Source organism: Lactuca serriola, chromosome 8 (assembly GCF_051521515.1).
Source record: "Lactuca serriola cultivar US96UC23 chromosome 8, Lser_US96UC23_V15, whole genome shotgun sequence".
NCBI lineage: Eukaryota > Viridiplantae > Streptophyta > Magnoliopsida > Asterales > Asteraceae > Lactuca > Lactuca serriola.
In genome coordinates this window covers 59,018,952-59,091,040 of record NC_136415.1, presented here as the reverse complement: position 1 = coordinate 59,091,040, position 72,089 = coordinate 59,018,952, and the positions used below count along the sequence as shown (strand labels likewise).

Below are 72,089 nucleotides of genomic sequence, written 5' to 3'. Positions count from 1 at the left end.
CAACCTCACCTTACGACCTGGAACCCTACTATCAAACAGTACATAGTCCAGAGCTTCAGACAACATTTAGACTTATAAGGCCTTATTTTCTTGGCCCAACGCATGTGTTCACCCGACTCATTCTCTTGCTCCATGCATGCTCCACTTCTAACTCATAGGCTCTAGCCTAGAATGACATCCTTGTCTAATTGTTAGGTGCAATTTGTGCACCTTTTTGCACACCTTTTAGTCCCATTTCATGCATCTATTTAGCATAATTGTCCTTCATTTGTCTTGAATTTAATCACATTTTATGTTAGTCTCTAGAACAACCTTATTTGCACATTTCATGTCTTTTTCAGGTAAACCGGAGGTTGGAACGCGCTTTGAGAAGTGTCAGGAAGCATTGGTGAAGATTTCGGGATGATTGGGCGAAGAACGAAAAAGTTGGAAAAATCAAGTTTGGATTCGGAGTCAGAGGGGAACACGGGGCGTGTTGAATTTACACTGAAAAGTGGGCACGGGGCGTGTTTGACCAAAATGGGAGCTGTTGACCATGCTGAACACGGGGCGTGTCAGTTTAGTGCAAATCAACACGGGACGTGTTGCTAAATACGACCCGTGTCAGTTTAGCCTATTTTAACACGGACCGTGTTCGACCCAAAAACCAACTTTTGGCAGTTTTTCCTATCTTTCATATTATGGGTTGAGAGCCATTTTTAGACACACACAACATATCAGAGCACCATTGGAGAGGAGAATTCGAAGGTTTTTGCAAGGGTTTGTCCATTAATCATTTGGAAACATTAATTCTTGTTTTTGTAAGTTGTAATTACACTTAATTTCATCTTTTAGACTTGTGATCTTGTTCTAGCCATGTGTAGCTAGAACCCTGATTTCTCCAACTTCATGTCTTGACTTCTTAGTTGTGATTTCAATCATATGACTTGATGTTTGCTTTTAATTTCTATCTAGTGAATTTGATTTTGCTTTAATCGAATGTTTGATTCTAATTGTGATTCTTATTGGCCATTTGAATTAGGGTTAGGTCATTCAAGTTATCTCTTCTACAAAATCCGTAATTGTTTTGTGAAATTGAACAAGTAACAAGCACTAAACTGATTTCCATTGAATGAATTTAGTGTAAATCTTATTCACACACTCTTACGCTCCCGAGCTTGTGAGGAGTATTGGGTGTTATTGGGAACATTCACATAAAGTTTAATGCAATCTTTCAACCTAATTCTAAGAGCTTGTTTAGATTAGGTTAATAAGGTTAGGGTTAATCAACGAGCTTGTTTTGGTTAATTAATGTGGTGAATGGGAAGTGTTAGAGCTTATTAGCACTTTCAAGTACCAACTTAGATAGAATTGAACGAATATTGTGTCACCTTTGAGTCACATTGCGAAATTGTCATACATGGAGTTGGAGTCCTTACAAAATCTGAACTTAATTCACTCTTTTAGTTGATTACTTGTGTTTTTAAGTATTTGTTTTAATTATTTTATTCTAAACCCCCCTTATTACTGTTGGTGACCATAGTACCTTGCGCAAAGAGGTATAAACTAATTATCCCGTGTCTTTGTGGATCGACCCTGCTTGCCTTGTACTACCTTTTAGTGCAATATAGTGAGATTATTTTGGAGTATATCGTACCCCTTTATTTGTTAGTGTAACGCCCGGGTTTTCAGGGCTAAGCATTTTTGTCAATGTAATAGTCTAGGTCAACTATTGTAACTCTTTTTGAAGTAATAAATATAAAATATTTGAGTATTATGTGAATTATGTGTGTTTATGTGTTTATTATTTAATTATAAATGTATAATTAATAAAGAATAAAAATGAGCGTCAAAATTAAAGTGTGAGATAATCCTGATATCTCTACATAAAGTTGTAGAATACGTCTCAAGGTTTCCGTACATATAAAGAATGCCGAAATCTGAGCTATAACGAAGAAGTTATGGCCCGCCGAAGTTTTACGGCAAAACCGGCACGACACGGGGAGACGTAAATAGTGAATTTACGATAGAAGACTTTTTAGCCTTATCAATATAAACAAAAGTCGTAGAATATGTTAAACTAAGAACATCGATAAAAAGAACGCCCAAATCTGACTTCGTATGAAGAAGTTATGATTTTTCTAAGATTCGGCTTATCAGTGCACGACCTGAAACTCGAATTTTAGTTCGAGCGGTTTTTGGCTTACGCAACGTAAATGAGAGTTGAAGATCTCATTAATAGGAAATCAACGGTAAAAAGATAGACAAAAACAGAGTCCGTATGTAGAAGTTATTAATTTTACGCAGACGTTTAACAGTATAATCTCCTTGTACTGTTAAATTTAAGATCGATCGAGAATTGGCTGACGGTGTCAAAATGAAAGTTGTAGATCTTATTATTACCTACGCGTGGATATAAAGAACGTCAAAAACGGAGGTCGTATGTGAAAGTTACGGATTTTAGAAGTCGGAAGTGTGCTGTGCGAAAATGGGTGATGTGGCACAATCTTGGCCATTGCTTTCTCCCCAAGGCTTGCCACCAGATGGTGACATGTGGCACCAAGTTCAGCCACATTTCACCCTATAAATACCACCTCTCCCACCCTCATTTTCTTCACACCTTTCCCATTCTTTCTTCTCTTTACTCTCTCTCTCTCTCTCTCTAGAACCTCTCTCTAGCCCCGAAATCCCCCGAAAAGCCTAGGGAACCTCCCTAGCACGAGGCGGAAGCCCCGGAGTGCTCGAAGGCTCCGAGAAGAAGAGCTTTTCGGCTCGGGAACGCTGCTCCAAGCAAAGCCCGGTTTTCTATAAAACCCGCTGTAAGTGAGCTACGCCTACACTATTTTTAATATAGCTTTTATTTAATTATAGTAACGTTATTAGGAACTTATAATAAATACTTGGGCTATTATTATGGGTTATATAAGTATTTTTTTGACGCTTATATAATAATAATAATAATAGCTAGACTATTAATTAGTCTCGACGAATAATAAACTAAACTCTAGTGGTAATAATACTAGGTTTCGTCGAAGAAAATTCTTTTTAAGAAGCGAAGCGCTGTCTGAGTTCGGAATCACCACCTTTTCAGGTGAGTGCATATTTACTTTCAACTTACACATAGATATGAAGTATTTAATATAAATTACGTGCTATTTGTGCATATTATCTGAATACTTGCTATCTATGTTGGATGAACGTTTTATACATGTTTTCAAAGATTTAAACTGTATATGTATTTTATATCTACAAAATGTGTTGGGTAAAACATGGGTAGATGTAATAGTTGCTGTGTGACAAAATAAAATAATGAGAGGCCTCGTTATAGATGTTATTGATGATCCAGTCATCTAGCGGAGTATAGATGACGACCACGGACTATTCTAGACAGTCCAGTGGAACACTAGCAGGCTCGCAACCTGTAGGTGTTTATTTGAACTGTGTGTTTATTTGAACTGTGTGCTCACCAGATGTACTCCATCCCCCACATGGTTGCCTATTAGGACATTTATTGCTGAGGAATCCCCTTAGTAGTAGTGTCCGTCCCGATGATGATCCTTAGGCTAGGTCCCTTATGATAGGTGTTTAGGGACGTAAAGTGAGGATAACGGGAACGGGTAATCGGGTTATTGTTGATTGATTAAATTAATAAACTATTTATTGTGGGTTGAAAACCCTATGTGCTCACCAGGCTCCCAAGCCTGACCCACTCAGTTTTATGTATTACAGGTAGTGGCGCTTGAGCATATATATGATGTTTGGACGAGGGATTACGGATATAGGCCTGTAGATATGAAATAATGTAGTAAGGCTTGTATTGTACTGTTTATGCTTTTGATCTGTACGAACATGACATCCCGAGTCTTTTAATGAAATACATTTCTATGGAAATGCTTTTGATAAATCTTTATCATATTATTGTTTTGGGACAAATTCCGCAACACTTTTATTTAAAATGTTACTCTGATTTTTAAACAAAGCATAAACAAACCGGTCTTTTCTGGCCGTGATTTTGGGGATGTCACAGTTGGTATCAGAGCATTAGTTTAAGCGAACTAGGAATTTATAGGATTTCTAGACTTAAACTTAGAATGATAAGCGATGATTGTGAGGTGTGAGCACTAGCTTATTTTAGGAATTGTGCCTAAAATGCTTTTATGTGCTAAATGCTTTATGCATGTTATGCTGTTATTTTGTTCGGATCTATGGTCTGTTGCCGACCGGATCTGGAAACCTTATGTGTTTAGGATTCTAAACGTACGACTACGCTATTAGAACTAGCATGTAAATGTTTCGGAGTGATAAGGACGATTTAAAACGTCTATCCTAAATAAAGATCTAAATCCACCTTATTCGGTGTATAGATCAAGATGGCAAGGACCCATAGCGGAAACGTAAACGCAAATGGGAACAGACACCAACCCCCCGTGATCGAGCAAATACCAGTTGTGGAAGCCGCTGCCGGACCAATAACGATGGCCGGAGTGCAAGCGATGATCCAGGCAATGTTGGATCGTCAAATGGAGGAAACCAGGCGTTTGCTCCAGCAAAATCGAGAGGAAGCGACTATTCAAATCGAACAGCCCGAGTTGAATGAAGGGCAGACTGAGGAAGGAGACTACAGTGGAACCGTTGGTCAAGCCAACCCACCAATAGTTCAACAAAACAACCAAGGTGACGAAGTCAAGAGGAATGGATGCAAGTACAAGGATTTTCTGACTTGCAAGCCATCAACTTTCACGGGAAAAGAAGATCCAATCAGGGTCATGGATTGGATCTCGGAGATGGAGTTAGCTTTCATGACGTGCGGTTGCAGAGGAAAGCTACAGACCACATTTGCAGTACGTCAGTTTCGAGGAGGCGCTGTACGTTGGTGGAATACCTTGGGGAAGACTTTAAGCCCCAACAAGCCCCTGCAACTGACATGGGCAGAATTTCTGGTGCAATTCAAACGAAAATACTGCTCGGCTCAAAACCTGCTAGAGTTAGAGAACCAGTTTCTAACCTTGAAGAAGGGAAGCATGTCAATCGATGAATACACGAACAACTTCACAGAAAAGATGGAGTTTGCCTTGCGTCTTGTTCCGGATGAGCTGACGAAAATTGATAAGTACGCAAAGGGACTTCCATGGGAGTACGCGGTGCCAGTACGTCAGGCACCTACTTTGGAGGCAGCTATCTGGGCTGCCAAGTCTGTGGAGGACATGATTAAGGGAAGAGCTGCCAGCAAAATCGAGGTTGGCGAGAAGAGGAAATTTGAAGGGTCTGCTAAACCCAACAAAAAGAAGAGCAAGTTCGGTTCAAAAAAATTCGGGGGAGGAAACGAATTTAAATGGTGCGAGAAGTGCAAGAAGAAGCACTCGGGAAAATGTGGCGATGAAGTAACCTGCTACAAGTGTGGGAAAACAGGGCACTATGCCAATGAGTGCACCACCAACAAGAAGGTGTGCTACGAGTGTCGTGAAGAAGGGCATATTGCTAAGGATTGCCCAAGGAAGAAAGATGCGGGAAGGCCCAACATACCACCAAAGCCAAAGGCGAGAGCCTTTCAGATGACGCTCGAGGCTGCGAAGGAGGCAGCAGACGTCGCTTCAGGTACCTTTCTTGTAAATGGTTTGCCTGCAAATATACTATTTGATTCCGGAGCCAATTACTCCTTTGTGTCGCATAAATTTGGTGGAAGATTAGCATTGCCTGTAGAAAAACTAGATAATGCTCTGATTGTAGAAGTTGTCAGTGGCAAACTCATACCTGTTAGTAATCGTATTAGGAACATCGTCATTGACCTAAACGGAAACGAATTCCATGAGGAACTATTACCCATAGAGTTAAACGGTTTCGACATCGTTTTGGGTATGGATTGGCTTAGCGCCAACGATGCCGAGATATTATGCCAAAAGAAGATAGTTAGGATAAACCCACCCGGAAAGGAATCATTTATGGTGTACGGGGACAAACGCAGAGTAACTTCTGGAATCATCTCCCTGATGAAAGCCAGGAAATGTTTGTCCAAAGGATGTGCATCATACTTGGCATTCGTAATCGATGCTAAGAAAGAAAAGAAAGAGGTGCAGAATATACCGGTTGTGTGCGATTATCCGGAAGTCTTTCCCGAAGATCTTCCCGGATTACCACCTGATAGACAAGTGGAGTTTCGTATAGACTTGTTACCAGGAACAACACCGATAGCAAAGCCACCTTACCGATTAGCACCGACGGAGATGAAGGAGCTCATGACACAACTTCAGGAGTTGTTGGACAGCGGATTCATTCGACCTAGTTCATCACCCTGGGGAGCTCCGGTGTTATTCGTGAAGAAGAAGGACGGAAGCATGAGGATGTGCATAGACTACCGAGAGCTGAATAAGGCAACGGTGAAGAACAAGTATCCATTGCCGAGGATTGATGACCTATTCGATAAGCTGCAAGGTTCGAGCTACTTCTCAAAGATCGATCTTAGGTCAGGATATCATCAGCTGAAGGTGAGAGAGCAGGATATTGAGAAGACTGCATTCAGAACAAGATATGGACACTACGAGTTCTTGGTTATGTCATTCAGACTAACCAATGCTCCCGCAGCATTCATGGATTTGATGAATAGGGTCTGTAAACCATTCCTCGATAAATCTGTGATAGTGTTCATCGACGACATTCTTATTTACTCGAAAAGCCAGGAGGAGCATGGCAAGCATCTACGAGAAGTGTTGGAGGTGTTAAAGAAGGAGAAGCTTTTTGCGAAGTTCTCCAAATGCGACTTCTGGATACGGGAAGTCCAATTCTTGGGTCATGTTGTTAACCAAGAAGGAATAATGGTTGACCCCGCCAAGATCGAGGCTGTAATGAAGTGGGAACGTCCGAAGAGTCCCACGGAGGTTCGAAGCTTTCTAGGATTAGCCGGATATTACCGACGATTTATCCAAGGCTTTTCTTCGATAGCTGCTCCATTAACAGCTTTCACCCATAAAGGAGCTACGTATACATGGAGTGAGAAACACGATGAGGCGTTCGAGAAGCTAAAGAAGAAGTTATGTGAAGCACCGATACTTTCTCTACCCGATGGAGTTGAAGATTTCGCGGTTTATAGTGATGCATCTGGAGTCGGGTTGGGTTGTGTTCTGACCCAAAGAGAAAAGGTGATAGCATACGCATCTCGACAATTGAAAGAGCACGAAAAGAACTACCCCACTCATGATCTGGAGTTGGCAGCGGTAGTATTTGCCTTAAAGATATGGAGGCATTACCTCTATGGCACGAAGTGTAAGCTCTTCACTGATCATAAGAGTCTCCAGTATCTCTTTAATCAGAAGGAGTTGAACATGAGGCAACGACGCTGGCTAGAGCTTCTCAAGGACTACGACTGTGAGATACTTTACCACCCAGGTAAAGCAAATATTGTTGCTGATGCTCTCAGTCGGAAAGTCAATCTTGAAAGAAAAAGGCCAAGAGCGTTAAGAATTGAAGTCGTCTCGACGATTGTGGAAAGTATCAGGAAAGCTCAAGAAGAAGCCTTAGAAAAGAATGACCGAAAGGAAGAACGTTTAGGAAAAACGTTAGTGTTCGGTACAAACAGTCGAGGACTGAAGGTATTCCAAGATCGAATTTGGGTACCTAAGATGGGAGGAATAAGAGATCTTCTAATGGAAGAAGCACACAAGACCATGTACTCGATTCATCCCGGTAGCACTAAAATGTATAGGGACCTAAAACCCTACTACTGGTGGCCGACGATGAAGCTCGATGTTGCGAAGTATGTGGCCGAGTGCGTAACATGCGCGAGGGTTAAGGCACAACATCAGAAACCGTATGGGAGTTTAGAACCTTTACCTGTACCCATGGGTAAATGGGAAGACATCACCATGGATTTTGTGACTAAACTGCCCAGAACGAAGAACGGACACGACATGATTTGGGTAGTCGTGGATCGTTTCACCAAGAGTGCACACTTCATAGCCGCCAACGAGAAGTGGTCTATGGATAAGCTCGCAAACGCTTACGTGAAGGAAATTGTAAGACTTCACGGTGTCCCTCTTACGATTGTGTCAGATCGTGATAGTCGTTTCACGTCAAGGTTTTGGAGGAGTCTACAAGAGGAGTTGGGTACAAAGTTGTGTTTGAGTACTGCTTACCATCCGCAAACTGATGGTCAGAGTGAAAGAATGATTCAGACGTTGGAAGACATGCTGAGAGCATGTACCCTCGAATTCCAAGGGAATTGGGACGAGCACTTACCTCTAGTAGAATTTTCCTACAACAATAGTTTTCACTCGAGCATCAAGATGGCACCTTATCAGGCCTTGTATGGACAGAAGTGTCGTACGCTGTCTTGTTGGCTCCAAGGGAATTGGGACGAGCATTTCATGTCTTTTTCAGGTAAACCGGAGGTTGGAACGCGCTTTGAGAAGTGTCAGGAAGCATTGGTGAAGATTTCGGGATGATTGGGCGAAGAACGAAAAAGTTGGAAAAATCAAGTTTGGATTCGGAGTCAGAGGGGAACACGGGGCGTGTTGAATTTACACTGAAAAGTGGGCACGGGGCGTGTTTGACCAAAATGGGAGCTGTTGACCATGCTGAACACGGGGCGTGTCAGTTTAGTGCAAATCAACACGGGACGTGTTGCTGAACACGACCCGTGTCAGTTTAGCCTATTTTAACACGGACCGTGTTCGACCCAAAAACCAACTTTTGGCAGTTTTTCCTATCTTTCATATTATGGGTTGAGAGCCATTTTTAGACACACACAACATATCAGAGCACCATTGGAGAGGAGAATTCGAAGGTTTTTGCAAGGGTTTGTCCATTAATCATTTGGAAACATTAATTCTTGTTTTTGTAAGTTGTAATTACACTTAATTTCATCTTTTAGACTTGTGATCTTGTTCTAGCCATGTGTAGCTAGAACCCTGATTTCTCCAACTTCATGTCTTGACTTCTTAGTTGTGATTTCAATCATATGACTTGATGTTTGCTTTTAATTTCTATCTAGTGAATTTGATTTTGCTTTAATCGAATGTTTGATTCTAATTGTGATTCTTATTGGCCATTTGAATTAGGGTTAGGTCATTCAAGTTATCTCTTCTACAAAATCCGTAATTGTTTTGTGAAATTGAACAAGTAACAAGCACTAAACTGATTTCCATTGAATGAATTTAGTGTAAATCTTATTCACACACTCTTACGCTCCCGAGCTTGTGAGGAGTATTGGGTGTTATTGGGAACATTCACATAAAGTTTAATGCAATCTTTCAACCTAATTCTAAGAGCTTGTTTAGATTAGGTTAATAAGGTTAGGGTTAATCAACGAGCTTGTTTTGGTTAATTAATGTGGTGAATGGGAAGTGTTAGAGCTTATTAGCACTTTCAAGTACCAACTTAGATAGAATTGAACGAATATTGTGTCACCTTTGAGTCACATTGCGAAATTGTCATACATGGAGTTGGAGTCCTTACAAAATCTGAACTTAATTCACTCTTTTAGTTGATTACTTGTGTTTTTAAGTATTTGTTTTAATTATTTTATTCTAAACCCCCCTTATTACTGTTGGTGACCATAGTACCTTGCGCAAAGAGGTATAAACTAATTATCCCGTGTCTTTGTGGATCGACCCTGCTTGCCTTGTACTACCTTTTAGTGCAATATAGTGAGATTATTTTGGAGTATATCGTACCCCTTTATTTGTTAGTGTAACGCCCGGGTTTTCAGGGCTAAGCATTTTTGTCAATGTAATAGTCTAGGTCAACTATTGTAACTCTTTTTGAAGTAATAAATATAAAATATTTGAGTATTATGTGAATTATGTGTGTTTATGTGTTTATTATTTAATTATAAATGTATAATTAATAAAGAATAAAAATGAGCGTCAAAATTAAAGTGTGAGATAATCCTGATATCTCTACATAAAGTTGTAGAATACGTCTCAAGGTTTCCGTACATATAAAGAATGCCGAAATCCGAGCTATAACGAAGAAGTTATGGCCCGCCGAAGTTTTACGGCAAAACCGGCACGACACGGGGAGACGTAAATAGTGAATTTACGATAGAAGACTTTTTAGCCTTATCAATCTAAACAAAAGTCGTAGAATATGTTAAACTAAGAACATCGATAAAAAGAACGCCCAAATCTGACTTCGTATGAAGAAGTTATGATTTTTCTAAGATTCGGCTTAGCAGTGCACGGCCTGAAACTCGAATTTTAGTTCGAGCGGTTTTTGGCTTACGCAACGTAAATGAGAGTTGAAGATCTCATTAATAGGAAATCAACGGTAAAAAGACAGACAAAAACAGAGTCCGTATGTAGAAGTTATTAATTTTACGCAGACGTTTAACAGTATAATCTCCTTGTACTGTTAAATTTAAGATCGATCGAGAATTGGCTGACGGTGTCAAAATGAAAGTTGTAGATCTTATTATTACCTACGCGTGGATATAAAGAACGTCAAAAACGGAGGTCGTATGTGAAAGTTACGGATTTTAGAAGTCGGAAGTGTGCTGTGCGAAAATGGGTGATGTGGCACAATCTTGGCCATTGCTTTCTCCCCAAGGCTTGCCACCAGATGGTGACATGTGGCACCAAGTTCAGCCACATTTCACCCTATAAATACCACCTCTCCCACCCTCATTTTCTTCACACCTTTCCCATTCTTTCTTCTCTTTACTCTCTCTCTCTCTCTCTAGAACCTCTCTCTAGCCCCGAAATCCCCCGAAAAGCCTAGGGAACCTCCCTAGCACGAGGCGGAAGCCCCGGAGTGCTCGAAGGCTCCGAGAAGAAGAGCTTTTCGGCTCGGGAACGCTGCTCCAAGCAAAGCCCGGTTTTCTATAAAACCCGCTGTAAGTGAGCTACGCCTACACTATTTTTAATATAGCTTTTATTTAATTATAGTAACGTTATTAGGAACTTATAATAAATACTTGGGCTATTATTATGGGTTATATAAGTATTTTTTTGACGCTTATATAATAATAATAATAATAGCTAGACTATTAATTAGTCTCGACGAATAATAAACTAAACTCTAGTGGTAATAATACTAGGTTTCGTCGAAGAAAATTCTTTTTAAGAAGCGAAGCGCTGTCTGAGTTCGGAATCACCACCTTTTCAGGTGAGTGCATATTTACTTTCAACTTACACATAAATATGAAGTATTTAATATAAATTACGTGCTATTTGTGCATATTATCTGAATACTTGCTATCTATGCTGGATGAACGTTTTATACATGTTTTCAAAGATTTAAACTGTATATGTATTTTATATCTACAAAATGTGTTGGGTAAAACATGGGTAGATGTAATAGTTGCTGTGTGACAAAATAAAATAATGAGAGGCCTCGTTATAGATGTTATTGATGATCCAGTCATCTAGCGGAGTATAGATGACGACCACGGACTATTCTAGACAGTCCAGTGGAACACTAGCAGGCTCGCAACCTGTAGGTGTTTATTTGAACTGTGTGTTTATTTGAACTGTGTGCTCACCAGATGTACTCCATCCCCCACATGGTTGCCTATTAGGACATTTATTGCTGAGGAATCCCCTTAGTAGTAGTGTCCGTCCCGATGATGATCCTTAGGCTAGGTCCCTTATGATAGGTGTTTAGGGACGTAAAGTGAGGATAACGGGAACGGGTAATCGGGTTATTGTTGATTGATTAAATTAATAAACTATTTATTGTGGGTTGAAAACCCTATGTGCTCACCAGGCTCCCAAGCCTGACCCACTCAGTTTTATGTATTACAGGTAGTGGCGCTTGAGCATATATATGATGTTTGGACGAGGGATTACGGATATAGGCCTGTAGATATGAAATAATGTAGTAAGGCTTGTATTGTATTGTTTATGCTTTTGATCTGTACGAACATGACATCCCGAGTCTTTTAATGAAATACATTTCTATGGAAATGCTTTTGATAAATCTTTATCATATTATTGTTTTGGGACAAATTCCGCAACACTTTTATTTAAAATGTTACTCTGATTTTTAAACAAAGCATAAACAAACCGGTCTTTTCTGGCCGTGATTTTGGGGATGTCACAGTTAGGTTTGACACGCCTAACACCAATCGGTTTCACTACCTCAATTTTCTTAGTTTATGAGTCGTTATGATTCTTTTAAGTCTAGTTGGCTCATGAACATTGATAGACCGCACACCTCTCATCAAATACATGTACTCTACACTCTGTTTTAATGAAAGCAATTTTTCATCAAGTATTATTGGTGACACATCTCCAATTCCTATAACTAATATGTGACATAACACTCTTTTCAACTACTTACCATTACCTCCTAAATTATTAAAAATTATATATATATATATATATATATATATATATATATATATATATCAATTTGAGTGAGATAATCAGAGGCGTGTCCATGAAAGGCTTAGGTGATCACTTGACCTACCTAAGTTTTCAATTTTTATAATAATTTATACAAAAATAATTTTAGAACCTACCTTAAATATTTAGAATGACCTACCATATTTTGTTTGGAAAAAAAATTACAAATCAAGATTTTTGAAGCCCGCATCTTATATATTAGTAGCCCAAATACTCAATCATGTTAGAATATTACCTACTACAAATTAGTCAAATGCAATATAACATTAGATAAAGAAAAAAAACAAGACAAAACAAAACTGCAAAAATGGTAATTGTGGTATGAATCCTTTCTGGGTTTTGGTGTAAACCCCAACTTTTTTGGATTAAAGGTCATTTTGAGCTAGTTTTCTTGTGGTTTTGGTCCCTTGAAAAAAATAAAAAGACTAAAATGACATTATGATACATTATTTTTAATGTTTTTTCTAATTAATTAAAACTTTTATTATTAAAAAATTTGGGGCCCACCTCTATCTCTCTCTCTCTCTCTCTATGTAGACCCCACCAACATCCTCTCATTTCTATTTCCCCTTCTTTTTTCCCTCTTTCTATCATGTAATACATTTGTAGATATGCAAAACCATAAAACCGTCGGTGAAACTAGGCTTCCCTCAGACCATCATCGTCGTCGCCAAAACTCGACCCTCAGACCATCATTGTCGAGTACCTGTCTATCCCAACCCCTAAGTTTTCAATCTAATGGTAATCGATCTATCGTCCATCACCAACACTAGTATCCAATGGAGATGAAGATAAAGCGTGAAGATGATGGGTGGGGGGAGGGGGGTTCGATGGTGCATGGTGACAGTAATGACCAAATAAAGGGACACAACGGTAATGTTGGAGATGGATGAAAGGCGACGGCGAGAACGGTGGTTCATTCTGGTTATGTTGGTAGAATTTTAGGGTTTGATGATGAATGTGCACAGTGACGATGATATTGATTCATCGGAGTTGAAGGCAACGAGCATGAGGAGGACGAAAAAATAAGGGATAACAGATATGTGTGTATGTATGAATCAAAAAATGTTTTAAGAAGGTATATGTGTGTATGATTTGAAATTGTTTCAAGAAGGTATGTATATGTGTGTGTGTGTGAATCAGAAATCGCTCCTTCTTCCTCTGGTCACTGCCCCTCCCTATTTCTTAATAAAAAAAACTCGTGCTTGCCACCATCTTTGGATAAAAAATTGGAATTAGAGGAGATGAGATTGGAGAACTGAAAAGGTTCTGCAACAGGAACAGCTCTACAACAAGAATGTCAACGGGTGGTGGAGTTTTCGTAGGGCTTTGCTTTCAGTGACCTGGGTTTTGACAAACAAGATGAAGACCAGACCCCAGTTTTGATGAACATGATGAAGATCAAATCTAGTTTTGTTATTGAAATGAAGGTTGAAGATCTAAAAGCACAAGAACCATGAACATGAAATCCCTTTTCAATTCCAAATCCAAGCATAGCATTTAGTGTGTGTAAATGTGTGTTTAATATATGTAAGTATGAAATTATGTGGGGTTTCTTGAGGAAGAAGACGATCAGAGGTGTGTGTGAGAGAGAGAAAGAGAATAGAGAAAGAGAGAGAGAGAGAGAGAGAGGGGGTGGGCTCTCTCTTATTTTTTAATTATTAAAATAAATAGATAAGTATTAAATTTAAAAAAAAAATCAAAGATAAATGGAAGATAAATACACCAAGGGTGTTATAGTAATTTCAATTTCCAGAGTGACCAAATACACAATGGAACTAGCTGAAAATGACCATTAATCTAAAAAAGTTGGGGCTTGGACCAAAACCTAAAAAAAATGCTACCACAGGGACCATTTTTTTGCAGTTTTGTCAAAAACAATCAAATGTGGGAATTGGGATATGTCGGCATCCTTTTGTTCATCCTCCACCATCAAGCTTCTCGCACGCACGTAAGGACACATGACTGAGCGAGTGATTGACAATTTTTCAGACAATCACCATCACACCGACCGCCGCCTTTGACACCACTTACAGCCTCGGAGCTCCTTCCATGCTAGTCTTTCTCCCCCTTCAGTAGTCTCTTATATGATTTTGAGCATATTTTAAGATATAAGACATTGTAGGGTACAATTGTAAGAACTTTGGATCTTTTTTGTTTATGCGATGCGACCTGACCCGCTACTAGTATTTTATCTTTTATACTATTCCATTTGTATTGGTTTCGCTTAAATAGTGAGCATGAGAAATCCAGTTCTAGACTTGCCTTTGGAGATAATAGTGCTAAAAAGAATTTGGTTTCTCTATGAAGGATTTCCATCAATCCATGCATGCCAATTTCTTTGGTGTGCAACTCTGGTGACTTGTACCTCACTTATGTCGAAAGTCAGGATGAATGATCCTCACAATTTAATAATCGCATATGCACTCTCCTTATCCAATCTCACATACCCACACAAGCCTTATATATGGCAATTGATCCTCTAAAACCGTACCATCTAAGTCCATTTACAAAGCAATCCCATTTCACCAAACTACACGAGAATAAACATCCAACACTCATCTTTGTACCTTTGCTACCCAACCTTCATACTTCTCACAAACTCCACCCTCGGTCTACCACATGCATATTTCTTGGTCATCCTTCCGATCATTATGGTTTTTTTTTTTGCCTTGACATCTATTCGAAGAAGGTTATTATCTATTTTCTTGTAATATTTGACGAATATGTTTTTCCATTCGCCTCCATGATACCAACTAACTCGATAAAAATAACTACAAACAACCGCAAAATCAATCACAAATGATGTACCTTGTAGCAACCTTGTCCGAAAGACTCCATTGACCTTCGATAAGAAAAACATTTAACCCCCCTGATGACCATCGTTGATTGCCTTCAATCTGTCTTTTTGATTCCTTTTATTTTGGTAACCATCTCCTTTATTCTTAGGGTTTTGTTCTAGTTCAAGTGTCTGGCACAATCTCAATTAAAGTGTAGGAGCATATTAGTAATTTAGTATGTAACTATGTCTTTGTATATCAGGCCCATGTGTATTTTGTCAATGTTGTAAGCCCAACCTCTGTTTAAACATTGTATCTTAAAGATCTTGTATGTCCAAGAGTCATTATAGAATGATATTTCTAATAACATATGATCATATAGGATCACACCTTATAACAAATTGCCATCAATTGATTATTTTTTGTATAATTTAATTATTAATAAATATAACAATATTTGTATTTAATTGGAAAACATTATTTTGAGAAATAATATTTTCAGCCTATTGGGAATTATTATTTTCAGGAAATAATAATAAAGAGAACAAAACTAGTTATGTGTGTGTGTGTGTGTGTGTGTTAGATTCATGTGAGACGACCTAATTTTGTGAGACCGTGAGATGCATTTTTTTTTATTTTTTTATTTTTTTAGTTAATTCAAGTTCCGAATATAATATTTAAAAAAAGAATTTTTGGATTTTTCCATTTATTTTGCATTTTAAAATTATTTTTTAGAATATGTACAGTGTAATATTCTATTAGAATATTTCACGTATTTTTAAAAAAACGAGATTATTTATTTATTTATTTATTTTTTTAGTTAATTCAAGTTCCGAAAATAATATTTAAAAAAAGAATTTTTAGATTTTTCCATTTATTTTGCATTTAAAATTATTTTTTGGAATATGTACAGTGTAATATTCTATTAGAATATTTCACGTATTTTAAAAAAAAAACAAGATTTTTTTTAAATTTTTTAGTTAATCCAAGTTCCGAAAATAATATTTAAAAAAAGAATTTTTGGATTTTTCCATTTATTTTGCATTTTAAAATTATTTTTAGATTTGGTTTCACGATCTCACAAAATTAGAATAGTCTCAAATGAACCTGAACCTATATATATATATATATATATATATATATATATATATATATATATATATATATATATATATATATATATATAGGCACTATATAAGAAACCTCACGTGGCGGCTACATTTTGCCTCACTCTCTTAACCCTAATTGTGAATAATACATGACTATTTATAGGGAAAAGACAAATCTTGGGCTTTTAACCTAGAATTCATCAAAGGGGCTCATTGCCATCATCCATGAAGTGCTTTGAAACCCTACAATCTCCCCCTCAAAGTATGGAATTGATGATAATGCTTTAACTTCCAAAACAAACATCTAGCAAATAAAAAGATCTGCAACGAGGAATATATGAAGCAATCCACGAATCTTGATTCTTCAATAGTCTTCAAACACGGGCTCTATGATATATAAATCAAGCACTGAAGTAATGTCTTTAAGCTTCATTTTCGAATGTAATCCCAAAAAATCTTCATGAAAACCAAACCCGCCATAAAAACATATTTCAGAACAAAGAAACCGAATCACTTCTTGTCTTTGAAGAGCTCCCCCTCCAAGTCACAATGATCTTCAAATAAGCTAATGATATAAGCCATCAAAAAATATCATGTAACAACCCAAACTTTAAGATTCGTAACACCATTTGATCGAGAAAATACAAGAAGTCAGAGATATAACAAGTCCTTAGCAGAGCTCGATAAAGAACTTCCGCTGTAAAGGATACTTCTCTGTAAAAGCTTTAGCAGAGCTCGATGAAGAACTTCCGCTGTAAAAGCTACATTCATAATTCTACCACAAGCTTTATAAAAAATCTTCAAATTTGAAAAGTTACAAATCCAATTTCGAATGACCATACCGAATTCTCCCCCGATTTATAATCAAAAACATGATTATAAAGCCTTCAAATGGTCATGAGAATGATCTTGAATGGATAAAAATTTACTAAGCTCCCCCGCGACAAAATGATATACACAATAAAGTATAAAATCCGAAAAAGTTGTGAAAATTTGTCGTTATCACGAAAAACGACTTTCCGAACTGCCAAGACTTGATGGAATCCTTAATTTTCTGTTCACGAAAAAATATGTGCGATAAAAAATCCAAAACTGTTCACCAGCCCTCAAATTTGTAAACTTTTCAAAAAATGGGCTGAAATTGTCACTTTGTTGAAATTCTGGGACTAAAAATGTAACTCTGCATCAGTTTCCCCCTTCATGTAACAATTTCTGAATATAATACAAAAGTGCCAAGTCACAAAAAATACAGGGATCAGAACCGCCAAATCGCTGAAGTTGCAGGGACTAAAAATGTAACTTGAATATTTTCTTCCCCATTTAGACGAGATTAAAGGAACACGACTGCATCATGCTCCGGTCTTTCAACGACGACCAAACGAGATGCGAAACCTCCAAATGTTCGTAAACGAAACCCAAAAATTCGATTCTAATCAACCCTTCATACTGAGCACACCAATACGAATGTGAACCCGAGCCATTCCAATGCCAATTTCAAATGCGTATCAACCAATTGCGAATCTAGAATCACACCTGGTTCCGAACCCGGTCTCAATTCCAACAACGAACCTGTTCGTTCCGAATCGAACAATTAAACTTCCATTTACAAATCAACAGTTCGCTCCGAATCACAATTCCGATTCCAAGTTCAATATTATTAGTTCCAATTGTAGTCACGATTCTGATTTTGACTTTTTCGTTTGACCCATCGAGTTTGAATCGGAAGCAAGCCATCAATTTCACCACAATCGATAAACAACTAAACCATTATTCCAATCGATATTTTAGATTAAACACACCGATTCAACAATGATTTTCCAATTCTTCATCTGTTCATCCTTAGTTCTTCAACGTTACCAGATACTCAAGAACACCAAAACTATCTTCTCCAAATTGATTTTTGGATCAATCCAAGTCAAAACTAAACTGAAACTTATGAATTACTCAAGTCGATTCAAGAACAAGGATTGATTAATCAAATCGGAGAACCACAACAACTTCAATCGAACAAGAAAGCTAATAATCAAGAAAAATCAAGAACACGATTTGAATTATATGATCGATTAACACGAGGATTTGAATGGTGAAAACAATAATCGATCAACTCATTCGACCAGGAAACCCAAAATAGAATACTAATTTAATGAAAGTTCAATCAAAAGTCAAGAATAAACAGACGAAGTATATGAACAAGGAAGAATTGGAACAAATGATTTAGAAGTGATGGGCTCAAATAAACGATATGAACAGTAACAATATCAGATTGTAATATGGGCCACACTGAATCAAATACACGATATGAGCAGTAACTCGTGATTTGGGCAAAAACGTATAGATTTATGGATAATACTTGAATCAAAAGACTTTGAGTATAAAACAAATTGGATCCATAGAAAAAGATGAACAAAATGAGAATCGGATTGGAATTACCATGATGAACAGTAACAGAATACATAAGTCTCCATGAACAGTAGATCGAACAAAAATCTTGATTCCAAGACGCCAAAATACCAATAATCTTCAATAACTTGTGCAGAAAATGATCAAACCAAGAACCGATACTTCAAAAATCAATAGACCTTCAAAGACCCGCTCTGATACCACTTGTTGAGATGAAAACCCTAATTGAGATTTGATGAACAAGATGCGGAAAATAAGAACAAACACAAATATGAAGATTAGATCGAATGATCACTCGATTTATTCAAACAAGAGGAATAAATTACACTTTCAGCATAGACTAAAGAATCTAACACTATATAAGAAACCTCACGTGGCGGCTATATTTTGTCTCACTCTCTTAACCCTAATTGTGAATAATACATGACTATTTATAGGGAAAAGACAAATCTTGGGCTTTTAACCTAGAATTCATCAAAAGGGCCCATTGACATCATCCATGGAGTGCTTTGAAACCCTACACAAACCATCAAGTCACAAATCACAAGTCTCGAAAACCATAACATCAAATAGTAAAATGTCAGAGTACAATCACAGGGTTCTCAAAGCGGAAATCATATGTGTGTGATGCATTGCTACCCTGCCGACTCCTTCCCCTTAGCTGAAGAGGTACCTGAAACCAAAACTAAAAACGGTAAGCACGAAGGTTAGTGAGTTCCCCCATCATACCACATACCATACAATCATACATACTGTCAGGCAGTTCTGGGGTGCCCAACCTACCCGTGTCAAGCCATTATGGGGTGCTGACCTACCCATGTCAAGCCATTCTGGGGTGCTGACCTACCCGTGTCAGACCATTCTGGGGGTGCCTGCCTACCCTCCAGTCTATCTCACCCGGTTACGTGGACTAATTCACCCCTACTACTATCACATAATAATGCATATCATAATCAGGCTGTCAGACATATTTGGGGTGTCCGGCCTACCCTTCGGTCCTAACGACTGACTTAGGGACTATTCTTCTTCCTACTACCACTAGCACATAGAACATATCATACTGGCACATAGAACACATCTAATAATAGCAACCAGACAATTATCACATAGACAATCATCTCTACTGTAATCAACTACTAGTGGGTCGACCTTGGTGCCTTAGATTCACTTCTACCGGAAGGTAACTCACCTCAATGTCGTGTAGTGCCTGCAATGTCCTCGGTCTGAAAATCGACTCTCATCGACTCCTCAATCCCTATACGACAACTTTTCTAAGTTATCAATTCATAGTCATAACCCTTACAAGGGTCACTCAAGTCCCAGTCAAATTCAAGGTCAAAACCTTGGTCAAAGTCAACATATGGTTGACTCGATTCGCGGAGTTGGTCCACCAACTCGCCGAGTCCCCATGACCACAAAATGTCGTAATCTCGTCCCTACTCGTCGAGTCTAGCAAGAGCTCGACGAGTTTGCCTTCAACAACACATCGAACTATCTTCAATCGACTCGTCGAGTTCGTCCTTGAACTCGTCGAGTTCATCTTCATCCATATGAAGGTGTTTAGTCTATGACTCGTCGAGTTCATCCTTGAACTCGTCGAGTCCATCTTCATGTGGTTGGGACATTGCCTTGAACTCGCTGAGTTCCTCCTTGAACTCGTCGAGTCCTTCGATCTTCAAGTCCATAACAAACTCCTAACAGGCTGAGTGTTCCTTCCACTTAACCAAAGACCATTTCCAGAAGGCATTTGGGGAAAATGCGACTCGACTCGCCGAGTCACCCAAGTGACTCATCGAGTCCCTCTTTGTTCAAAACTATTCAGTCGATTATAATGGGTCTTAACGCATCAAAACCATAGATCTGGCCTCCTAGGGTCCATTTTATACGTAAAGCTACAAACTTGATGTCCATGCATGGGGCCTTTGGCTCAAAAAGCCATAAAAAGGGGTTTATATGTTGCATGGGTCTCCCAAGGCCATAAAGTTGGCACCTTTATGCCATGGGAACCCTCAATAGTTCCAGATCTGAAGTGCAACTCCAAATATACATACAAATCCGAGTATAGCCTCTCAAAAGCTTAGAAAATGTAGAAAATAGCCCCAAAACAAGATTTAGGAGATAGATGGTCAAGGTTCAAGCTTTTTACCTTGAATGGACTGAAAATGAAGCAAAACCATTGGATCTACTAGCTTCCACTTGAACTCCCAAGCTTTCTTCTTCTCTTTCAACTTCAAATGCACATAAAAGTCACCAAAAAGCTCAAGAACACTCAAAAGGGGCTTAGGGTTTCGAGTTAGGGTTTCTCTGGGTTGGGAAGGACGATGGGGGTTGGGTTGAGGCAAAATAAGACGTTTAAATAGGATGCAAACCCTAACATTAGGGTTTCATCCAGACAGCTCCTACTCGTCGAGTAGGTCACTAAACCTTCGACTCCAAAGTCGAGTCTACTCGATGACTTGGGCCTCTAACTCGCCGAGTCCCAGGGCGAAACATGAAAAATACTTGAATTTAAATACGTATCATGGATCGGGTGTTACAGGTATGAGACAAGAGTTTAAGCTAGTTTTTCGCTTGCATGTTTTCCTTTCATTCGAGCTCAAAACCGAGAGCGATATGCTCTCTAGAGGGATGTCAAAATTCGGAGATCAAGCCCCTTATTCTCTTCTTCTTTTTTGCAATTTGGTGCTACAAGTGAAGGCTTAAGTGTTGGTTCTCTTTAGACATATTTTGGAATGTGTCTTAAAGCTTAAGAACAGCATTCTACAAGTGTTATACTAGCATATATTGATGGTTCTACTCTTGCTTGGTGGATACTTCTATAAAGCTTATTTTTTGGAGCTTAAAGTCATCTTCGTCAACGTCCTAATTGCCAAAAATAAACCAAAGTCTTCAAAAGTTGTAACATTTTCCTTCTATGGTTGTTTTAATCTTTCTTAGTCTTGCAAAAATGATCTTTTGGTGAGAATAAAACTAATTTTATTTTGTTCAAATCTTAAGTCTTCCTTTGCTATGTTTATGTTTTTTAAACAATTTTTGAATAAAAATCTCAACTTATGTACTTATTGTTTGGAATGAGAAGCACTATTACACGAAAATAGGCACATCATTTCATAAACAAAGATTGAACTATTCTTGCTAGCTACGCAAATAATGGTGAAATATTGGGAAGAAAACATTGATATTGTATTTGATTTACATATGTATCAACGTCACGTGTACATCTTTAACTTATACTTTATGATATATCTATACACAAACGGTCATATATACAAGTTTCTGTGATAATTTATTTAACATGCCTTTGCAGTTTATTTGCGTTTCTTTTCTTTCACTTTTCCTCTTGGGATCTTGCTAAGAACATTAGAATCAAATTGTTTCAAAACAATTTTCATGTCTCTAATCGCTTTGCTTACAAGATAATCAACTTCTTTCTCATATCGTTGATATAGAGCCGGTAGGGTTCCAACACAAAGAAAACCTACAAAAAAGATGAATCCATTATCCATATGTACAACTAAATCTATTAATAATTTTGAAAAAGACAAATGTTCAAGCTTACAAAGGTATATAAGGTTCAAAGAACTGAAATGACTTCCAATAACAGATATCATCCATAACGATATCAGTGTCTACAAAGAACCAAAAAAATAGCACATTAGATGAATTTTAACGTCAAAACTTTATCTAATCATTTTTAGTTCAACATAAGTTTCACACATACCATGAAAAACCGAATGAGATCCTCTCCACTTGCTGTATAGTAAAATTCAAGCAACAATCGGTTTGTTTTCTTATATAACCATTTAAATGCTGCTTCTTGTATGGTGATTTCTTCAAAATCGGGAAGATCCCTGTATAATAAAAAAGATTAAATTAACATATAACAACTAATAGTTTTCATATATGTCAAAGTAATTAGCTTACCATTGAGTATATTTGGCCATGGTGTATGTGACATAGATTGTCAACATGCCGATAATGGCGAGGTTACAAAGAAGAGAAACGAAATTATATTCATAAACCTCAAAAAGAAACCACATTGTAGTAGTCCCAAGTAAAAGTGATGCCGATACTCTTGTGTTTCTCCATAAAAGAACGTCTGCTACTGAAATGGTGCACATCAAACTTTGTGTTATAAATGATAATTAAGAACATATACACATTTGTTGAATGCTTCAATGTGTTTTAAGTTTTTCTATAAAATACCAGGGCCATTTCCAATGAAGGAATGAAAATATCTTTTGAATGTTTTTGCATTATTTTGGTGGATGTGGTGATCGTCTGAATCGGAAGACTGCGATAATGACATTGTTATTGTCTTATTGAGGTGGACAAGATTGATGTATTTTGGGAGTTGGTATATGCGATTTGTGCCAAAAAGAATAAGATAAAATGCCACTTTTATAGTAAAAAGTAGGTTCCAATCTTTGTAATTAAGAAAGGTTTGCAAAAGGAAGGGATGACTTTGGAGTTTTGTCTCTAGAATTAACATGTCCCAAGTTATGGAAGGAGTATGTAATAGTTTATACTTTATACCATTTTATAACATGTGCCAAGTAATGGAAGGTGTGTGTAATAGTTTTTACTTTATTTCATTTTTAATTTTTATATTGGTTTGGTTTTTTTCTTTTTCATAAATAAATAAACTCATAATTGTTCTTACTTTATTTAGCTTTGTTCAATTATTCATATGTATTCATCTGGCCAAAAGTTATTACTTGCAAGAAAAAAGAATGACAACTCATTCATATCGTTATTTAGTAAATTTGTTTGATTTTGGTATAATTTACTTTTAATGAATACTAAAATAATTGAAATGATAATAGTTTGTATTTTTGTTCATGTAAAGTTTTGGAAAACGGCTTAAAGCATTCAATAAACAAGATTTATTGCAAGGAATAACATAGAGAACTTGTACTTTTACAAATTACATGTCACATATTACTATCATAAATGGTTGCGTTTCAAAAGCATTTTAAAAAAAAATCATTTTTGGAATGAACAAATAACCCAATAAGTCATAGGCGCACGCAACATTCCAACATTTCCTTTGCGTTGCTTTTAGAGTAGGGGTAAGCATTTGGACCTACAGACCAAACCTATTCCTGGTAAACCTCAACAGACCGGACCTGTTCCTGGTAAACCTCAATAGGTCCGGTCCAAGGTCCATCAATTTTTGCAAAACAGGTTCGGTCCTGTCCAAATGCTCACTTTTACGTCCAAGAACTGGTAACTGGACCTGTTGAGCCTCAACAGGTCCAGTCCAAGGTCCACCAATTACTGTAAAACCGGTCTGGTACGGTCCAAATGTTCACCCCTAATTTAGAGACAAGTTACCAGTCGAACAAATCCAATCCCTCAACATATGAATTTGAGGGACGTTTAATTCCCACCAATGAATGTTTTGCTTCCAAATCAAACATACCACAACCACATGAACATTCATGTACATAATCAACATCAACACATTCAAACATCAAAAAGTTGTACATAATCACTAATATTTAATCTTAATATAATAACCTTAAACACAACTCTCAAATCTCATATTTCTTTTCTTTTCTTTTTCTATAATATAAATAATATTAACGAAATTATTAACTTAATCAAAGCTTTTCAAATTGACCAGCATTTTGACCCTGATTCCCGGTAAAACCAGACGAAGTCATACCTAGTTCTTCATTCTGGTGCTTTTCCCATCCACCCGTGTCCGCCTTACAGTGGACCGCATAGTAGACAATCGAAGCCACCATTGAAAGAAAAGTCAACGCGGCCCCACCAGCAAACACACCTTTACGTAAAGTCTCACATGACAGATCTGTTACATGGTAGATGCCTCTGTATTTAGTGTGGTAAGCATTTTTAGCAGATCCTGCAAGTAGACATGCTTCTGCCCCAAGAAAACTGATCCTACAATGGAGTAGGATTCACAGGGTTATATGCAAGAAATAGCAATGTACTTTTGGTCATTTGTTCTTTATAGCATCCTACTTTCATTTCTTCTTGTTATGACATTGTAAGAAAAAGATGAAGATAAGAACTGGAACTGGAATTGGAATTGGAATTGGAATTGGAATTCAATCACCATGGAATTGGAATTGAATAATGTAGCATTAATTACATTATAATGAGATAATCAGATCGATTAAAGTCGAAACAGATAGATTATACTTTCCATGTGGAGTAAACGTTGGCAGTGTAGCCCTAATATTCCCAACACGTGAAATATCCGGAGTTTGTTTCAACTACTCATTGCTAAGTGACAAGTAAAGCACATCAAGGACCCACACTTTGCCCTAACGAGAAACTAAATCGGCAAATTGAAGATCACTGGATACAATTCAAACTGTATTTCAATTGAACTCTAGATGATATGATTGCATTAATAATGAATTAATGAAACTTACCAGGAGAAAATGAAGAAGAAGATCGCAATAGTCTTTGACCTACCCCTCACAAGACCTTTACCAAAGCATAAACACTTGGTAACACCGCTAACAACCGTCTGACTGATGAGCAACAGCCCAAACGCCGACAAACCATACGCCGTCGACGCATCGGAGGCGTAGACACAGTAATCGTACTCATCGTACTGGTCCGGCACCACTTTTGCCTAATAATTAGTAAACGGATGATAAATAAGATGCTAGTACTATTACGAGCTTCAATTACGGATATAGTACATGGAGGGATTGAGAAAATTGAGTACCGTGCTACGGCGGCGTTCGGCGCCGATGGCGAGGACGAAGGCCATGAGGTGAAGGGACACGATAACGACGAGAACGGAGATTGAAACCGCCATTAACGAGGAGGACAGCTGGTGTTGCCGTTGAGACACACAGAGTGGTGTAGAGTGTGAGTGTAGACTGCTTTTGTAATGGAAACGGGGTTTCAGGGTTTCTTTAACATTCAAAGTGGTTTGGGGGAAATTGCTTTTACTTTTTTCTTCTTTATTTCGTGTGTGGGTTTTATGATGACGTGGCATATATCAACACAATTAAAAATTGGAAATAATATAATATCGTGTGGTGTTTACTAACAATTATTGGGGTGAGCGCGGTGCGGTTCGATGCAGTTATTAGCCAAAACCTCACCACTAACCACAAATGCGATTAATCTATTTTCAAAACCGTTTGGTGCGGTTATTTTTGCGGTGCGATTAGACGGTTATTTTTGCGGTGCGGTTTTGGATTTTTTGGTGCTGCGGTTATTAACCGCATTGATTTGGTACAGTTATTTTGTGTGGTTTTTAACCATAGTTTAGAGCTCAAACGGTTTTAAGAGTCCAAACATATTACTTGTAATGATAAAAAAATCACAATCAACTTAAATCACAAACAAGTAATATCTTTAAAATATCAAATCAATACTAATTAATAGTATATATCTTAGAACTGTCTAATTTCACCATTTTTCAAAGTTAAACATAACAAAAAACCAACACTTTTGTCTTCTAGTATTTTATCAATCTTTCATCCATGAAACTTGTTTATTTTTAATATTTAATATATTAATAATTAATAAAAAAATTATATATAATATATGCGATGCAGTGCGGTTTTTAAAAACTAATAACCGCACCGCACCGCAAATTTGCGGTTTTTGAAAAACAGAAAACTCCACCATTGGTTTTTATTGCGGTTAACTTTAGTTGTGGTGCAGTTTTTGTTCACTCCTACCCATCAATGTGTTTTAGCTTGTATAAAATAAAGAAAAACAGAAATTCATTTATCAATGAACTCTTACTACAACTAATGTTATGTAGTTCTTTTTAACGGTGAAGAGAAAATTATATATATGAGAAATTAAATATCCTCTTATTTTTTGTTCCTATATATCCTACTACCCAATGAAATGGTGACATGTGTCATATTAGTATCTTAAAATATCATTAAATCTAATTAAATAAGCATTAAATGTTACACATGTCACCATTTCATTGGGTAGTAGGATATATAGAAACAAAAAGTAAGATAATATTTAATTTTCTCTCTCTCTCTCTCTCTCTCTCTCTCTCTCTCTATATATATATATATATATATATATATATATATATATATATATATATATATATATATATATATATATATAGTTAGTATTAGAGGTGTATTCATATAATCTTAGTTCATAGGATGTTATCATATTCACCATACTATTTCAGTGATATCATTTTTTCCTTCACCCCACAAAGTGGAGGGGTCATAGCACACCTTACTACATACATACACACACTCCAACGGTTAAAAATAAAGAAAAATTGTAGCTTCATATGCGATATCCTTACCGTGGTGCAACTGAGGGGTCGGTGTTGTGTTCACCGCATACTGCGGTGCCACCTCAGCCACCATAGTGTGCAGTTATGGGTATACCGACCAGCCTTATATATACTATATAGTACACTAATTATGATATTTGAATTTAAAATTAATGCATTCACAATGCATTGAACTCCATAGAATTTAATAATTGTCACATCATCTTTCTACAATCCATACAACTATATCATTTTTTCTTACAATGCATTGAACTCTATAAAATTCAATAAAATATTACAAAAGGTAATTGATAGTATATATTTAAGAACTAAAAACTTTCATTTTTTACATTTAAGAGTTCAGTAGTCATTAAATTCCAAATCTATTAAATGTTAATGTGACATCTCATAGTGGTAAAGTTTCATCTATTTAATGACACCTAGATTTGTCATATCATTCAACTTTTTCATTGAACTCATAATTGTGGATGCTTTTAGTGGTATTAAAACAACATGACTAACACGTTATTTATTTGTCTTATTTGGGTTTTTTTTCTTGTATATGATATTTATTTATTTCTAGAGACTATAATATTTAGAGTAGTTTGTTTCACTTCTTAACAATTCAATTAAAAAAATTCACTAAGTCATTAAGCACTTGGGGCGTTTAGAACTTTAGATAGGTTAAAAAGTATCTCTGAACCAATAAGCACACCAAAATATATCTCTGAATCACTCGACACATATAAACCTGTTGAACCATTTATTTTCGCGAAATTTCCTTTTGATATAACCAAAAAACACAATTTCCACCTTTTCTCTTTGAAACATCCATGACATCACCCCCCCCCCCCCCACACACACACACACATTGCTCTCACCTTTCCATCAACGATACTCCTCTATCTGTCCATATATACTCTGAATCAACACCACCTTTCTCGTTGCCTTCCACTTCCACTGAAGTCACCGCATCGTCGTAGTCCTTCCCCTCCGCTACCTTGCCGCAAGTAACTTTTTGAGTTTTTCCTGCTAACTTTTTTGTTATGAAATCGTTTCTTTTAATGTTGTTATGAAATCTAATGCTTTTATGTTTGTTGAAATCTTAAGTTGTTGCATTTGTTGAAATTGTTTCCGAAAATTGTTGCTGAAATATAATGTTTTTGCAATTGTTGGAAATGAGTTTCTAATTTAGCATTGTTGTTTTTTAATGCATTTTTTGTTGCGAAAATCTAAATTTGTTGTTGCAATTATAGATTTTTGTCAATCGGATGAAATTCCTTATAAATCATTTAACTCGCCATTTCTTAATTGCATTCCCCTTATTCTTTACCTCATTGCAGGAAATGATGGGATTGGTGAGCTTATGTTAAACCAAACAAAAGAAAAAAGATGTCCTCCTTAGTGCCTAGTATTGGAAGGTACAATATAATCGTGCAATTCATCTATAATTAGAAGTAAAAGATTGTATTATATGCATATTATATATCATAGGAAAAATAACTAAACTAACCATTATAAAATAAGGTTTTCAAAGAAAATAACCATATTTTTCAGTTTTTGAAGAATAACTCATCTATTCTTTCGGATATAGGAATCTGTGCTTCTGACATATTTCAGATTCAAGTTGATTCTGGAAAGAATACTCTCTTTTAGTTGGAAGATTGGTCCGGAGACAGGACTTTTGTTGATCGCTTTCCAAGCGTCTTTAATCTTGACTATTAAAAATATATGTTTCATCTCTGATAGGATTAGATCCAATCGGAACTTCACTTGGGTGTGGAAAAAAAACTCCTAGTAATCCTATGGAGTCTATGAAGTTAAATGCCCTTTCTGGTGCTACTTTCGCAGGGGATTTTAGCTCCTGGAGTGGATAACTGGAGATGTAAACTCTCTTCTGATGGTAATTTCTATGTTTGTAATTTGAGTTATCTCATTGACTCTAAGATTACTACTTAGGTGGAGAATTCAACCGTTTGGGCTCACCTGGCTCCTCGTAAAGTTATTGGGTTTGTTTGGCATGCTTGTATGGATCGGATCCCTTCGACGCTTGCTCTTTCTCGCAAGGGAATTTCTTTTTCCTCTCTGAATTGTCATTTTTGCTCTACTGGTCTGGATGATTCGAATCACTTTTTGGTGGGCTGTCAATTCACCAAGGAGGCCTTGAAGTAGATTTTCCAATGGTGTAACATTCCTGCCCAAAATTTTGTGATGGTTAGTGAGTAGGTGGTTTTCGCTGCGGATTAGGGGCGGTGTCCTATGAAACGTGATCTCTTGCTGGTTATTGTTTATGGTTTTCTTTGGTGCGTTTGTAAAGTGAGGAATGACTTGATTTTCAAAAATTTGAGAATCTCTTCTTTGAAGCTGGTGGACAACGTTATTACTTCGGTTTTTAGTTGGGTAAAGCATAAAGGTCATTTTGATGCTTGCAATTGGGTTGAGTGGATTTGCTCCCCTCTTAACATTATGTAATTGTTTTTTCTTCCCTGACTTGTGCTTGATTGCAGTGACTTTTATTTAATATCATTCCATCGTTTCAAAAAAGAAAAAAGAAAAACTATTTATATTCCGAAGCTTTTTTTTGAAAATATTCAAGAGATTTTTTTTTGGGGATTCCAAATGTGATGAGATTTGTAATCGAGTTTGAATCAAATTTAAGTATGAATTTACGAAGAGTAATAACAATGAATACGAGAGTAAATAGAATATTTGTTCAGCTCGTATTATGCTTTTGAGTTTACAGATTACAATGAATAAACTGTAAAGACTGAGTGAAAGCGATGTTTAATCACTTAGTACAGACCCCTATTTATAGGAGAACAAAAGCATAATAATACTAAGGACTAGACATTAAGACTAGTCTTTATAATGCCTTGGTACAAATAACATTACATCCGAAGACACCTTCTTACGAAGACAAAATATACTTCGTAACAATCTAACTGACTCTTCGACTATTACAACATTTAAGCCCTAACAATCTCCCCCTTTGGAATTAAGGTCGAAGTCTTCAAGACGTCAGTGATTGAACGGCATACATCAGCACTCTCCGGATCTCCATGTACCAAGAGATAACTTACTTTATCTATTTCTTATCTCCTTTAGAGTTTTTCTTGCAATGGTTCATACGAACAATTAAGTTCGTATATTGCGAGTTGGTGTATCTCTCCACTTCGCAAGTTTGAAATAAGAACCTTTTAGCTCTTCCAACTTTGTCTTTTCCTGCAAAAACAATCCCCAATGGCTTTAAACAAATTTCTCCATCTTCGTATTTGTTCAACTCATTCTGCTTCTTCGATGGTGCCATTGGTTCAGTTATGTCGAAGCCTTTGATAATAGCAAGTTCGACATCTGTTTGAGCTAAGCACTCAAAATAATTCTCCAAAAATATTTTAATGTGCTTGCACCCAAGACTAAAAACATCTGGTTCTGTGTCTTGGAGAAAAGAAAATGATTTGTCTTTGAGCATCAAGGCAATGTTGATTAGATCATATGTGTTCATCAAAGGAAAGTCTGCCACTGTGAATTCTTGTAATTTTCCACTTGCTCTTGTCACAGTGTACTTCAAATTTTCAAACTTCCCTTTGAATATGACATCCCTTTTTATAGATATTACCTTCTTAATCTTCTCCGAAAACCATACTTCCTCTTGAGCCTTCGCTAATACTGCATGAAACCTTATCTTCATCTTCTTTCCCTCTTCGGTTTCCATTGATTTTGTTTCAGCCTTGAACTGTGGCATAACGAACATCATTTCATTGACTGGAAAGTCAAGTTGACCAAAGTTTGTGTTTGTAACCGCATAGCTCTTTTTCAGAACCTTTTCGAAAGAATACATGTGATCAAACATCACCCTGGATTCTATTGTTTCGTAGTTGAAAACTTTCGAAGGATTACCCTTATCAACTTTCGAATTATCCAAAGCTCTTTGTCTCATTATACTTTGAACATGTCTCATTCTTTCAACCTCAGCTGCCACCTCAACTTTCTTCTCTTTATTTGATTTCTCAATCATAACTCCTTTTCCCTTGTCTTTAATGTTTGACGAAGCCATGTTCTTTGAAGAAGAGACATCAATTTGTTTCTCAATTACAATACCTTTTGATATAGGTTTTGAAATTGGAACTGTTGTAATCACAGTTGAAATGACTGGATCAGCTGAAACAACATATGGCTTTACTACCACTTTCGAAGGGTATACTTTTCCGACTACCTTCGTATCTTCAGTTGTCTTCATTTGTTCCCCAGCCTTTGTATGATCAATCTTTTCTCCCCCTTGCACCCCTGTGAAAACAGGTGGGGCATCCGATACATTTGGTAAAAGGCTCGAAATGCGAAGTAGTGGAGCCAAATTCTTGTTTAAGATGGCTTCGAATTGAGAAAATTTTTGAGACAGAAATTCTTGAGAAATAATCGAAGAAACACTCTTCGAAGACAAGTCTTGTAATTCTTTCAGCAACCTGACCAATTCTCCAAAGCTTTGTTCTTCTTTGGCAGAAATAGTTGTCAGTTGTGGATTTATCTGCTCAAACATTTTGACACATTTGACAACAGCATCACAAATAATGTCAATTTTCTCATTTGCTAAAGCATAATCTTGCTGAGTAGTCTGAACTTCCTTCTGCATGTCTTCGCGAAGTTCTCTGATCTGTAAATTAACATCTTCGCGTACTTTCTTAACTTCTTGTACGAAGAGCACATGACACTCCTTCGTAACAATCTTCAGATCCTTCACCTCCGTCACAAAATCAGACCTCAGAGAATTGATTCGATTCTCTGTAGAAATATCATTCTGATCAACCTTCTCAAGAACTCGACTTTCCGAATCCCTAATCAACCCTGATGCCTTCGAAATCACCCTTTCTTCCATCAGATTCATTAATGAATCAACTTCCATGCTTGTAACCCCACCACTACCCACATCTGCTTGGGATTGCAAGATACAATTCAATTTTGAATTCAAAATCTTAAACTGCTTCATGGTCATCAGCATGTGGTCAGCGAAATCTTCTTCAGCTTGATCAAAATGAAGAGCTTCGAACGTTCCTCCAAAGCCTTCGTTATCGGTTTCATCATCAGCCATGGTTTCATCAATAGGTGAGGATGGATGGGGTGGATCAGTTGATTGAGTTGAGAATATGGTGGTGAATGGTTGATCCATAATCGATTGAAATGTGGGAGAATCAGTTGTTGATGTAACCTGAGGTAAAGAAGTTGATTCAAGAGGCTTCGCATCGTCAGGCTTCGAAATACCAGCAGGCGGACTGGTCTTCGCTTCTTTTTGAATTGTAATCTATGGTGTCTCAGGAACTTGCTCGACTTCTTCGACTCTTTGATTCTTTTTCAAAAACTTGGCAAGATCTTCAGCCCTTCGCTTTTTAGACGATGGAGACACCGGAGCAGGAATTTCTCGAACTGTGACCCCCTGATGCGAAATTTGCGTTTTCTTCATAAGCTGAGACTTTCGCTTTATTTTGATATGTCGAAAAACACCCGTCTTCGAAGGAATCGTTTCTTTCGAATGAGACGCTTTGATAATTGGTGTATCAATCACTGAGGTTAAAATTTGAGATACCTCTTCGACTGTATCAGCTTTAACCACTGGAATTTTCTTCTTCTTCTCTTCCTTCACCACTTTTTCCGAAGACCCACCATCAGTCTTCTTCGATTTCTTAGACTTTTTCTTCTCTCCTTCATGTAACATCCCTGTAACGACAGTTGTGTCAATGGATTGCAAATATGACACCAAAACTTCATTCGTCGGATCTACCTTCTTGAGCATCGCATCCGGAATGTGAGCTATTGATGTAAATATGGTTGGATCATCATTGACTTCCTTCAGACTACTATACATGTGAAATACCGCCTTTTCTTCGAACTCCGGAACTTCGATTTTCTCCTTGTGATAAACTTACTGTATAATCAGACTCCAATAACGAGCACAAGAAATTCCCTGCTTGGCACTCGTCTTTGAAATGCTAGTTAAGAACTTTGTCCATAACTGTTCAAAGTAATCAACCTGCAAATCATAGTATAACCCAGCAACCATTGCATATACCTCCATCCTTCCTTTATCAAGACCCACGGTTCTTCCAGTAAGACATCAAAGGAAAATGCCAAATAAAAAATTCCATACCGTAGGTAATCCAGACTTCTTGAAGTCACTGATACGCGTCAAAGGAGGTTGATGGCCCATCTCGTTAAACATGAATACTACTTGAGAAGAAGAAACTTCATCATAAGAACCAGAAATTGGTATCCCCAAAATTTTGCAAAACAAACGCTTGGACACCCTAATTCGCGTATCATTCACCATAGTGAATTCCACACAATTTGTCTCCTTGTTGTATGATGCAGAGGAACCCGCCTTTGATAACCAAGACATTGGAACAGCAAAAGAATCGAACATTGCTTTAGACAGAACTGAATTCTGTAAAGCAACCACCAGCATTTGGAGTTCCTCCGAATATTTTGACAAATCAGATTCCACTTGGTAGTTTGAACCCTGGATTTTCAGAATCGGAACGCTAACAACTTCGTCTGTGGTTGGTGATGATGTAGTCGCCATTGTTGAAGATAAGAATAGAAAAGGTATGAAGAATATGACTTTTTGAAGAGATGAGTTGCAAAGAGAATTTTGTATGACAGAGAATGTTTGATCGCATAAAGTGTTATTGACTCCTGATTTCCCCTTTTATATGTAACCCTAGAATTTTGAATTTGAAGCGGGATGCATTAAATGCTTGCTGACATGGCACCTTGAAATACGGACTTCACTCATCAAAAAGTAACAAACGTAACTGTCAGCACGTCTTATACGCTTATCGTATACCATACGTCACCAAGAGACAAGACTGTTTGATATTCCCCAAGAGAATTGTAACCGTCGGATTCCTTCGGAATAGAGGTCAGGCACTTTCACTTTTGGGGTTTAAAAAGCAAAGTCATATGCCAGAGTTTCGAAATCATCAGTTTAAGTTGGGTTTACTCAAACCTCAAGGATTTCGTGTGTGCTGTGTTCCAAAAAAAATTTAGATGAGAAACGAATAAATTTTTTTTTGGAAACTTGTGATGTCAAAAATTTATTTTGACACAAAAACAGTTTAATCCCGGGCAAAGATTTCTTCGAAAATTATCAAGAGAGATAATTAACAGCTTGCTTGGTTTCCCGTGAATTACAATCGATAACTTGTAGAGAAGTTTCGAAGGGTTTTCTTTTAAAAGTCAAATGGGTGGCTTCGAAAATTTTGTTACATTTCAACCTTAACATAAGGTGATAAATTGTAAGCAAAATTAGTTGTATGACCAGTGTAGTCAGTGACAACTTGGTTTCGAAAGATATTCAAAGTAACTAGGATTTTCGAAATATACTCACACAGAAATCATATTCAAGAAAAAATATTATGTTGGATCTTATTGGGAACAAACATCGTAGGTTTCGAATGTTTGATTAAGATCACTCAAAAGAAATGAATATGATTTTGAGTATAGAAGGTACTGAAACAAATGTTTCGTAAGTTCTGGAACATAGTTCCCCGTCAATTCCTTAAGGTTTATGATATTTGGGTTTCACCTCCATCACGGATTCATGATGTTAGATCATAAACACAGACTTGTGATTTGTCTAAGTTTTGATTGGTTTTATCAAAGACCTCAAGGACAAATCTTTTCAAAAATTTGGATTAAAAGAATTGTTTGGTACCTCTGTTATAATGGACAAAACAGAAAACTCTTAACTCATGTGAGAAGAGTAAGGTAGCTCTTGTTGACTTATGCGAATACAAGCCTTGTTGGAAAGAAATTTTCATGAGATAATTTCATCAAGGCTTTCATTTCCCACACATAGAATCATATGAGGCTTGAGGCAACATGCAGCAGCATGCTTCTAGGGACATCCTAACTAGTACACGATTTATTGAAATCATATCTTCCCATAAAAGACACAAATATGAGCTCTTCGCATTTTAGTCCTGTACTAAATTCTCATCACACAAAGGTTAAAGAACAAAGAAAACAAAAATATTTTTGTGATTTTTGAATTTTTCAAAATGAAAAACATAACAAAATAAAATCTTTTTGGATTTTTTTTTTAATTTTTCAAAAAAAAATTAAAAAATATTTTTGATTTTTCAGGTTTTTTCGAAAGTAAAAAAAAATGAGAATTCTAACCTTAGTTGAGATATGTATTATCTTCTAAACATACGAACACGAAGCATCCGAACCGTTGACTTGGAACAGTAGTCTCTGAATATGAACAGTAACATTGAATAAATCATACGAATGCAAACCATTCGAAGCGTTGACCATGAACAATAACCTCTCAACACTTAATCACCCTGTCCGTCAGTTCACCAAATCATTCAGACCCATCACTCTTCGCTTTTATCACATGTAAGTGAATTTCCATCAATCATACCCAATCCTTCTAAGATACGAAGAAATGATTTTTCATCCAATGCCTTTGTAAAAATATCTGCCAATTGTTCCGTTGTTTTCACAAAATGAACTTCAATATTTCCTTCTTCGACATGATCTTTGATGAAATGATATCTGAGAGCAATGTGCTTAGTCTTCAAATGCTGCACAGGATTATGACAAATTCTTATTGCACTTTGTGAATCACAATATAAAGGAATCTTTTTCATATTAATGGCATAATCTCGTAATTGACTTTGAATCCAAATTATTTGTGATGTACATGCAGCTGCAACAACATATTCAGCTTCAGTTGTAGATATTGAAACACATGTTTGCTTCTTCGATTGCCAACTAACCAATTTTCCATCTAGTAATTGACACCCACCAGTTGTGCTTTTACGATCAAGACTGCATCCTCCAAGATCCGCATCCGAGTAAGCTTGTACAAAGAATCCTGTTTTCGAAGGATACCACAAACCTAACGAAGTAGTGCCTTTCAAATATCGAAAAATATTCTTCACCGCTGTTAAATGTGGTTCACGTGGATTTGATTGATACCTTGCACAATTACAAACAAAAAACATAATATCAGGCCGACTTGCAGTTAAATACAATAAAGACCCAATCATGCTTCGATACAGAGTGAGATCAACAGCAGATTTATCTAACGAAGGAGTTAGCTTTATGCCCATTGCCATTGGTACTCGTAACTTTGTGTTATTCGTCATGTCAAACTTTTCTAACAAATTCTTCGTATATTTTTCCTGATTAATGAAGATGCCTTTCCTGTTTTGACGAATATTCAAACCCAAAAAGTTGTTAATTTTACCCATCATACTCATTTCGAATTTGCTTTTCATCAAGTCTTCGAATTCTTTGGATAAAGCAGGATCAGTAGAGCCAAAAATTATATCATCAACATAAATTTGAACAAGCATCAGGTGATTCCCAATTTTCTTTCGAAATAAAGTGGGATCAAATGATCCTTGTTTAAATTTAGATTGTTTCAAAAATGATGTTAAAGTTGCATACCATGCTCTTGGTGCTTGTTTTAACCCATACACAGCTTTATCTGAAATATAAACATGATCAGGATGTTCGGTATTTATAAAACCTGGTGGTTGTTCAACATACTGTTTCTTCGAGTTCGCCGTTTAGGAAAGCACATTTTACATCCATTTGATAAACGTCGAAATCTTTATGAGCTGCATAAGCCAGAAAAATACGAACAGCCTCGAGTCTTGCGACAGGGGCAAATGTTTCTTCGTAATCAATTCCTTCTTGTTGAGAATATCCTTTAACAACAAGTCTAGCCTTATTTCGAATAATGTTTCCATCTTTGTCAGTTTTGTTTTTATAAATCCATTTGAGTCCAACAATTGACACATCAACAGGTTTCGCAATTAATCTCCAAACCTTGTTTCTTTCGAATTCAGATAATTCAGCTTGCATAGCAACAACCCAATCAGAGTGTTCCATTGCAACCTTAACTGTCTTTGGTTCGATTTTGGAAATAAAAACATTAAACATGTATAACTCTTGATGAGTATTCAATACCTCATTTCGTGCATGAAGTTGTGCCCTTGTTATTACTCCTACTTGTGGATCACCAAGAATTTGTTCTTTTGGATGATTTCTTTTCCATTTATCCAATGGTGGATAATTAGGATCAAAATCCAAAGGTGCATCTTCGAACATAGCATCTGTTTTTGATCCATTTATGGAACATGCATCCTCAACATCATCGAAATGTTCTTCTTCAAGAATGGAATCCTTCTCAACATTAACATTGGTTGACATGTTATCACTTTCGCAAGAATGCTCCCCCTCAACAAAATTGTTCGAATCCAAGTGTTCCCCCTCCACTGGACCACTAGTTAGTTCATTTGTGTTTAGATTCGAAACCGAAATTGAATCATTGTCATGCTTCGAATTTTCTGATTGTTGATTATCCGGTGCATTATTCTCTGCTTTAATTGCATGATCTAAAAGACCAAAAATCGATTCATAATTAGCATCATCCATTTCAATTGAATCATTTTCATTCGAATAATTTTGCAAAATAGGATAATTTGCAAATTGATGATTAGACTTTTTAATGTAATGATCATCAAATGTCAAATTAAAAGTTTCTTCCACTTTGCGAGTTTGCTTATTTAACACTCTATAAGCAACAAAATTGTGTGAATATCCCAAGAAAATTCCTTCATCAGCTTTTGTTTGAAACTTCGAAAGATTATCCTTAAGATTCATTATGAAACACCTGCATCCAAAAACATGGAAAAATTTGACATTAGGTTTTCGATTATTGATGATTTCATAAGGAGTAACATTAAACCGTCTATGAATGAATGATCGATTCTGAGTAAAGCAAGCAGTCGAAACAACTTCGGCCCAAAGATATTGAGGTAAATTCGAATATGCCAACATTGTTCTTGCAGCTTCGCATAATGATCGATTTCTTCTCTCAACTACACTATTTTGTTGTGGTGTATAAGGAGATGAAAAATTATGCGAAATGCCTTTTTCCACCAGAAATGAATCAAAAACACGATTTTTGAATTCAGTTCCATGATCACTTTTAATTTTTCGAACCAACTTCTTCAACGAAATCTCCATTTTCTTGATAAAATCAATCATCATTTGTGGAACTTCGGATTTTAACCTGAGAAAATAAACTCATGTAAATCTTGAAAAATCATCCACAATAACTAGAATGTACCTTTTCTTGTTAAGAGTAGCAACTGTCGAAGGACCACATAAATCAATATGCAAGAGTTCGAGGGGTTCAACAATCTTTGAATCTATTGTAATTGGATGACCTTGTTTGTGTTGTTTTCCTACTTCGCATGCTGCACACAAACTGTCATTATCATATTTTAGAATGGGTAAACCTCTTACCAGATCTTGTACAACAAGTTTGTTGATGTTTCGAAAATTGAGATGTGATAACCTCCTGTGCCATAACCAGCTTGTATTGGCAGCAGCCTTCGAAAGTAAACACACAGCAGATTTGCCAACAATTGGAACTATATCCAATGTAAACATATCACCTTTTCGTTTCGACTTGAGTAAAACTTCTTTTGTCTCAACATTCGAAATGACACTTCCTTCTTCATTAAAAATAACTTGATTGCCAGTGCCCACAACAAGTTGTGAAAAACTTATCAAATTGTGTTGTAAACCTTCAACAAATGCAACTCGATTGACAGTGAAAGTGTCATTCGTTATCTTTCCATAACCCTTGACTTTGCATTTGTGATTATTACCAAACTTAACCACTCCTCCATTTTCTAAGCTTCGAAAATCACGCAAGTTTTCCTTCTTCCCAGTCATGTGACGTGAGCAACCACTATCGATATACCACTTGTTATCATATTGCTCGTCACAAAGTACCTGCGATTATTGAAAAAATTTAGGTACCCAAGCCTTGTTGGGTCCATTCATATTAGGTTTGTTTTTCAATTGCAAAGTACAACCATTAACCCAATCACAAAATTTTGTTTTGAAACTGTCAATAAATTTAACATTTTCATTCGAAGGATCAGATATATGAGTTTTTATTGTTTTTAAATTTTCACTGATTATACCCTTCGCATTTTGAGTTTGTGATGTTTCACTTTTCGCTTTCGTGACCGGCTGCCAAACTTTAACTGAAATGTTTGATTCTTTGGATGACGAACTACCATTCGTTGAAGGATTTACATACATTTCATATGCCTCATGTATCTGTTCTTTCGAAAACATACTTGATTGATACATTTTTCCTTTTCCTTCCAACCAATGATCAATATTTCTTTTAGTAGTTATACCTTTCGCATTTGAGATTTTGTCAGCTTGCTTCTTCGGAAGATTATAACATTTTGCTAAACTTGGAACATAATCCACTTTTGGTTTCGATAGATAAGACTCATGATAAGAAGTATTCAGTTGTGATTTTGAAACCTGTTTTTCAACCTTTTTCTGAAAACTTTTTCTTGGAAGTGTTGTTTTTGTTCCATTTGAAACGTTTGTTTTAATATTTGAAAATGAAGTATTTTTCTTTTCAAAAATTTGAGTCTTGGATCTTCCTCTAAAAATTTTTCCTTCTTTTGAAAAATTTATTGATGTCATATTTAATGACTCAATAGTTTGCCAAAAAATTGTTTTTCTTGCTTGACGTTTTGAAATATTATTTTCCTTTGAAAATTTTTCAACTTGAGCTTTAAACTCTTTTGAATTCAATTTTATTGCTTTGTTAACTGCTTTAACCTTTGTTTTAACACCTTCTTGCTTCGTGAACACATTTGCAGTTGTGTTAACTATCTTCTTTTCAACTTTTGACTTTTCAACCCATATTCTTTTTGGTTTTTGATGTTGAAATATATATGAATTCTCTGTGAGATTGTTTTCAACTGTGTTTTGATTCGAAAAGAAACCTTCATTTGAAGTTTTCTTATTGTCTTCCTCAACCAACTTTTTGAATTCAGGCTTTATATTTTCAACATTGCCTGTTGTTACGAAGACTTGATTTGGGAACACATTATCATCAGTGCATTTGAAGATTGGATAAACGACAGTATTTGATTCAAGATAATGAGCACCTTTTTCACTAAGAATTTTCTCAAACTCTTGTGTATCCATATAAACTTGATCAACAACCACTCGAGGAATTTCAATTTCTTTCGAACTTTGAATTGACTTCGAATTTGTGTTTTCTTACTCATTATCACTATCATCGGTTTGACTATCATGTATTTCCACAAACTCCATATCACAAACTTTTGAAGTTGAAGGCTTATCAGTGTCAATTATTATGAATAAATCTTCACATTTTTCTTTCCCTTTAAAAGAATTTGCTATATTTATGACAGACAATTGAGAACAATCTACATCCTCTAAATCACTAATTTCACTAATATTATCAGCATTATCTTCAATATCAGCAAAATTAGTTTGACAATTAGATGTAGAATTCTCAGTCTTTTTCAAAATTCGAAGTTGTTCTGATTTAGTTAAGGTTTCATTTACAATTTTTACTAAATCATTAGCATCAAGATAATCTTCGACTTTAGCAATTCCATATATATACCTATCATCTGGAACTTTGTTAAAATCAGAAATTTCTTTTTCACAATCATATGAAACACTATCTACCTTAGCTTTATCATATGCTAAAAATGTTAGCAATTTTCTGTGTTGTTCCTTACTTATCTCACTCGAATGATGTAATTCACTTAATTTTCCATACAATCTTTTCGCAGAATTACAGAAAATATTTCTCTGTGCTAACAATAAGTTTATTTCCTTTGCTAAACTCTCCCTATCCTCCATAATATTCAACACTTGCAATTCTAAATAATCAACCCTAGTGACTTTTGATTCTAACTTCTTTCTTGTGTCTAGTAATTGATCATTTAACTTTTTAGCTTCATTGCTAGCAGACACAACAATTGAATCAAAGTAAGTAACAGTTTCATCAAAAGATACTAACTCAGAATTATATGCAGAAACTGGAATATTAAAGGATTCAAGAAGTTTACGTACCTTGGTAGTCATGGGCGACCTGTCGGTAGACTTCGATACGAAGCACTGCCCACGTACTTCGTAAGTCTCTTCTTCATCTGAATCTTCTTCAACTTTGGCATACATGGCCCCATGTGTTGGATTCTTCATTTCTTCATCGTCTGAACCTGAGGACCATATTTGATATGTGCCATCCGATTCAGTTTCTCCATGAGCCACTAACGACAAATTCTTTGCCTTCGACTTTACTTCCTCCAGTTTCTCAGTGTAATACGCTTCATCCTTTGGTTTATTTTTCTTTTCTTCCTTCTTTCTCAACAAGCAATCTACTGCCAAGTGATTTGCACCATAGCAATAATGGCAATTAATCCCTGTATCACCTTTCAACATCTTCTTCATTTGCTCTATTTCACTCTTCGAATCCGTCTTCACTTCTTTCTTCTTTTCATCCACTCTATTTTTGTTCTCAAAACTAACCTTCGAATCTGATGACTTGTTCTTTGGATTAAAAGGTTTCTTAAAAAATTTCTTTACTCGATTGTTTGAGTAAAATGCAACAGCCTCATCATCAGAATTCATCAGAAAACCTTCTTCTTCATCAGACTTCAATTTTTCATTCTCTCTTTCTGAAACCTTCGAAACGAGTGCCAATGGTCCACCAAGACTTGCTATCGCTTCCTCAGCTATTTCATTAACCTCATTTTCATGAGATTTCAATTGATTGTACAAGTCATTCAAAGTCGAAGTATCAAAACTCTGTTGGTTTTTCACCATCATACTCACACTCCTCCACTCCTTTCGAAGTCCCATTACAAATATCAAGTTGTACTCCATTGATGACCTTGTAATACCATAACGATTACAACAATAGATTAACTCGTTGAACCGATCATAGTATACTTCAATGGATTCAGATTCTCTCTATTTGAAATCTTTGAGTTCCACCAGACATTGTTTCACAGATGTGATCTTCGTCTTTTCACTTCCTTGAAATTTGTCTTTGAGATTGTTCCAGATTTCTTTAGCTGTTGTGCATGTTCTGACATAATTGTACACAACAGGAGGCAAGGCACCTCTTAATTCCCTCATGCATTTCTTCTCCAGTTGTTTTAAATGATTGGATTGATTGTCAACTTATGAACTGCTTGAAGACACTCCGATTGGCTGAACTGTTGCCGGTTGATTGATTTCTCCTGAAATTCACTTCCATAATTCTTCATCCAATCCGTTCAAGTAATCTTGCATACGATCTGCCCACTGATCGTAATATTCAGGAATAAGCATCGGAATTTTTGTGGATGAACCAAGCAAATAAGAAAATGATGTCATGGAATTCAGATTGAATGACGCCATTGTTGTACGGACAAAAACTTCAAGATGATACGAAAACTTTGATAATTTTGAAATCAAATTGTATATTTCAAATCAGAATCACACAACAAACACTCGATTCACAAATATGTTCGCAGAATCAAATCCTAGATTTAGATAAAGAAGAATTTTTCACACTAAAAAAGAACGGAAACTTTTTGAATCAAACAGTAGATTCAAAAATCTTTTTGAACGTATGAAAATCAGATCATAGAAAGGATTCTTGCTCTGATACCAATTGATGAGATTTGTAATCGAGTTTGAATCAAATTTAAGTATGAATTTAGGAAGAGTAATAACGATGAATACGAGAGTAAATAGAATATTTGTTCAGCTCGTATTATGCTTTTGAGTTTACAGATTACAATGAATAAACTGTAAAGACTGAGTGAAAAGCGATGTTTAATCACTTAGTACAGACCCCTATTTATAGGAGAACAAAAACATAATAATACTAAGGACTAGACATTAAGACTACTCTTTATAATGCCTTAGTACAAATAACATTACATCCGAAGACACCTTCTTACGAAGACAAAATATACTTCGTAACAATCTAACTAACTCTTCGACTATTACAACATTTAAGCCCTAACAAAATGCTACATTTCGAAATATTTAATATCATCGTTTCCCAATAAAATGTCTAATTTATGCACTAATTTCGTATATAGTTCACATTAATATGTTTTTTTTTTAACTTTTGTTACATTTAATTAAAAAACGAATTTTTTCCCTGAAATTCCGAAATTGTTCTTCAAATTTCGGAGTTTTTTTTCGAAATCCAAAATTTATGTCCAGAATCCATAATGTTATTCCGGAATTAGTCAAAATTTTGTTTTTTCTTGGTCCGGAATACCCTATTCCAGAAAGTAGTTAATTTTAAAAAAAAAAATAAGATTATTTTTTCAAATACACAAGTTAGATTACTTGATTTCCCTCTATTATATGCATGATATTCTGATCTTTGGTTTTAAAAGTGCTTTATTATAAAAGTATTGGTTTTTATATCATCTATAAATTTTAATTTGAAAATTTCACAAAACTCTACATTTGAAGCTGTTTATTGTTAGAAAGTTATATAGTTTTTTTTTATCACAAATATATTCAACAGTATTACCAAAGATCGACATATGTTTTAGAATCTAATCTAGTCCTTTTTTTTCCAGTTAGAAACATTGGTAAGTTTGACTAGACATTTTTTCCTCACATGCTACAATATTTAAGCATCCTTCTTAATAAATCCTCTTTAATAAATGAAAGTTTTTTTTGCCACATGTCAATCTCTCATGAGTTTTAACACTTGTCATTGTGTAGTAATTTTAAAATAAATATTATCCACTTGTCAATTTTTGGTTTGTTTCAATTTTTAAAATTAAAGTCATATACTATATATGTAAAATATTAAATATCATTATAATATTAAATTGCAATAAATATATTTCTTTTTTTATTATTTTAAAGTTGTACATTAAAAAAATATTAATAATTTACATTTTAATGTTTAATCTTTTTTTAAATCAACCTGTATAATACACGGGTCTCAAACCTAGTAATACAAATAGATTTAGATATATATTCTGCTGACAAAAATTAGACACGATGTGTTTCTCTAGGTTTTGAAAAAAAATTGATGTTCTTTTAAAATTTAATGTTAAAAATATCAAAAACAACATAAAGAGCACTAACAAGGAAAACTTGGAAATTATAAGCCATAACAAAAAAATTTAAGTATTCTGCAAATAGATTTTGATATGTATTTTTACCAATAAAAATTGCACACCACAACTTTCTCTTTGTTTTGAAAAAAAATTTATTTTATTTCAACATTTAATGTTAACTACCAAAAACAATATAAAGAGCAACAACAAACAAAAACTTGGGAAATATAAGCCATGACGAAAAAAATTGTTCAAAAGAATATTTTTGTCAAATATGAGGATTTTTTCGGTAGAAACTTAAGAGTTATTCCAAAAAAATGTCTAAAACCAGATTATTGCCGTTAAACCTGATAAATAGCTAAACTAAAAAAATGAAAAAAAAAATGCAAAAGATACAAAAGAAAAAAAAAAGTTTGAGTTTACTCCATAAATAACTCACTATGTATGATTTTTTTTTCAGAATTTTACCCATTTATTTATATTTATATTTAATAGAAGCCAACGATTCCTGCAAATATCTATTTTTTTCAAAAATCCAAGATTTAGTTAAACGTTGTAAACATGATTTTGATGTTTTCGCTACTTTGCAAATTATTTAAGATAAAAGACATACATTAATTGTTTCGCTTTAAAAAAAGTCGTGCTTTCCAACACGATTTCTAATTTAGATGCTAAGCATCTGAGAAAACCAAGTTTGTGATACGTGTTGATTATGTTATCGAATAAGAATGAACTTTACTTTAATTAATTACATAAAAAAAAAACGTAACATTCTAATTATTTTCAAATAAATTCTTTTTTATAATTTAAACCTAAATCTATATAGATTCTCGTTATCTTCTTTTTACCCGCTTTACGGGTTAAAACGCAAGATTTGACCAATGTTTCTGAAAGAACCTTTTTACCATATGAAAACCTATATATAAACCACGATAAAATTAAAGGAAAAAAAATGAAAAGTCGTGTTAACCTTTTGGTTTATATTGTAAAGGTTTTATGCAAAGATGAAAATTTATGTCAACCTTTTGGTTTATATTGTAAAGGTTTTGTGGGAAAAACAATGAAAGATGTATTTGATGCAATTAACCTTTTAGCAAACAAGTACAAGACATTATTCTATAAGCCCATATTGGTTAAAAGATGTGACGCTTCAAGTAGATATTTCAGCAATAAATGATAATGTACTTTCATGGACTATTACATAATTACTATAATTTTATTTGGTTTATTATAAGAGTAAATTACACGAATGGTCCCTATGGTTTGGGGTAATTTGTACGTTTGGTCCCTAACTTATTTTTTTAACTCGGAATGTCCCTACTGTTTGTTTTTGTTACATGCTTGGTCCCTAATGTTTGTCTTTGTTATGCATTTGGTCCCTATCTTACCTGAAAAGACTATTATTTAAATAGGAAAAAATGATGTGATATGTAAGGTAAGGTGAGAGAGGTGAGGTTGGGGGTGTGTTTATTTAAATAAATTAAAAAATCAAGGGAAAAATAGTTTTTTTTTAGGTAAGACAGGGACCAAACGCGTAACAAAAACAAACGGTAGGGACCTTCCGAGTTAAAAACATAAGTTAGGGATGAAACGCGCAAATTACCCTAAACCATAAGGACCATTCATGTAATTTAGTCTTATTATAAATATATACAATAAGTAAACATTCCTTTATGAGAATTAGATGGGTTAGAATTTAATCTTTTGAATTGTTTTGATATTACCCGACATAAATTGCCCTTACAGTTTTACGCTTTATTCATAAGTCACCCACTTAGAAACATTTTTTTCCACTTTTTACCCTTACAACCCAATTAACTTGCCATTTGCAATTTTTTTTTTCGTTTTTTATCCTTATAATACATATGATATTACAATAGATACCTTTTTTTACTTGCCATTTGAAGCCCTTTAACTTTTTTTTTTCATTTTTATCCTGAAAAACTATGTTTTTATAAATATACGTTGCAAGATCGGTATATGCAATGGTATGTATTTTATATATTTTTCTACCAACAAATACAAATATACCTACTTTTTATCAACATAATTGTTAAATTTAATTAAAAATAGATTGGATCCGCCGCAACAACTTTTTGTGTTATTACAATTACGTCCTTTACATTTTTATAGATTATTCAAAAAATATACAATTTACAAAAGACAAAATTGCAAAAATGGTCCATGTGGTATGCATTTTTTGAGGTTTTAGTCCAAACTATGACTTTTTTGGTTTCGTGGTCCTTTTGGACTAGTTTGCATGTGAAAATGGTCCCTCCGAAAATTGAAATGACTAAATTGCCCTATTGATATATTTTTTATATTTTTCTATTTAATTTAATGTTTTATTAATAATAAAATGTGGCCCACACCCCATTCTCTCTCTCTCTCTCTCTCTCTTTCTCTCTCTCTCTCTCTCTCTCTCTCTCCGTTTAGCTGCCAAGAAACTCCACCGGAGGTGATATGTGGCTACCACCAAGGGCAACATACCCTTCCTTTCTCATTCTTCAATCCCAGCTGCCAAACACCTCTGTAATATTCGAGAAGCATCACCCAAACACCCCTGCCCCTTCATGTTTAACTGTCGACGACAGGAGGAAAGAAGCTTAGTGAAGACGCCAGAGTAGCCTCCATTTCCTTCGTGATTCACCACCGGAAAATCGACTCTCGTCCTCCCTCGGTCTTTCCTGTCGAACAACAACATCCAAACACCCCCTGTTCGGCTCTGCTACCGCTGCTTTGTTCCTTCGTTTTCTGTATTGCTGACGAAAAGAAAGGAACCCACGAGGGCTCACCGAAGAGCAGTTATCCCCTCCGCCATTTGCTCATCAGCTCCACGATGAAACACCCCTGAAGATCCTTGCTCCCTTTGCTCGTCGGAGATGCCGAGTACTGCCCCTCATCGACCTACGTAGCCCCTTCTGCAATTTTTTAGTGCTACTCTTTACTGCTTACCTTCCCCTCGATCTGTGGCTACCGGCGACGAAGTCAAGCCAAGAGGATCGTCGTAAAAATGGGTTCCTTTCCCCCTTGACATATCTACCATCACAGGTTGCTGGAATGGAGGCAATAGCCTCCTTCTTTTGTTTGTTTTTCTGGTGAGTAGAAGAAAAAAAAGAGGGAGAGGGGAATCAAGAATTAGCAACAGAAGATAAGGATGTTTGGGTGGTAATTGTCGATAGAAAAAGGGAAGAGGATGATGGGAGTTGTTTGTCTTCCTTGGTGGCCGGAAAACACTATTTTCGGTGGGTGGTCTTGCCGGAAATCAAGAAGAAAGATAGAAAGAACTGTAAGAAATAGGAGATATATATATATATATATATATATATATATATATATATATATATATATATATATATATATATATATATATATATATATATGGGAGAGAGAGAGAGAGAGATGTGGGCCCCAAATTAGTTAATTATTTTATTTTTCATTTAAATTAAATAGAAAAAGCATAAAAATAGACAAAATTACAAAAATGGTCCCTATGGTTTGCGAAAAGTCACAAACTCAGTCCCTGCTAATTTTTTTTTGATGCAAATGGACCTTATGGTTTGCAAAACTTGCAAAGTTGGCCCTTTTTACTAACACCGTTAGTAAAACGCCGTTAAGGGCTGAATCTGTAAGGGTATTTTCGTCTTTTCAAGTATAAAGAGACTGAATTCGTGACATTTGATAAAGCAAAGAGACCATTTTTGAAATTTCTCTGAAAAAGACAATTAAATTCTTAGGGGAAGGATTATTGAACTCGTGACCAACCCTCTTCTATTGGGCCCAACAACTTAACCACTTGAGCTAAAAGCTCACGTGGTTTTTACCTTCTAAAACTTATTTATATAATAATAAATCGATAAAAATAAACAATAAATAAATTAAAAAAAAACATTTTTTTACATATTTTTTTAATAAAACGAAATATATTTTAGCGTATTATAAAAAAAATACGTTTAGAAAAAGTATTTATTTTTATGTATTTGTTTTACATAAAATATATTTTTTTAATAAAACATAAACAATAAATAAATTACAAAAAATATTTTTTTACATAATTTTTTTTAAATAAAAAAAAAACGTGTTTTCCGTTTTATAAAAAAAATAATAAGTAAATTACAAAAAACATTTTAAGTAAAACAAAACATATATTTTTTTCCAAAACACATATATACAATAATAAAATCGATAAAACATAAACAATAAATAATACGTATTTTTATGTATTTATTTTACGTAAAATATGTTGTTTTGTGTATTTCTAAAAACCGTTTTTCGGTTATATGTATTTAAAAACACATATAAAACCTATTCCGTTATATGTAGGGATGAGTAAAAGGACCGAACCGGTCGGAACCGGCCCGAACCGGACCGGTCGGAACCGGCCCGAACCGGACCGGAACCGGGAACCGGCTTCGGCCAAAATCAAGAACCGAACCGGCCCGGCGGTTCTACCGGTTCCGGTTCCACCCGTTCCCGGTTCCTACCGGTTCTTGTCGTGTTTTCAAATATTGAAACCGGTCCTCGAAAAATAGCATCATATGGTTCCGGTTTTTGCCGGTTCTACCGGTTCCGGTTATATCGGTTCCAGTTCCTACCGGTTCCCGGTTCCAAAAATCCACAAAAATAACGTCCCGGTCCCGGCCCGACCGGTTCCATCGGGTTCCGGTTCCGGTGCCGGTTCCGGTTCCCCGGTCCATATGCTCATCCCTAGTTATATGTCTTATTTAAAATATGTATTTTAACTTAACCGCTAGTTCTAAATCGTATGGTTAAAATGATGATGGAAAGAAATAAAGATATATTTTTTTAAAATAACAATAACTAACACTAATTGTGACATAAAAAAAATATTAATTGCTTAAATACATATAGCAAAATTGTTGTTAAGTTTTTTTTAACCAAAAAACGGTTTTTAGAAAGCCGATTTGGCCAAAAAAAGAACCAATTCGGCCGATTTTAGCTTTCATTACAACGTAATAACGTATTATACGAAAACGTATATTTTTAAAGACATAAAAAAACATTTTATGTAAAATAAATACAAAAAGTAAATACTGTTTCTAAACGTATTTTTTTATAATACGCTAAAATACATTTTGTTTTATTAAAAAAAATTATGTAAAAAAATGTTTTTTTTAATTTATTTATTGTTTATGTTTTATCGATTTATTATTATATAAATGAGTTTTAGAAGGTAAAAACCAAGTTGGTCTTTAGCTCAAGTGGTTAAGGTGTTGGGCTTTATTGAAGGTCGTAGGTCACGAGTTTGATCCTTACCCTTGCATTTTAATTGTCTTTTTCAAAGAGATTTCAAAAATGGTCTCTATGGTTTATCAAATGTAACGAATTTAATCCCTTTATACTTGAAAAGACGAAAAATACCCTTACAGATTCAGCCCCTAACGACGTTTTACTAACGGTGTTAGTAAAAAGGGCCAACTTTGCAAGTTTTTCAAACCACAAGGACCGTTTGCATCAAAAAAATTAGCAGGGACTGACTTTGTGACTTTTGGCAAACTACAGGGACCATTTTTGTAATTTTGTCTAAAAAATATATCAGAAGGGCATAATAGTCTTTTCAGTTTACCGAGGGACCAAAAACGCAACGAAACTAGGTTAAAAAGACCGTCAATCCAAAAAAGTTGTGGTTTGGACTAAAACCTCAAAAAAAAATATACTACAGGGACCATTTTTGCAATTTTATCTTTACAAAAATAATCTCTAAACTCTTCTCAACTTTATATATACTGGGCATTGTACTATTTCTATTTAAAGTTACATTTTTATTGATTATTTAAAAACCATTAAACTTAAAAAAAATAGACTTTTTAACTCTTCTCAACTTTTGATAATTCATTCAATACTTATTTCTTTTAAACTTATAGTGTTTTTTAAGCTATGATTTCGACATGAAAAACACTGGTAGGAACCTGCGGCAAAGCGCAAGCTAAATACTAGTTTTATACATACCTTAGTTTAGTATACTCTCGGGTGAGAAAGTGCGTATTTGACTTTTTATGTGAATGAAGAGTTTATATAGTAATATCTAAAAGTTTCTCTCTATTATAATAGTATTATATTTTAAAAAAATATATGTAAAAACAACAATATCATATAGACATTTAAAAAAATGAAAACAAGGTGCTAAAATTTGATAGACTTTCCAAAAGACAATGTTTTAATATAAAAATAAAAATATAACATTGTAATATTAAGAAATGAAAGTGAATATTAAATATCAAACTAAATAAACAAACAATCAAACCAACAAATAAGTATCAATACGTCTAATTGCACGATTGTTGATAGACGTGTTAACAATTGTTGGAATTGGAGTTGGATTCGTAATCCAAGAGGAGGAGTCATGGGGTCTCGCCTAACATCTTTAATTGATTTGTTAATGCATGTGAATGTTATTGACATACCAAATCGATGGATTTGGGACTTGGCAATGGATGTTGTGTATTTGTCAAGGAAACCAGAGGTGTTATTGATGATGCATATTTACCCATTAATGCTATGGCGACTTCCTTGAGTAATATCATTCCTATAAAGGTTAACATTTTTTCTTGGAGAACTCTATTGAATCGTTTACCGACTAGAGAGGACATTTCCTTGAAAGGTTTGTAGATTCAATCAAATTGGATCTCCTCTTGGTCTATGGAATCTATACATCATTTGTTTCTTAGCTGCCAACTAGCTAAAGATCTTTAATACCACCTTGGTTTATGGTGCGAAGTGGATTTCTCTAGTCTTATATCGGTCACATATTTGTTTTCATTTTTGGAAGATTTGGTGATGCCTTCGGTCAAGCAACAAGTCATAGAGGTGATTATTAAAGGTGCTTGGTGGTGCTTACGGTGTTTTCAAAATAATATGATATTTAACACGTCCAAACCTAGGAAGGATAGGATTTTTGACGATGTTGTTGAGGTTTTTTTTCCTTGGGTTTCTCATATGAATCATAAATTCTATGTCAAGTGGAATTTATGGATCAAAAACACAACATTGATCTCTACTTTGTAATTCTTTTTTTTCTCTACTCACTTGCTAAAGCTTTTTCCTTTTTGGTTTTTAATATATTCAGCCGTTCAAAAAAGAAAATTTTGGTGGATGTGGTCATGTGTACTTCCATTTGGTATATTTGGAGATTTAGAAACGATAAAGTTTTTCTGAGTGGTACGTTGAAACAATGGGACATTGTTGATTTTATTCATCAATTTTCTTTTAATTGGTATGTCCATAGGAATTATAAATATTGTAATATTGATAGGCTTAACTATGTTAAAAACCTTTTGAACTATTTGTAATTCATGTTCTAACTCTTTGAGAATTATGTATCCAATAGTTGTGATAATAAATCCAATTATTTATTATTAATTACTAAGTTTCGTCCAAAAACCTGATCGGCCATTCAATGTCAGATTTGATTATAAGAAATGTAGAGAATGAATAGTAGAAGACTGTCCTTTTTCCAGACAAATTAAAAAACAAAACAACAAATTAAAACTAACATCAAGTTGCTGATCTTGACTAGTAAAAGACTGAACAAAAGAAGCTTGTGTCCTTCAAGGTTTTTACATTGTACTAAGCTTGTAAGATTCAACATAAAACACAGGATTTGATGCATAATACCATTATCTTCAACACCTATGGAAGAAGCAATAAGCACAAAGTGATTATTCCAAAAAACAAAGAACTTAACTTTATAGTTGCAAAAACTATATATATATATATATATATATATATATATATATATAAAGAGAGAGAGAGCGAGAGAGAGAGAAGAGAGCATATTATGATATTGAGGTGTGGTATACAGCTCCTATGAGAGTTGTATTTATATATTTATAGTAGTGAAAACCATAAGAGGCTCCAAAAAATTTGGATCATCACACACGTCTCGCCACGTGTCACTTTAAGTCGATCATTATCGGTGGTTGCTTGCTCTCCAAGCAACGTGTTTCTAGAGGATTCTAGAAGGTTCCACATGTTTATCTATTGATTTAACGCGTTGACTAGGTTGGTCCAACCGACTCAACCCAAACTCACCAACAATAAAAATTACTTAGCACCATGATGCGTCGTGCCAAGTGTACCTAAATCACACACTTGCGTCTACGAGTAGGATAGGTACGCATGTGTGGGATTGACTCATCTTATATCTCCATTAAATCCTTTAAATGCCTATAAAAAACTTATATCCACATTTTTAGTTCATCTTTCCACCGATATAGGATACTAACTTGCAAACTTGCAAATTACCACATAAATTTCCAACAAATACAATAAATCATAAATATTTTAGATTATATCGTTGGTTCCTATATTTAACTCATACTATTTAAAAAAATATGCATGAGATGAATTAATTAAAAATACATAAAGATTGAAATAACATAGACAAAATTGAAAAAAATGGTCCATGTGGTTTGTCGAAAATTGTTACTTTGATCCAACAAGTTTTGAACTAGCATCATAGGTCCAAAATAAGTTTTTTGTTCCATTTTTAGGCTAAATTCTTTTTGAAAATATCTAAAATGACGGATTTTCCATTGGTATTTTTTCCATTTTTATTTACTTTAACATTTTTCTAATAAAAAGAAACCACTCCAACCTACCCTCACCTACTCAACAATTATCTTTAGCATATATACCCTATTCCCCATGAATATTTGTTAGCTTCATTGTTGAACGATTATCGGAGCAGTTGTCGGAGATCTGGAATGATCTGACATCAACAATCTACACACACCATCGGATATTTGCAAACACCTTAAAGCGGTCGCCTTCATTGCCTTACCCTCATCTACTCATCACCACCACTAGATTTTTACAAACACGAGTTTGCAGAGGCGGTTGCGGCACAAAGATTCCAAAAACGGCGTACATATATGGGCTACAACGTTTGCTTTATCTCGCTACTTCTCTGACGACGATGTTGAGCTACAAGCCATAGAAACTTCGGACGAACAACATATCTACAAGCCTAAAAACATGAGCTAGGGTTTCTTATATGCGAAGGCGGTGGCGAAATGGAAACGCCGGATAATGCTACGGTTCTGTTGTGTTCGTCGAGTTACAAATCTGCATAATGTTAGGGTTTTCGAGCTATAACGTCGATTATCCGTTTCCATCGTCGACATTATTAGATATCTTGCGGGTTTTTTAAGGTGGCGACGTTCCGAATCTACGACGAAATCTTCAAAAAAGATTGGCCTAAAACACCAACAATTGTCTATAAGGCTCTGATAATGGTGGAACATGTAATGTCCCAAAAATAAGATCCAAAAATTTCATTTTTAATTTAAATAAAACAATTTTTCAAAACATTGTCATACAACCAATATGGATCGAAGTATGTCACTACATCATATCATATCAGAGTAAATCACAAAATGCGGAAAAAGGTAATTTATGTTTTGCAATCATCCCGAGCTCTTCCCTTTCGGTCCTGAAGTACCTGAAACATAGTCTGAAAACCGTAAGCACAAAGCTTAGTGAGTTCCCCAAAATATCACATACCATACATAAATAAACACATATTGGGCCCCCGCCCCACATCGGGCCTCGCCCGACATTGAGTCTCACTCAGCCTTGGGCCCTGCCCGACATCGAGCCCCGCTCGGGTTACATATATGTCATTGTTTAGGCCTCGCCTGCCACCGGACCCCGCTCGGTGCACATATAAACATCTAAACATGTAATCATGCTAACACATATAATACAGTCATCAGGCCTTACCCAGCATCGAGCCTCGCTCGGTATACATACCAACACACCTGTTCGTCTGTTCGGGACGGGGCAGCCAACCCACATACATGAAGAGAAGAATAGAGAGGGGGTTATCCTGCTTAAACTTGGGAAGTTTACTACTGGAAATTGGGAAGGGCTATAAGTAGGCGGTTTGCTATTGCTATAAGGGCTGCTCGCCTTTATACGGCTTGGCTTCGCTATCACTTCTATGTAGTGTAGTGGTCGACCTAAAAAGTTGTATTCCTGCCATGCCTACTATCCAGTGCTAGAAGCTTCGCCAGAAGCAAGCAAGACGAGGTCGCTCTGCTTCGTAGACAAGGCTCGTTCCGTACTTGACTTACGAGCTCGTGTAGTACTCGCCCCTATCTCTTCTCTAAAGGGGCGCACACTCGCTGTCAACTAAATGAGCGTTCAGCGGGCCGCTTTTTCCTTTTTTTTCTTTGAAAACTCCAAGTCGGGATGGAGCTTGGAGACTTTCTTTTTAGACCTAACACATGCAAGAGCCACACAAACTTCTAGCATCATAACATAATAATCATGGGTCGGCATTGGTGTCTTCGACCAGCTAATCCCTATGAGGAAACTCACCTCAGACTGTTGAATCTCACAGATAAATCTCTGGCTACTGGCCCGCTAAAATCTCTGCATCATCAATCACAAAATAACATCTAGTTAATAATTGGATCCCGAATCACACTAAGAGTCCAAACTAGGGTAAAAGACCTTTTCACCCTTTACCTAAATTGGCTCAAAGCCAAGGCCCAAACCAACTGTCCAAAAGGCCAAATTCCAAAATAATCACCAAAAAACCCAAATATGGCCCAATTTTCCAAATTGGGCCCAAATCCCTTCATGGGCCTTCAACCAAGAAAGTCCAATAAAATAACATCAACCCAAAAATAGAATTCTGATGGCCGAACAAGGCCCAAGACTACTAAGGTCCAACATGGCCCAAATACCGAAAAACCCACAACTTCGAAGCCCACTGTCGTACTCCGCTCATACACTTAGTGTACTCGCTTTGGGGCTTGTACGCATTGCGTACCAACTTGTACGCCTAGCGTACTCCCCATCTTGGCTAACTTCCATCATTAAGCTTCTATTCGGTTAAGACTTCAACCCAACACTCAGATCTGACTTCCTTAAGGTGGTTTATAACGTAAAGTTGGCAAATTTATGTGCATGCATGGCTCAGTGGGGTCCTATGGCTCAAAAGAACTTAATAAAGGGTCTTAACACATGCATGAGTCCATAAACACCTCAAAACTTTCAGTTTTATGGACAAAGGGACCAAAAGAACCCTAGATCTACCATCAATCACTTCTAGAGTGAATCAGGAGGCTCCACAATCATTCCAAAGACTCAAAAAGCACAAAATGGCACAAAACTAGATCCAACATCATAGATTAGCAAGATGGGAACTTTTTACCTCACAAGGATAGCAAATGATGAACTAACCCTAAATCCTTAAGCCCCAAGCACAACTTCAAATGGTTCACTTATTCTTCTCCATCACAAAGCACCAACAAACACACTCTATGGCTCAAAACTCTCAAGAACTCACTAGGGTTTCGATTTCTAGACAAGAGGGGATGGATGCTGTCTAAACATGACCAAATGAGGCTATTATAAGGCTTAAATAGGGTGCAATACCCTAAGAATTAGGGTTTCATTAACCACACGTATGCCATGTGTACACAGTGTACGCCTAACGTACGTGGTCCAAAGGTGCGGTCATCCTCAGGCTAGAATGCTAAACGTACCACCCTATACGCCCCGCGTACTAGCTTAAAGGCTAAAAAGAAAGGATTTTGCACTTAGGGTTGAGAAGACACATGCCTGAAGATGAATGTTATAGAACAACTCTGGATCTTGCTTCCCTTAGATGTAAAATGGCTTACTTTCTCTTCAAGCTTCTTACTAATGCATAAAACACCAAAAATACAAGCAAGGAGGCTACGATTTTGTGATGAAGGGTGGTGTCTGGGGATGGAGGCTAAGCAAATGGGGAAACCCTAGGAGTTAGTGTTTATAAATAGAGCTCAAGGTCCGAGATTAAGGTTTGGTTGATTGTGGCCACGCGTCGCGGCTTATGACGTGGTACACGCCACGTCCTTCCATTGTATGCCTCACGAACGAACAGGTTTTTCCCAAAAACACTCTTACATAATTTCCTTAAAATTACCAATTAAACACACCTAGAAAAAAGTGTTACAAGCGAATTATTACTTCGCTAAAATTGTTGAATGATGCATTTCCATGAAATACAATCTCTTGGACATCAGTATAGAGATTGACCGACCTACTTACTACTAGTAATATATGATGTATAATAATTAAAACATATCAATATAGTTGATGCCTTAATGATCTTGTTACAATCACTAAAAATGTATGAAATATGTATTGTATTTCGGTTGAATATTTTTTACTTTTGTAGATGATACATTGACAAAAACAAATATCAAAGTCACTGAAGATTCTATAGAATATTCATTGTGAGCGTTATGTATTTTATGGTTGTTATATCGTATGATTGACCACAAATACATTAATCATTATCAGTTATTTGTTTGCCTTCTCTTTCAACAAAAATAATTAATTGGGAATTTTAGTTTCATCATAACGTTCTTCTTCACCCCTGTTGGGATATTTTTAATTAAGGTGATTGTTTGCTTTCTCATATCACGTTATTGGATACAACACGAGTAACTATTATATACTTGGCAATATATGGATATTCATTTTCTTCATTATCGATAATATCTTACAACATATGTCTAGAAACCATAAAAGCATACAATTCATTTTGATGTATGTCCATGCAGAATTATATTATGCATAAACATAAGGGTTTAACAATAACCGCTAAGTAAACGCAAAATCACGAGGGTCATTATCTAAAGCAAATTTAACTCACAAGTTGTTCGCGATCTTCTTTAAATTTATGATCATGATTTATGTCTAATCTATGCATGGGGTTCACACGAATGAGACTACATGCGAGCTCAACTATGTTTATTTATAGACATGCATGTCAGTAGTTTTAGATATGCTCATCTTTTATCTTTGGTTTCTTAACAACAAATATATCACTAGAAATAACCCTCTACCACATATATTTACATTGTATTTTATTTACTAATATTGAGAAAGAAAAGAAATATGTTAAACATCCCAAAATAAGCAAGAATAAATGTCAAGAAATATGAAGTATTTAATAAGCCGATATACGTACTCCCCTGACATAAAGTTATCTTCTTCTGAAAGTAAACAAACAATTTAAAAATATCTTAATAAGCTACACACATAGTCTCTAAGGGGATCATTTATAGCAATATCATTGCATCACTCATCTGGATTGCCGATAAGAATTTAAGGCATTATAAGTGTTCGGGATAAGATGTTGAAGGCTCCAACAATATTAGTATATTATCAATTTTTAATTTTTCTAGTAATTAGTTAGAGATGAAGAGGCTTGTATCTCACTTTAGTGGGGCCTCCCATTCTGAAGTAATAAATTGGGCAGCCCCTCTCGGATGTGAACCTTCATCCATCCCATTCACCTATCCTGGAATCCCGGTTGGAGAGAATATGAATCGTAGGAAAGCATGGGAACCAATTATCGACAAATTCCAAGCAAAGATGTCGACCTGGAAAGCGAGATCATTGAGCTTTGGGGGCAGATTAACCCTTGTGAAGGTTGTACCGGGCAATCTGCCTACTTTCTTTATGTCCATTTTTGTAGTACCAACAGGAGTAATTGACACTTTGGAAAGAATTAAAAGAAAATTTATATGGAGTAAAGAGTATGACAAAAAATACATCTGTTGGGTGGTGTGGGAAAAGCTAATCTCTCCAAGGAGTGTTGGGGGTATCGGTCTTGGCTCAATTAAATCTCTTAACATCTCGTTATTAGCTAAGTGGATGTGGCGACTGAAGACTGACAGTTCAGCCTTGTAGGCGAATGTAATCCGGTGTATCCATAAACTAGATGGTAAGCACTGGTCTATCCTTGCTAACGGATCCAATAATGGTGTTTGGAAAAATATAGTTAAAACCAGGTCGTTTTTGAAAAAAATAAAAAATTGAACCTAAAGAAATAATATCGCAGAACTTGATCGATGGTCGATGGGAATCGGAGTTTACATCGGAAGGTCGCTTTAGGGTATGTTTGTTACGAGAGCGAATTGAATTATCAAATCACATGGTAAATGATGGACCTTTGACTGGGGGAAAGCGACACCGTTCAAGATTCTTTCATTTATTTGGAGAGCTAAGCAAGGAAGAATTCCCTTAGCGGTGGCACTCTGCCAACGCGGGATTACCATTCCATCTACAATGTGCGGTGCTTACAATCAAGGAGAGGAGACGAGCGATCACATCTTGATTTTGTGTCCGATGGCGAAGATGGTCATGGATCTCATACTTAACTGGTGCGAAATCAATGGTGAAAGGTTTAGTTCGGTAAAAGATGTGCTACTTTATGGTGTATATGGGTGCAATAAGGAAAATTCTTGCTGAATATGATACTATGTGGAACATTATGGTGTATATGGGTTTGTAGGAATAAACGGGTTTTCGAGAACATCCCCACCAGACCGACGATTATAGTTGAAAGGATAAAAGCTCTAACGTTTACTTGGTGTAAATATAGAACTTCATGCAAAAAGGTGGACGGGAGAGTATGAAATCTTTGTCCTTTCCATTGTTTGTAAATTCTCTATTTGTCTTTTTTGTGATACTCTCCATTTGTATTATCTACCTCACATCAACTTGATGTTGGATTTGCTTTAATATATATTTATTTGCCGCTTTCCAAAAAAAAATACGGACCATAAGAGTGCGTCTTTCAGGTAATATTATTATTAAACCATCTATTTTATTTTAATGTTTATGTAATGTTATATAACATATCATTCTCATTTCATTCTCTAGTAATCTATCACATATTAAAGTAAAATGTTTATGAGTTAATGTAATACACATGTTTATTGCTAAATAATTAACCAACAACACCTGCGAGGGAACAAGAACATCATATTAACAAGATGATTGTTAATTAGTAAACAATGAACCAATAATGCACCTAATAGAACAACATATATTTTTTTATTGTTTTTAACCATGTTCTTTTTGGCCTCTTTTTTCATTGGATTAAATCTCCATGTTGCTTAATGGCCATTCTTTGAGCATATTCTTCTGGTCTATTTTTTCATAACGATTGACCAACAATCTGAAAGACCCCAACAACTATATTGCAATAAGAATACAAAAACTTAAAGATATTGTTTCCAAACCCTTAAATAGATGGAAATATATGTCATCATGAATATTTACGTCGGAAACGAGCATAACATCAATCTCGCTAGGAAAATGGTTTCTCACAGACATGTATCGAGCTTTGTTATGTGGGGACGTTGTCTTTTTTTGAACAAATTTTGTGAAGAATAAACTATAACCACAAAAGTTTAATGGAATGCCCTTTGTGACAGACTTAGTATACACATTTGTTCATGAATATATATTCCAAACTAATTCAATCCAACCAAATTACAATTCGATTAGATTATTTTTAAAAGCCAATGCATTTTAAAAACTATTTAATTTGAATATTAAGAAACTAAACAAATTATTTATTTGTAAATTAAAACTTTTAAAAGCTACTACAAAATATATTATAATTTAATACTTCATAAGCAAAAAATAAATAGTACATAATAATGTATTATATTCAATGATATCTAATCTACTCAAAAACCAATTTAATAAATTTATAAATTATTAAAGATATATTTAAAAAAAATAATTAAAAAATAATAAACAATATCATCAGAGTAGCCAACATGGAAGGTGAGCATTTCGGGTTTTAAACCGTAGGCCTCATATATGAAATTTTATGCTTCGAATGCTAGACTTTTTTCTTGAGAGCTAAAATAATTAACTAATAAGTTAATTAATCATTTTTTTTGGACTATTCGATTTTTATTTATAAATTAATTTAAATTGAAAAATTATTATAAAATTTTGTCAAAAACCAATCTAAAACTTTAACCAAATTGTCTTATTAAGCAATTCGGTTTTAACCAAATAATAAACCGTTATAAAAACAACTTGTTTTTTTTTTCATAAAAATATTTATTAGCTCATAAGACACCAAAATGTTTTGTAAGAAAAAAAAAGGTGTTTAAAATATCATATCAAAATAAAATAAGCCGATTAGTTATTTTTAAAAAATTGACAAAATTCCATATATGTCCTTGCTAAGCATCTAACTATCGTATTTTACCTGCCAAAACTTTAAATATCGTATTTATCCTTCTTAATGTTTTTTAATATCCTATATATCCAAATCTATTTTTTTGATAATTTTTATTGATTTATAATTTTTTTTCATAATTTAAAACATTATAATAAAAAAAACATTATTAATAGATAATAATGCCCTTATTACTAAATTCCACTACAACTAGGAATGGCAACGGGGCGGGTTCGGGGCGGGGCAGGTTTCCCAAACCCGTCCCGATATCTTTTGGGTTTCTTATCGGGGCGCCCCAATGGGTTCGGGTTTTTCAGTCGGGTTTCGGGTTTCTTATCGGGTTTACAACAATTCATAACGAAATCTTTATTCCGTTTTAGGGTACCCCGGTGTCTTATAAAAAATATATGTTCTAGTCTCCCTTTTAAATTAAAAATATGATGAATCACTTTAATAAAATTAAATCGACGTTATATTAAAAATTATTTTATTTAATTTTAGTGTAATACGTCAAAACATAAAAAATGATCGTTCACACCGGATTGTTATTAATTAAAAAGATTTTCCACAGTAAGTATTTTATCTTTGATGCGTGTCATTAACATATATATATATATATATATATATTTATATATATTATATATACACATATAATCGGGGCGGGTCGGGTCGGGGCGAGGATAACTCACTCCCTGCCCCGAACCCGATAAAAAACCCGATAACGACTCATTACCCGACCCGAAATAATCGGGTTTCGGGTTTCCCCATCGGGTTCGGGTTTTTTTGCCATCCCTAACTACAACACACATTCACAGGAGATTACATACGATCGTTGCTTCCATATTCACGTTTTCGCAGCTTGTTAATACTTCCTTCCAACAACAACCTCTGATTCGCCTCTTTTGTCACATACACAGGCATCAGGTGATCGATTCAACCATATTCCTATTTTCCATCTCTCAAATTTCGATGCTCTTTGATTTTAGTTGCCATCGAAAACTGCTATTGGAACAAAATTACAACCAAACGTCAACCTGTTCTGATTATGGTCCAATATGCCCTTACAAATGAAGTTACCCAGAAATCTTTTGGTCACCGAAACCACCACCACTACCTCCACATACCACCACCACCACCACATATCACATTACGTTATCATCATGGTGGCCCTAAAAGCCTGTAGCAGAAGATTTTTCCGATGAAGATCATGCAGGGTTTCAAGTTGATTATCCCATCTGGTACATCACCACCGTTAGCCTTCAACCATATGTGATCAATTCGATTACTGTAATAAAGTTTAATAGAGGCGACAACTTGATTGATGGAACTAATTGTTCGGTTTGTTTTGTATGAGTGAGTTTGAAGATGATGAGATTTTACAATTATTTTGAAAATATAACCATGCTTTTCATATCCCTTATATTGATACTTGGTTAAGATTGCATACAAATTGCCCTCTTTGTCATGTTGGTTAAGATCACATACAAATTATCCCTTGGGTGTAGGTTTGAGTCCGAATGATAGGAGCTTTGTGCATGGAACCGAATCAAATTGAAATATCCATAAATGTAATTTAGAGAACCATGGTGAATCATGTCCCGAAGAGAGAAGTTTTTGATAATATTAAAGATTCAAAAACAGAGTATGACTCTGTAATGACGTCAATAAGGTCAATTTCCATGGAGTCTATTGTGGTGGCACGAATTGTTGTTGGTGAAATTGAAAGGAATTCTGGTAATTCTGGACAGTTTTCAAGAGTTACTCGGTGGAGGAGATTCAAGAACATGAAGAGTGATAAACGTGTCTGTTGTATTGGATTTTACAACTAAGGGCATTGTTGTCAATTTAAAATGTTTTTTTAATTAAAATGATTTGAGATTATGAAAGGGAATTATAAATCAATAAAAGTTATTAAAAATAGATTTAGGTATATATGATATTAAAAAATATTAAGAACGGTAAATACGATATTTAGAGTTTAGGTCGGACAAATATGATATTTAGTTGTTTAGTAAGGAATTAAGGATATATACGAAATTCTGCAAAAAATTAAAATGAAAACGACACCAAAATGCTATAAGTTAATAACCTGAATAAAACTAAGTTAATAATCATGTTGTATTTGTTATCTCAAACACCCTCTTAGCAATAAAGCATATTACTCCATGAGCATGTTAGTTTGAAAGAAACATCAATTATAGAAATAACATCTAAAAGCATGAGACCCAAGTAATAGTAAGGCTAGCAATTCTCGACACGACTCGCGACACGACCCGCAACACGACACGAAATAAATGGGTTTGAGTTGAGTTTTTCAACCCGTCAACCCGTTTATTAAATGGGTCATATATGGGTTTCTCAAAAAATAAACAGGTTGACCCGCCAACCCGTTTATATTCTTAATAAAAAAAAATTATTTTATTTTTAAATGTATTTATATATCAAGTATTGATATTTGATAAGTATTATATAATATATACTATTGGTTCATAGACCATTTGACTGTTTAGACATTTTGACTCGTTGTGGATGGTCCAAGGTCGTAAGTTATAACCCATAGTTACACGGAAACGGGATCGTTCCAGTACGTGGAACGAAAACGGGACCGAGGATTGGTAATCTGTAAAATTCGGTACGAGGGGGGGTAGTCTTCTCCGGAACGGTATTTCGGTACGTGGAACGGTGTACCACATAATGTAGTACGATGTATCATATATTACTAAAATATATAAGACTATAAATATAAAAAGTATACTAAATACCAAAAGATCAATACTTCAATTCATACTTCAAAAGTTCAATACAAAAGTAACAAAATAACTTCAATACCAAAAGATCAATACCAAATAAAGCTAAAATAACTTCAAAGTTCAAAACAAAGTAACTTCAATACCAAAAGATCCCTAAGTTTACTCTTTCCTTTGCCTTTTTTCATTCCCATCATCAGCTACTCTCTCAACATCTTCTAGATTTTCCCACTTCATTTCTTCAAGTCTTGTACTTGACTCTTCCAAGTTAGTGCTTTCGGGATTTACATCCCACTTCTTGTGTGGCCCGGATGTGTAACTTTCGGACAATCTTGATTGGAGATGAATATTTGAATGTATAAACACCAATTTATCAGCCCTTTTGGAGTTTAATCGGTTTCTCTTGACATTATGTATGTAAGAGTACGTACTCCAGTTTCTCTCGGCTGATGAACTACTAATAGGCTGTGATAAAACTTTCTTTGCTAAAACAGCAAGTTCGGGCGTTTCTGACCCGTAACTTGACCACCAATCAATAGCATCCATGGTCACTGCATCCATGTGAGTTGCTGCCAATGCATAAAGGCCTTTTTTCATGTGAAAAGTAGCGAATTGCTCACGTAGAAGACGCTCCACTTCTCCACTTTCCGTGATCCTCTTAAAAGATTCCATTACACCAACCATAACCTCCTTATCAAGATTTGGAGCTTTCCTATGAACTCCACCTGGTGCCATCTCATCAAGATAATTTTTATCATAAAATCTTGGAGATAATGCAAATCCTAAACAATGCAAAGGGATTGTCATCTTCTCCCACCTTGCTAGTATAATCTTCTCCACTCGAGGGTAATACTCAGCATAACGATGATTCATCATGACATCCTTAATCTCTCCTAGCATGTTATCCATTTTCTCGTAAATTTCTCCCATCTTGGATCCCTCACCATCACAAAATTTAACCATCAAGTATATTGGTTTTGTAACAGCAAGGACACTTTCCACATCATCCCAAAAGGCTTCATTTTTAATTGTATCAGCAACTAATAATCCACTTTGCCTACTGTTTTCATCACAATTTTTCAGCCATTCTCTCCATGAATTAAGAACAATTGTAGTAGCAAGAGACTCTCTACAATCCCATAACCTTTTCAGCAAAATATAATGAGATGCAAATCTTGTTTTGGCTACTTTTAATAATTCCAATTGTGAATTATCTCTAAAAATAGCCAATGCATGGGTGTGATTAAGAAAATAGTTAACAACTATTTTCCCTTTCCTATATGTGTCCATTAGCCAAAAACAATCGACTGCAAGATCTTTAAAAATTAAATTCAAAGTATGGACACAACAAGGAGACCAGAAAATTTGTTTATGTACCTTCTCCACCTCCTTTCCAGCAGCCTTACAGTTTGCTGCATTGTCGGTAACAACTTGTAGAACATTCCTTGGTCCTACGGTTTCTATGGCTTCAAGCAAGAAGTTTGCAATTGCTGTCCCTGTCTTCTCTACACCAGAAAAGTCCGCTACATACATAAACATGGCTCCACGGTTGTTGGTAGCAATAACATTGATTAATGGTCGATGTTTAACATTGGACCAGCCATCCGACACAATAGAAACCCCCTGTGTATACCATGTATCCTTCACTGAAGTCAGCCCCTTTTCCACATCTCTCACACACTCGTCAAGCAAAACGGTTCGAGCTTTATCATATGAAGGAGCCTTATAACCAGCAGGTGCCCTGTTTATGGCTGTTATCATCTCTTGAAATTGAGGATTACGTAGAACATTGAAAGGAATGCCATTAGCACATAATGCTCTCATAATCTTCATATCAACTGTGTTTCTTTCCATCATACCAAAAGAATCTTCGAGTGGTTTTTTAGATTTAGAAGTAGAACTCTGTTTTTTTATTAATTACAGAGTTCTTCAAAGACTTAGAAATACCTTTTGATTCAGCAGCATTTACTCTGTTTAACAAGCTTTGATATTTAACCCGATCCTTGAGTATAGCAGGACACCTTTTGATTTCTGGTGCTTTCCCGATTGCAGCACCAAAAAAGTGTACATGAATTCTAGTATAAGAGCTGGTAAACATTTGATGGTAGTGCTTACACTCCCATTTCTTTGAACCCCTGCGTTTTTACTCCCTGATACACCAATTATGTCCACTTCCTGCAACAGGGGCTTATCAACCTTAGAAGCCTGAACATGAGGAACTTCAACACTTTCTGCATCACCTAGAACTCCATCTTCATTATCAGAATCAGTCAAGGTAACATCAACTCTGTCTGGAACGGGATTATTTTTATCAAATAACATGTTTCCAAAAAAGAAACTGAGAAGAATAAAGAACGTAAAGAATGGAGGAGTGGAGGAGTTGATGTTTGAAGGTGAAGAACAAGACAGTGAATATGAAATAGAGTAATAGGATTGTATAATTGATTTTGGTTCCCCATATACCTCATTATCGTTGTTCTTTTTTTTTGGGGTACCCCAATTCTGGAATCTGGAACCGACGTTTCAGCTGCCGATATTGTCTTTTTTTTTTTAATCTTCAATTTTGTCATCGACGTTCCTGAAATTGATGGGTCGTCGTTCCGGAAATTGATGGAGCGACGAATTGAATATATTGAAATCGCGATCCTTAGTGTAATAGAGTCGACAGTTCAAGCGATTAGGGTCGGACGATTGTGCAATTGGGTCGCGATCTAGGAAGCGCTTGGATCGCAATTGGTCCCGTTTCTGGACCGTACGATCTGGAACGTAAAATGTAGGGGGCAAGCGATCCTAGTAACTATGTTATAACCTATAAGGCTAAATTTGTAACATGTTTCTATAAATGTTTTTAATTTTCATTTGCATGTTTAAGACTTAAATGTCTAAAATTCAGATATGTTTGCATCAACCATCAAGAATTTATTTTTGTTTAATTGTCAATTTTATTTATAGAATCTGACCTAAAAACCGAAATCTGACTCACGAACCCGCCAACCTATGAACCCGTATAAATAAATGGATTAACGGTTCATATATGGGTTTATGTTTCAAACCCGCCAACCCGTGACCTGTATATTTAAATGGGTCATGTTTGGGTTGGCATATTTTGACCCGCCAACCCGAACACGACACAATTGCCAGGCCTAAGTAATAGAAGATAAAAAAAAAAGTTCACTTCCTATTTTTCATAAATCACAAACATAGATATCATCAAATCTATATAAAAATAAAGCTCAATATCCTCAAAACACTACCTCTAATCTTCTATTAAATCTAAGTGTACATATTAATATTACAGACTTCTTTAAAACACACATCATCAGGACAGAAAAAATACAGCCTGCTACTTACTTTACTTACCTCTCTTACTCTCTCACACTTACACTCATAATTTATAATAATAATAAATTAGAAAACCAAAAAACTTTAAATATTTTTTATCTTTCTATCTAAATCACCTCATATTGCAGAGTCACAACAAACACACTAATCAAGAGTTATGGCAGATTTGTAAATAACACCATCATCATCATCATCTACGGGAAAAGAAAAGAAAATCTGGGTGATTGACATGAAGGCTAGCTAGCCACGTGTCAGCTTTCTGTAAAAGAGAAGTCAATAACAGCTGTTCATTGTTGATCCACAATGGTGCTTTTAACTTGTATGAAGCTAAACCAAACACTGGTAGGGACATTTTTGGAAAACCATCTGTTTCCCCACACTCGTTTCCTGAAATAATATAATAATGGTTTTATTATAAAGTTAAATCATAAATGTATGAGAATGTTATAGAAAAGAAAAAGAAAATACAAACCTGTCATGGGTGTATGGAGATTATGAAAAGTTAGAAAACAAGCATCGAGATCTTTCAATGTGGGCCCCATTGGAATTCTATAAATTGGGTACCTAATTTAATCACCACAAAAAGGGTATCAAATTAGATATGATTTTAATTTTTAAATATGAACATAAAAAGGTAGTGTTTGGTATGTAGTAATCGAAGAGGGAATGTAATTCAGCATTTGTTACATAGGAATGGAATGGAGGATTGCTCATGTGATTCCAAGGTTGTTTTTTTTCAATATATTTTACTTTAACAACATTTTTCTATATCTATCAATTAACTTCCATTTTGTTTTACGATTGTTCACAACAAACATGTTGGAATGACTGATTCCATTCCATTCCTTTGTGATTCCATTCCATCATACCAAACAGACCCAAAGACTAAGCATACCATGCAACCGATAACCAACTAGAAGGTAACAAATCGCAACTTTTCATGTTTTTCAATTCGGGGAATTTACGTGCAAGATCAAGAATCTACACAAAAAATAAAATGTGGGATTAATTTTTTTTTTTTAATTTAAAAAGATTAAAAGATTAATGTTGACTTTCGTGAGAACAAACCTTATCGGTCAAAGGCTCACGACCCCATGGTTGATTGCGTTCAAGGTATTCAAAGGAGAGGCGATTTTGTGGTGTTGGAGATTCATTATCATCACTAGAAAAACCTTCTTGAAGTGCAAGATTTTGTTGATAATTTAATGATAATTCAGAAATTTCATTTTTTGGGAGAGACCCTCTTTCGGGTTGTTCATAATCACTACTTACATCACTACTTGAATCCCTAAAAGATTCAACATCACTTTCCTCAATGTGTTGCCTAATCACAAATAACATTCATGTTATTACTTGAATGCAATAAAAAGTAAGAAAGAAAAAAAAAGGTTATGATATTTAAATTGCTATTTTATTAATTTCTTGTTCACCATACATTTTTAGAAGTTAGAAGAGTTAGAACTACTATTAGTTAACAATTAAATTATACATATTGGTAAACATTGGTTTGACAAGATATTACCAAATCAAATTTTATAGTAATAAATTACAAAAGGCTATATATAATATTTGAGTACATGTTTCTCATGGTATATACTCTATTTAGTACATGTTTTTCATGATATAAACAATATAATATATTATAAATATCAGCTCTTATCAATAGAATTGACAATCTATGACTTTTTAAATCTCCATGACAAATCCTATGCAGCAAAACCCCAAAAATTTCTATCAAAGGGTATCTGTGTAATTTAACAAGAAAGGAAACAATGGGAATTAAATCCCTAAGGCTTAAATGGGAAGTTGAAATCCATAGAGGAGGAGGCATTTTGTAAATTCTAATGGATTTCCATATTATTTTGAAACAAAACACAGGATTTTGAATGAAATTGAATTCTATTCCCTCCAAATCTAATACCATATCAATACCTTGATTTTGTTGAAGATTTCAAAGGGTCGCTGTATAATTGAATTCCAGACAAATAAGGCACGTAGTATTGGACCACACTATCACTGTCATTCAATATCAAAGGAACTCCAGCCCCATAAGCACTCCATTCCTTAAAAGATTCCCACAAATCACCAAGAACAAAGTATGGTTGACATTCGTCTTGTGTCCTCCACCCTCTCACATCTCTCTGCAACACAAAATCCAACAATGTGAAGTTATTATGAATGATTAGGTTTTCAGTAGACTAGTTTCCAGAAATTCCTTGATTTTCAAGTATAGATTACTTAGAAGTCATCCCAAACATTGTAAAAGTTTAATATGGAGATTAAAGAAAAGTATTGTAGACGATTAATCTGGAAACCAATGAGTTGACCTTCTTATAGTCGACGTAAGGAGCATCGAAAGCGTCTAATAAGGATATAAATCTGAATCAAAGGAAATGGATGAAAAAAGAATAAACCTTGGAGGGATACTGAGCAGGAACAAAAGGTGTAATCGATTCCAAAAACCGTTCCAGGTTACACAACGATGAAAGAATCGGAGGTTCTAATGGTATCGGCTTCGATGGCTTTACAGCTCGGTTCTCAGGCTCCTCGGTGCCGGACGACGCCGTGGATTGGGTTGGAGTGACGTCACTTTGAGCTCGACGGAGATTATCCTGGTTTTGACGATTCCTTCTTGCTTTCGCCGGATTGTAAAACCTATCCTCTCCGCCACGACTCCTTCCAAACTGCAATCCAGCTCCCAACATCTTGTGTAAAACCCTAAGTTACGACTCCTTCAATCTTACCAAAAAAATCAATAAACCGAATAAAGAATGCGATGATTTTCGACGAACTGAGAAATAAAAAAGATTGATTTTGGATCTCTTTTTAGTCGTAATGGAGATACCAAAACGGAGCCGAAACCCAAACTCAAACCAAAACCAAAAATACGTCGTTCGATGATCTTTATCGTAGAACAAAGGTGACCCAACAAGGATTTATCGATTGAGGCTTCGATAACTCAGAAAAACCCTAACAAATTGGGGAATAACCAAATCAAACGATGCCCACGAAGAAATGATCCCCTTTTTATGTCGATTTAATTGTAGTGGATGCCTAAGGACGATTCAGAAGCGATTTGATTTTTGATCTGGTGGGAAAATGGAGGTTTGAGAGGATGAAAGCGATGGGGAAGGAAGAGATGAAAACCAGTGTCCCTGAAGAAAATGGATGGGTAGGCGAAGATGGAATAACTCTTTAACTAATACCAAACAAAAAAATGAAAAATGCGAAAGGGAAATATCTTTTAAAAACTTATATATATAATATACTAGTATAAATCAAACTCTTTATTTTACAACCTCTATGTTTTCTTTATTCAAGAAACTAGGTGTGAGACCCGTATGTTATATGGGTTTGATAGAACAAAATTTTCAAATAAAATTTTATTTAAATTTGAAATTTAGATTTGAAATTTAAAATTTATAATAAAAATTTAAAAGGAAACATATTAAATACTATATAAGTATTTATATTGTGATTTATTGATTATTTTCAATTAAAGTAATTATTAAATGAGGTATAAATATGATGTGTTAATTAAGAAAAGATAAAAAAAAATAAATAAGAAAATGACAAATGGAAAAATATTTAATCAAAAATACCAAAAAATGACATGTGTCCAAGTTAATGAAATGATGACATGTGGCAAAATTATTTTTATTTATTAGGGATGATGATATCACACTCGTATAACTGTGATTACTTTTAGCCCTCCATACATTATGTTCTTAACTATTTATATCATTATATTGATTTGTTTTAAAATATTTTAGATAATTTGTTAATTATTTATGTCATTATCTATGATTTATTATTACATTTAAGGTTATTCCATCAACAACTTAAGGTTCACATGCAATTGTTTTGATATCCGTTAAAAATCAATCGATTTCGTTTCACTCTTACATAAACCTTGTAAGAACACCTCATTGGAAAATATTTGGATCTTCGAACGAAAGCCAATCATAAGACACTAAGAACTCACAACTAAATCCTCTTATATTACATATTATCTCATCTAAAAAGAGTTTGTGTATTATGTAACTGCCCATATTGAAGGCTTGTATTGAAAAATTTACGGTGTAGTTATCCTTTTAAAGAGTTGGTTGAATGATAGTAATTCTTGGATATGTTAGTAAAATAATAATGTTGAAAGTTGTATTGTTTCAGAAAATTTTTACAGATTATGTAACAATAAGTTGTTAGTCGATAGTCGATGTGTCGGACTATGAAATCAAAAGTTAATGAGGTTTAAATGAGTATTTTTTTATCTTGAAATATAGCCAATACAATATAGAGCATGTGAGTGAATAAATTGTCTAAAACAAACCTCGTATTAGAGAGTTATGCACATCTAAAGATGGAGATTAAGCTAAACTTGAACTTATGTAAATACATTGTCTGAATATGCATGTTTTAAGTGAAACCCGAATATGTTAGGGGAATCATGACTATTCTTGAGTGTTGAAGTCCTAAAAATATGTGAAAATGACTTTAATGAAGTAAGTTGTTATTTTAAACACTTTTTGTCAAAACACTAACATGACCGTACTTTAGGGTTGAACTGCTAAAAATGAGAATAAAAGGTTGGAATCAGTTCCTAATCTCCAAAAATCATTCTCATGCCCTTTGGAAACCATTTAAGTTGTAGAAAACACATTTGGAAATTCCTCAACGCTTGGTTTATAGAGAAATGGTGAAACTTAAGGGAAGATTACAATGATTTCTTCACTTTCTATTAAATTAAGGTAAACCTTCTTATATCTTGTAAATACTAGCTGAACATGGTTGGATTATAGGAGGTTTTGTAAGCCCTAACTTATAATTGCTCTAAAGTGGTGGAAACTTGAATTAATAAGAACAGTGAGAAGGTTAATTACATGTTTGTTGGTTAAAATCCTTTAAATACAAATTTAAAACTCTTATTGAGATAACTTGAGGTTTAATGGAAATAAAACCTACATGACTGAATTACTAAAACTCATAATTAAGCTTGTGTTATTATAAATTAGATCAGATTAAAGATGTTAGTGAAAAAATTGAAAGAGATCAATTAGTATTTTAAGTTCAAATCAAGTAAAATTCGAATTAGTGTTGGGGTTTGTTAGAGAACCTTGTGAGGCTAAATACATTTTATGAATCTTGTTGTATTCTTGAGTTTTGAGACTCAACCATAATATGTTGTTTTGACATTTCTTGAAACAATAACTGATAAGGGACTTCAAGAAATTAGGAACTCGTCCTCTAGTAAAAACCCAAGGTGAGTAACCATGCTTCCCTTTTGGTATATTGAAATTTATATTGTTACAACAGAATTATATGAAATATATTGTTATTAATCATTCTTGAATGATATGATAAGTTTGTATTGGTGAAACTATTATTGGTTATTGTTGACTAAAGTGGTAAGCATGTATAGTTGAGACCATAGTTGGTTATTGCTAAATGATATTGCAAGTTGGTATAGATAATTATTTATTGTATGAGGTAGTAAGTTAGTATAACCAATAAATTATATATGGTTATTGATGTATGGTATAGTAAGTTGGTATAGTTAATAAATTATAGTTGATATTATTACATGGTGTTGTAAGATGGTGTACCTGAAATTTATAAATAATTATTCTTGTATTTGTAGTAAGTTGATATAGTTGATTTAGATAAACTATAGTTGATTACTAAAGTATGATATATTAAGCTTATACATCTAAATTTATAGATCATGACTATTGTTAAATGACATGATAAACTTTTATAACTAAAATTCTTAGCTAGCTATTAATTTATAATATGATAAGCTTATGTATCTGAGAACCATACATGCAGGGGCGGCTCAACCGGTTTGGGGGCTCTAAGCGAACCTAAATTTTAGGGCCCTTTGTACTCACCTTATACTGCAGTAAAAGTTGTACTAGTAACTTTGTAATCTTCTTGATTCTTCATTTGTACTCACCGTATGTTCATTTTTTAAAATATGTATTTCGAGTTAGTTAACCTTTAATCAAAATATTAGATATAATTAATGTACCTAGGTAATAAAAGATTAAAACTATGTTCTTAAGAATGTTTTCAATTTCACTTCATTACATGTCAATAGAAACATAATATTTCACATTTTAAAATACATTATGTTTTCACAAAAGAATGATGTTTGTGATTCAATTACCATA

At 35.0% G+C, this 72,089-nt stretch overlaps 4 protein-coding genes across 5 annotated transcripts; all 4 read right to left on the bottom strand.

Annotated features, from left to right (window-relative positions):
- Positions 1-21,767: 21,767 nt before the first annotated feature.
- Positions 21,768-22,992, bottom strand: LOC145068891 (reticulon-like protein B9). 2 transcript variants are annotated; one of them, XM_079015857.1, is made up of 5 exons: positions 22,813-22,992; positions 22,531-22,711; positions 22,328-22,457; positions 22,166-22,235; positions 21,768-22,084 (listed from the first exon to the last, which is right to left on the bottom strand). In XM_079015857.1, exons 1-5 carry the CDS (start codon positions 22,913-22,915, stop codon positions 21,915-21,917), a joined length of 654 nt encoding a protein of 217 aa, XP_078871983.1. In that variant the 5' UTR covers positions 22,916-22,992; the 3' UTR covers positions 21,768-21,914. The 2 variants fall into 2 exon arrangements, with proteins under 2 accessions (XP_078871983.1, XP_078871984.1); XM_079015858.1 differs by having other exon boundaries at positions 22,531-22,708.
- A 1,061-nt stretch (positions 22,993-24,053) lies between these two features.
- LOC145070766 (aerobic coproporphyrinogen-III oxidase (DUF1218)) lies at positions 24,054-25,531 on the bottom strand. Its single transcript, XM_079017727.1, has 3 exons — positions 25,316-25,531; positions 25,014-25,219; positions 24,054-24,516 (listed from the first exon to the last, which is right to left on the bottom strand). Exons 1-3 carry the CDS (start codon positions 25,406-25,408, stop codon positions 24,213-24,215), a joined length of 603 nt encoding a protein of 200 aa, XP_078873853.1. The 5' UTR covers positions 25,409-25,531; the 3' UTR covers positions 24,054-24,212.
- Positions 25,532-62,739: 37,208 nt separating this feature from the next.
- Positions 62,740-64,899, bottom strand: LOC145066933 (uncharacterized). The gene is made up of 2 exons (XM_079014170.1): positions 64,693-64,899; positions 62,740-64,479 (listed from the first exon to the last, which is right to left on the bottom strand). The coding sequence occupies exons 1-2, from the start codon at positions 64,897-64,899 to the stop codon at positions 62,740-62,742; spliced, it is 1,947 nt and encodes a 648-aa protein (XP_078870296.1).
- A 917-nt stretch (positions 64,900-65,816) lies between these two features.
- On the bottom strand, positions 65,817-69,140 carry LOC145066298 (uncharacterized). Its single transcript, XM_079013516.1, has 6 exons — positions 68,334-69,140; positions 67,852-68,060; positions 66,988-67,243; positions 66,815-66,900; positions 66,392-66,483; positions 65,817-66,306 (listed from the first exon to the last, which is right to left on the bottom strand). The coding sequence occupies exons 1-6, from the start codon at positions 68,622-68,624 to the stop codon at positions 66,110-66,112; spliced, it is 1,131 nt and encodes a 376-aa protein (XP_078869642.1). The 5' UTR covers positions 68,625-69,140; the 3' UTR covers positions 65,817-66,109.
- Between the last annotated feature and the right edge of the window lie 2,949 nt (positions 69,141-72,089).

Bases quoted from the DNA above. Each gene is read 5' to 3' on its own strand.
- LOC145068891 (XM_079015857.1), bottom strand. From the start codon at position 22,915: ATGTCATTATCGCAGTCTTCCGATTCAGACGATCACCACATCCACCAA. The intron at 22,712-22,812 runs GTATTTTATAGA...GCACCATTTCAG, and splicing joins CTTCATTGGAAATGGCCCTG to TAGCAGACGTTCTTTTATGG. The intron at 22,085-22,165 runs GTAAGCTTGAAC...TCTTTTTTGTAG, and splicing joins TTTGAACCTTATATACCTTT to GTTTTCTTTGTGTTGGAACC.
- LOC145070766 (XM_079017727.1), bottom strand. From the start codon at position 25,408: ATGGCGGTTTCAATCTCCGTTCTCGTCGTTATCGTGTCCCTTCACCTC. The intron at 25,220-25,315 runs GTACTCAATTTT...ACTAATTATTAG, and splicing joins CCGAACGCCGCCGTAGCACG to GCAAAAGTGGTGCCGGACCA. The intron at 24,517-25,013 runs GTAAGTTTCATT...ACTCCATTGTAG, and splicing joins TTCTTCTTCATTTTCTCCTG to GATCAGTTTTCTTGGGGCAG.
- LOC145066933 (XM_079014170.1), bottom strand. From the start codon at position 64,899: ATGTTATTTGATAAAAATAATCCCGTTCCAGACAGAGTTGATGTTACC. The intron at 64,480-64,692 runs GTAAGCACTACC...ATAAAAAAACAG, and splicing joins GGGTTCAAAGAAATGGGAGT to AGTTCTACTTCTAAATCTAA.
- LOC145066298 (XM_079013516.1), bottom strand. From the start codon at position 68,624: ATGTTGGGAGCTGGATTGCAGTTTGGAAGGAGTCGTGGCGGAGAGGAT. The intron at 67,244-67,851 runs GTATTGATATGG...ATTTGTGATTAG, and splicing joins AAATCTTCAACAAAATCAAG to GCAACACATTGAGGAAAGTG. The intron at 66,307-66,391 runs GTTTGTATTTTC...ATATTATTTCAG, and splicing joins TCTCCATACACCCATGACAG to GAAACGAGTGTGGGGAAACA.